Consider the following 72089-nt stretch of genomic DNA (forward strand, 5'->3'; position numbering starts at 1 on the left):
AGAAAGCATTTTAGTTGAGCTTGAAGGTATTGATTTTGGAGCAGGGGCTTCTTTCTTGGTTGACACCCTCTCAGTGGTAATGCCGGTCTTCCAGCAATTTCCACTTCATGGCAGGCTTGAGTCTTGCTGGTTCCTTGGCTATTCCTTAATATCCTAACCAATTTCCTCTCTCTGGGGATGAGAGTCTTAGGCAAACTATTGCCACCTCTAAATAACTTGAGCTTACAATTGTTTGAAATGATGCTCTTGGACTGAACAACTGTAGAAATGGCTCCAATAGAAGTCTCAACTTATGTATCTTATCTCATCGACATTTCGCCTTCGTAGATCTTCACTTAGCTCCTACGATTTGTTCTAAATATTGGTCAGTTCAATGAGTGCTGTCAAACCAGTACTTTTCATACTGTCAAAGAGAAACTACCAGTTGTAGTCAAAGCAGTAACAGTCTGAGCATATTATCTAGGTTATTAAACCTTGGCCTTTTCCAGAGAAAAGGCATTGTAGAACCACTTATTAACAGAATTAAGTGAATTCATGTATATATTTAACCTGCCTGTATGCTTTTGTACCAGTGTGGACCAGAGAAAATCCAAAACAAAAGTTGTGCACCCAATTCTTCTTTTTTGAAGTCATTACAGATGTACCGTGAAAAAAACAGTTCAAAGAAATCATTACAAGCCAATTTACGATTACATTCGTGTCCATTGTGAAGTGTATATAAACTTTTGACCACAACTGTAAATCCCGCATGTGAAAAGGGTATCAAGGCTCCAACCAGAGTGAAGCGCAACAGTGGAAGATGAGTTAACTGATGGCACTCAGTATGCAATGTGTTAGCGATTAACCACATAACCACAAGGTTAAGTGCATTATGTAGGTGATCAGTAAGGGGGGGATTCCAGGAAGAGATTTTGTTCTTCCAAATGACAGGACTAGCAATTTAAAGTTCCTATTTTGCTTAACAGTCTTGCAGTTGTAGGGAGAAGAGTAATGTATGCTTCTTTTGGCTTCAGAACAAGGTAAGAAAAAAAAGAAGAAAGAAGTGTTTTCAGTATACCAATGCTCATTTTTTTAAACCTTATGTACTCTTATCCTGGCATTATTTAATCCCCAGTCTGACAGTGCTGCATGAGAGGTAGTAACGTCTGCGTTCTCATTCATCTCAGACTTTGGAGACTGCCACTCATTTTATTGGCAGCTCGGCTCCATCACCTAAGTGCAGGAGTGTGTTTCTCCACTGCGGGAGCTCTACTGGGAGCCTGGAGGGGAGAAAGTAGCAATCTGAGTGGTGGTCTGCTGAGCAGAAAGAGGGAGAGAGAGAGAGAGAGAGCTCTGTACCTGTTTAAGAGAGTAGCTGAGGCCACTGTGGACAAATCCCAGTTACATATGAAACCTGAGGTGTGCTGTGGATTATGCTCAAGCATGACTGCTTTTCCAAATGAAAATGTAGGTTTTGGCCCGGACGTTCGAGTGATTTTATTATTACGATTTTTTAAATCCCCTTTGCTCCCCTCCTCTGCCTAAGTCCCCAATGTATGTGGTGCTCGAATGCTATAAAAAGACTTTGTGTATTCAATAATTGCTTAATAGTTATATAAAATGTCATTAACTGCTCTTGCTGGTTAGGTTACATCCACTCTGGCTACCAGAGGGACTGAGGCCGTTCACCCTACATCCTTCACGTCTTTACTGTTCTGCCTCTATTTCCTTTTTTTCTTTTTCCGACAACAATCTCCTCATCTTTCCACCCCTTCCACTCAACCATCCCGTCGTCGATCCATCAACATCCGCCACGTTAGCGATACGCCTTTTGACAGGTAAGACATCTGTGGCTCCCTTGCCTGTCAATCAGTGTTGTACGTGGGTCAGTCAGAGGGCTCATGTGGCTCCGACACATCCAGATCCAACACTGATCCGACACCGTAAGGGAGGAAGAAGGCCACAGCTATGAGGTCATCACTGCACCGCTGCGTCTTTGCACTGTTCTTATTTCAGCTCCATTAAAAATAATTGGTATCTTGCTCCAGTAAAAATGTTGAGAGGGAAACCACGACTGGTCATTCCGGCTCAGTTCAACAAAGAGGACGGAGAGTATCATCAAAATGGTGTAAAAGTTCAGAATGTATTTATTCTTTCCCCGCTATCACTTATCCAAATTGGCGGTCAATATTTACTCTGGTGATGATCGCTTCCACTGGCTAATTTTCTGAAAAGGATATCTCTTTACTTTGGTGTTGGATGCTGCCAGCTCATAGCAGAGACCACGTTGAAAGCATTATTCTTACCACAGTATAGTTTCCTCCCTTAATCCACCGCACTAATGATGTTAATGAAAAATAATTCTAATCTAATGAGCTCTTCTCTCCAATCAGTCTCATTTCCCTCTTAGGTTTGCCTAATCTGTGGTATTGGCAAAGAGCTGTGTGATTCTCTCCAACAACAATGCTGCCCATTTTTGCAGGAACATTGTCAGGATAACAACTAAGGCTTAAAAAAAAGAATAGGGTTTATTGGATATGGGTTATTATATAAAGATCTGGTCTATTTTCCACTGCTATTATATGTATAATGTACCACAAAAGTCAATGAACAGTACAGCCTGCTTGTCCCAGAATGTTCTACTTGTCAATTTACTTGATGCAACAAAACAGCTTTTGAGTCACATTGTACGTCTGCGGAAAGCCATGAAATTGATTTAGTGATGGTATTTATGTAAGGCAGCGTGACCAACCACACCTTTTCAATGCTAGGAGACTCAGTGCAGCAGTACTGGCTTCTAAACAAGGAGTCAGAGGATGGCTAACATATACTGTTAACCCTACTGATGACTAAGTAATCATAGGCGCTAACCCTTTATTTTGGAGAACAGTAAAACCAAGTTTTTTTGTGAAAAAAGATGAAATCCTTAATTTCTTTGTTACCGCAACTTGGGAAGACTATTTAATAGAAACAAAATTACATATTCTGATTGGCTAAGTTTAGAATTAAGGTTAGAATTGGCGTCGTAACCAATGACAACTTTGACCTCCAAAACTGGGCAGACATCTGTATGATGTCAGAATCACAAATCTCACAGCACAGCTGTTCTTCTCATGTTGTATTTTGTTAATTTGTTAGAAATTACAGTGATCATAAAATAATGACTTTATCTGCAGGCTACAGCTCGGTAATGTGTGTTGGACATTGAATCGGGATCAAATTTCACCCTACCCATGACGTGTGACCTATCCCAAAACTTACCTCAATGCTTTGAGCTTACATTTAAACCCTTCTTATGTGAGTGAGTGCGGAGAACAATGGTAATCATCAACAATTACAGTAATCCAAATGTTGCATGATAATTGAAAGTTATATTTGGTCACCGGCCAAAGGCAGTCTTTATCAAGGATGTGTTGCCATAGGTACAAAGGAAACATACAGATCAAGTTAGCAGCTGAGAGCAAATAAGGACAGGATGAAGGACTGATTTTCAAGATTTTAGGGTTTATGCAGCTTTACCATGAAGAGTACTGGGGTCATTTTTGTCAGTTAGCTTTTAATTCAGTTGTTGCATTTTAAAATATGTCCCTATAGTATGGAACATGACACATGCAGCAGGCCAAACACGATTTGGAACACTTTAAACAGTGAAACAAATGATTAACATTAACACAAAAACTGAAAAATAAATGCTTATCTGGCATTATTTGCACTTGCAAATGATGATACAAAACGGTGGTCATATTAACATTATGCGATATAAATATTGCTGCTGATTTGTAAAGGATTTGTCTCTGATATTTAAAATATAAGCTGAGAAATAAAGGTGTGTTTAAGTGTGTATGGGCCGTATATGCCACATGCTGTTCTGCACTGGGTGTCCCATCTACACAGCAGGATGAGCTGCTGGCTCTAATACCCTTTCATTAATCATTGGACTAATTTGTTTTCACAGTGCTGCGCTGACAGCCCCAGGTTCTTATTATGGCACAGAGAGGCTAAAGGAGACTGTGTGTGCATGTGCGTCTGTGTGTGTGTTTGCACGTGTGCTTCCAAGAGTGTGACAGAGAAAAAAAAAGGCTGAGCTGGTCTTACAGTCTTCTGCTTTCAAATGGACATGAAGAACATATTTTGTTTTAGTATCGAAAAAAAAGTCTTCAGCTACTCAAAAGTTGTCAAATGTTGCATACATTATCTACTGGATGTGTGACTTGGGTATACACGTTTGCAGTACTTTTGGTTGTTGTTGCATTGTGTGTGAGAGCTGTACACCCAGCCCGTATGCTGGGACCTCAGGGAGGGGACGGAGCTGAGAAAGGTGATTTTTCTAATTCAGTGGAGGTTTAAATAAACAGTAAATATCAGAAAGATACACAAAAGTTCTGAAAGGTTGATCTGTGGAGTTTACATTTACATGCTTACGTTCCTCACAGTCTTAAAACTTCCTCACAAATCCTAAAAGTACAAAAAAGGAACCATATTCAGCAAAAACTGAACAAAATCATTAGACTTGGTCATTTATTTACAGGAGGATATAACAAATACCACATATGTGAACTTTTGAATTCAGCATCTGGTGTGACTCCCTTTTGTAGGATTGAATGCATTTAAACATTCCTGGTTACTGTCCATGAGACTTGTGAATTGTCGGAATTTAAGCCCATTCCTCTTTACAGACTCATTCAACTCTGGGACGTGTGTGGGTTTTCTCACATTAACTGCTGGCTTCAGGTCTTTCGTTTCTAATCGACTGAGGTCAGGGTTTTGACTCGGCCGTTCCAAAACATATTCATCTTCAACCACTCTTTGGTGGAAACATCTGTATTCTGTGTGCGCGATGCTTGCCATGATACTTCTCATTTAGATATCCGGCGTCTCAAAGTTGAACAAAGCTCAGACGTCCACTTGGCTCATCCTGTGTCATTTTTATGGTGGGTAGTAACATCCTTCTTGCAGGTGTGCTATGCAGGTACCCTGCCTTTTCTGATCTCTTGGACAATTATACAGTTCGTTTTTATTTCCTTTAGTTGTACTATAAAATTCCAAAATCTTCAGAAAATTGTTTTGTTAACCTTTTCAAGCCTCATCAAGGCTCCTTATTTTCCATGACTGGCATTCCTTTGATTGTAAAGAGATGAAAATGGTACTAATCTTTAGGGTTTGTATACTGTATGCCCTGACAGATATGTCATAATCATAGTATGAATGATGTATGTAGTTTCATCCAACACTGGAAATGCTTTAAACCAGCATTGTTTTTCCAAGTCAGCAAGGGGCGACTCGTGTAGCCGAAAAAAGAAACCCAGTTGTGTAAAACGCTACGGGAAAAATAATCTATCAACTTTCTCTGTGTTCTCATTAAACACTTTCCTGATGGCTTTATGGATTCAAGCATTAGTTTCTGTCCATATGGAATTAAACATGTCCATTTTATAACCTTCACTAACCAGTGGGTGATGTCATAGGGGCCACGTCCATCTTCTTATCTTTTTTTGATCACTTTTATCAGTATCAGTATCTTGCTAATTTACTGCTATTTGTTCAATACCAGTAAACTAGAATGTGTCATGTAACTTCACATGTATACTCTTTTATCCTATGCCCACAGAGGTTTGAGCCGTCTCAACAAAGGGGAGGCGGGAAGGAAAGTTTTCCCAGAAAACCTCATCCGTCACTGATTTCCTAGAGGAGTTACAAACAACTATGCCAATACATTCGTGTGCCCAGTTATTAAAGTATGTGACTGATACAAAATGAGTGGTCTTTTTTGTAACGCTCTATAAAGTCTGTACAAAAGAAATTTATTGTTCCCAAGCTAACTGTATCATAGTTCATTGTCACTATATATATATATATATATATATTTCTTAATTGTAAGGGATTTGATCGTTTTACCTATTCAGAGCTCTACTGGACTGCTTTACACTCAAATATCCCAGTTTAAGGAGATTATAAACACAACAGAATTGGAGCACAGCAACTATCAACAAGAGCAGTTTCTACTGACTTCCACTTGGTGCTGCCAAAGTGCAAAATTGCCTGATGTGGCTTTACTCTGTGAGCTTCAACCCATTTTTCTCTCTAACGTGTGGGTATGTTTGCACTGTGCAATAAGTGCACAGCGCGAGCCACTATAGGTATGTTTTCCTGTGAATTTGTTTGATTATGCCTTTGTCTGTCATCAGGGGGCTTTTAAGTGCAAAAGCAGAACCCCGAACCCACGGTGACATAATGCTAAGACCCAAACTCCACAGGTAATGTATGAGCCTGTGTGGCTTTTAAATAAGCAAGACTTAGATGGGAACGGAACCAAAAAAAGCACATGTATCTTTGAGCCAGGACTATAAATTTGTTAATGTGGTGGTGGAGAAAGAGAAAATGGGACTGTGTAAGCGGCATTAATTCATATATCACTGACAAAAAAAAAAGAAAAAGAAAGATGGACATTTAAGAGACCTTTGGCAAGACAAGGAACTGTAAATGGGCAAGAAAACAGTCAGCTTCAAGTAAAGGGAAAATATCAGAGAGACAAAAAGGAATTTCAGTCTTATTTGACAGAATACACATCCAAAAGGCACATATACTATGCACACCTTAATTCAAAAGAAAAAAATAGAAAGCAAAATGATATAATAAAGTCTTTACTAACCTGTTTGCTTATTCTGCCTGTGACGCAATTACCAATTAATTCCAATCAATAAGAGCCCTTAGGCCTTTCCTCATTTGTTTTGTTGATTTTCATTCCTCTTTCTAGGGGAGTGCAGGGCTTATCCAAAATACACAAACAGGACTCAGCGCACGCAGACATGGAACCTGAACCTGCGTCCTACTGGCACTTTTAATATCCTGCAATGAAAGCTGGCTAACTCAGATCACTCAGAGCAGACATGCAAAGCGTAGACTTATTACTTCGCTTATATCTTTCATGTTTGTGTTTGTCACAAACCAAATGCTCACAGTTTCTATCTGAAAATAAGGAACTCTTTATCCCCCGTTTGCAGCATGCTGTTAAAAGCTTCTGTCATTATTGCTAACACCTAACATCAGCACCATCAGAATTTCAAAGAATTAAATGAACGTTCGTCAGGAAGTCATTCTGCACTTAATCATCACCTTAATATTTCATCATCCAGTGGCAGAAATAATATTTAATGTTTCTCACAAGTACAATGTAGGCGAGCTGTTAGCAAGCATGCTAGTCGTGGGATAACTGTGTGACAGATTTAGTGACAAATTTACTGTAATCGAAGCGCACTTTCCTTTTATGTTGTTTTTTTGGCTTTATATTCTGTCTCTGTTCATTAAAATGAAATGACAAAAAATTTGTAAGTTTTTGATCACTTACTGAGGATAGCACAGTGTATGAACTATGATATGCTCAGCTACAGGAATAAGATTAGCTACTGAAGACCATGAGGATAAAGATAACTGATAAGATGCTGATCAGCAGTGTTGGGCAAGTTACTTTGAAAAAGTAACTGAGTTAGTAACTGAGTTACAAGATTCTAAAAGTAATTAATTTCTTAAAAAAAGTCTAACCCTCTGGGGTGCAGGGTATAATTGGCCGTTTTTAACTACTTTTGATTTTCTCTCTACATTTCACCTTTAAAAACTATTTATTTGCCTTGTTTGGTATCATTCTTTTCAGCACAACCTCACGTGTCTGAATTTACAGTTATGTTTTCATTTTGACATACTGTATTAACACAATTTATCTAAAATCAGACAAAAAACATAAAATCAGAGTAGAAAAAGTTATATTTTTTTACTGTAACAACCACAAACATGTTTATTGAATCATATTTCATAACTTGAAATGCAAATATAAATTGTCAATTTTAAAATCATACGCGCAGGTTGTGCAAACAACAAAGTTATTTGCAGCCATTTATCTTTTACCCCTTTTATTTATAACCATTTCAAACTATTTAACGAGCAATCAGCTGTTCTGCATTCAATAAGATGCCACACAAATTATTTGTGCCACTCCAAAAAAATAATTTCTGTCCACTATAAAGGAGAACATCACAGCCTGATACCTGCAGGTCTGACAGCAGCAGGTGTATCACTCCTGTTTCTACCCGGAGACAGCAGTCGCCTCATTGTTCTGACACACAACACAAAACTATCCACAACACTACACACTAACTACACAAGACAACACATTAACTACACACTGCAAACACGCTAAACGTCACAAATCTTTCACATCTCAAAACTCACTCTCTCTCTTTTTCTGCTGTTTTTCTTTCACCATCACTCCTAAAACTTCCCCCTCTTTCTAAACAACCAAATGTCATGTTGCCATATCACTTTTTGATTGGTTGGCATGATGCATTTTTCCACGAACACGAAAGGGCTGGTTTTTTTTGTTTTTTTTGGTCATACGCCGAGAGTTCTTGGTTGTATATATTGTTTATCATGACTCTGGTTTTACGTGGCCTATCAACACAATTTAAAAACTGGTATCACTTTGTTGCTTTGTCATCTTAAAGTGGTCATGTGATTGGCTTACCACGCTTACTATATTCTTCCTCAGTCAAACAGCAGCACTCATGCGATTGTTTTGCCCCCTAGCTACAGGTGTTGTGCCAAAAAGTGATCATCTGCAAGAAAGTGATTTCCGTCCGCGGGAGCGCGCAGCTGCTTAAAGCTGTAGTGCCCAAATTACTTACAGCTACTTCTGTGCAACTGATATAAGATGCAGAAAGCTAAACACAGCTTCAACCGTCTGTTTGTTGAAAAATAGTAATGTGACCGCACTGCATTTTCTTGTTAGTAACGGTAACGGCGTTGTAACGATAGAAATAGTAATTAGTTAAGATTACTCATTACTGAAAAAAGTAACGCCGTTAGTAACGCTAACAGTGTTTACGCTCCTGAAGATTTCCGTCTATCTTTGCTTTCAGTCCCTCTCAGCACTCACCTACAAACGGCTGCACAATGGGCACCAAAGAGGTCAGTCAGCAGCATTTTTGCTAGTAGATGTTGGGACCAGAACAGCAGGGACAACACAGAGAACAAAGTTACAAATGAGGCCAGTGCTGAGCATACTGGTGATTAAATGATCAACCTTTCCATGTTGCGGTCCTAATAATGTAAGACTTACAGTAGAGCTGGACTATCTTTATTCATTCATTTCCATTAGATTAATAATGTTTATAATGAAAATATTTGTATTTTTACAAAAAAAAAATCAATAAAATAAAATTTACAGTCTACCCAAAACTCCTTCCCTACCCCCAGTTTCTTATTTTAGCCACACAGCACAGTGTGACATGTTTAGCCCACCTAAACCTCACATGACAAAAACCACACAGGAAAGCAAAAGTCCAGATAAACACAGGCACGGATGTGAATGTAACGCAGCATTCACTATTGCTGTACCTATTTACATTATTCTAAAGTTATACATTTTATATGGCCATGTATTTATTGCTCCTGCTCTTGAAGTGAGGGGCGACTGGAAAGCTAAACACAGGCGAATGAGCAGCGTGTTGACTTTCCAGTGCGAGTTCGAGTGGCAGATAAGGAGCAAGCAGTCGCCATGGAAATAAAAAACAGTGGTACAGTTTAATTTCATGCAAACCACAAATACAAAGGACAACACAGAAGGGGAAGAAAGCCAGCTCTCTTGACTTTTTTCTTCTTCTTTTTTTTTTTACATTTGATTAAAAATGATATAATTAGTCAGTTTTTTACAGCTGTGTGTGCAGACAGAAAGGTTTGGTTTAGGTTTACAATACTGACACACAAGCATGGGGAACATTTTCAGATATCCTTCATAGAAAAGTTCATGACAAAATATTAATAAACAACAAGAAATGTAAAAATTTATACGTTATATCAAAAGAGGTATTTAAACCTTCAGCATTTAAGATAAGATAAGATAACCTTTATTAGTCCCACACGTGGGAAATTTGTTTTGTCACAGCAGGAAGTGGACAGTGCAAAAGTTATGAGGCAAAAATTAGAATACAATAAGAATAAATACAGTACACAACTGTACAGAATAGAATAAAATAAAATACTATATACAGTAGAATAAAATAAAATAAATATACAATAAGATAAAAATAGAATACAAATACAAATACTATATACAACTGAGTAAAAATACAACGATGACAGAAAGGATTATTGCACTTAGTATTATTGCATATGTATGGATGTGTGTGCTTGATCAGTTAAAGTCTTTATTATGGAGTCTGACAGCAGTGGGGAGGAAAGACCTGCGAAATCTCTCCGTCCCACACCGTGGGTGCCGCAGTCTCCCACTGAAGGAGCTGCTCAGTGCTGTCACAGTCTGCTGCATGGGGTGGGAGATGTTGTCCATCAGGGATGACAGCTTAGCCGCCGTTCTCCTGTCACTCACCACCTCCACTGGGTCCAGAGGGCATCCTAGAACAGAGCTGGCCCTTCGGATCACCCTGTTCAGTCTCTTCCTGTCCCCAGCAGAGATGCTGCCGCCCCAGCAGACCACACCATAAAAGATAGCAGAAGCCACCACAGAGTCATAGAAGGTCTTCAGGAGTGGGCCCTCCACTCCAAACGACCTGAGTCTCCGCAGCAGGTACAGCCTGCTCTGCCCTTTCCTGTAGAGGGCGTCTGAGTTATGAGTCCAGTCCAGTCTATTGTTCAGATGAACACCAAGGTACCTGTAGCTGTCCACAGCCTCAATGTCCATACCTTGGATGTTCAGTGGTTGCAGTGGAGAATGCTTGTGCCTAAACTAGAATGTGTCTAATTTAGATGTTTTTTTTTTCAGTACTATTGAATTTTAACTGTAACAATTCATCTTGTATTATAATCTGATTTTGTTTGTCAAATCTGCAATGCACCCAGTAAGTATAACTGTTAAATAAAGATGTGGCATTAAAATGTACAATATTTTATATATAACGTTTTCCCTTTCAGATGCAGAGATATAAAATTATACAAAAATATCACAGACATATGTCAACAAAGCAGCTCGTTAATCGACAGTTAGAACCCAAGAATGTGATCGGTGACTATGCAGTAATATGTAAGATATGATCCCCAAACCTAAATAAAAGTGAATATGAAGATCTAAGTGTCAGATGTAATTATCCCACATCACCGTATCTATATTCAAAATATATCAGAGAACCACAGGTTTGTGCAAACATGGCGTTCTCCCATCTGCAGGTGTGCACTCACTGACTTTTTCCTGAACCGTGTCCAGCATCTTATTTAAACCACAGGTCGACTTATTGGCTACTGGTGAGCTTCTGTAATTGAGAGATGTACGTCTTCTAGTCGAGAGATGACAACCTGTTCTCTTTGAGTGCATGACTCAGGTGTTTTTCATCAATGCTGATGACTTTATTTGCACTTTTAAAAGCATGAACTGTATATTTACAGTATTTGTTATGCACAGTACAGTAACAGGTTATAAATACATAAATACAATACATGTTCAGTGTTTCTGAATCTGTTTTTGGTTTTCTTGGAGAACCAAATAAACTGGTCACATTTTTTAACTTTATTACTAAACACCTAAACAAATTTACTCTAAACAGTGAGATTCTAGACATTTACTCTTCCACTTAAATAATAAATGATTATATTCACAATTATGTCAAGGATATTAAATACTCCAATATCAGCGGTCTTTTTTCTGGTTTTGTTTTGTTTTTCAAATCAAAATGTTTTAAAGGTAGCTTACTCTCTGGTTACTTTTTACTTTTAAAAGAATAGTATTGTGGTTTATGTATATCAATTTTCTTTGCTTTGGTCTTTTTGAGCAAACTTTAAGTTTATAATGCAGTAAACAGAAGTGCAAGATGTTTTTTTTTAACTGTACTGTTGAAACCCACTTTAAATCAGGTACCAAGATTTAAGACTCAAAATAGTAATTTTCAACATCCAGAACAGAACAGTGAGTCCTGGACAGAACCTATATATCCCCGGACCTGTGAAAAATGACTTTATGTCAAATACATGATTAAAGCATCGCATCCTTGCTGTCTACGTCAATCATCCAAGTTCATGCAGTTCATCATGGAAACAGTTTAAAATTTTATATTTGTCAGCAGTTACCGACTTTATTTAGACAAACCTAGATGTGTGCGCCACTCCATTCGATGACTAATTCTGCTGCCTTTACATTTGAGGACAGCAGGTCTGATGGATATTTCAAAAGAGAACCTAAAACAAATAGAAATATACTGCTGGTGACTGGGAGACACAGAATTTACATATGTGGCCAGTGGTAGCGAGGAATGTACATGAAACGGTCTTAATCCTATATTGGCTGTCAAATCACCTCCATAAAAAGGGGTGGGGGGTGAGAAGAAAACTCCTGGCCGTTAGATTTATAGACAGAAAACAGGCCCTGTGTGACAAGAACCTAAAGCTAAGAGCAAGCAAATTCTCAATCCTTAATCACCAAATTGGGAGTTATAAATTCACTCGGTTTTTAATAGGCTGTCAGCACAGCACAGTTTACCAGTGTAAGTACATGTATATAACACCATCTCGTGTGGAGCCCCACATTTTGTATATGGTAGCGTGCGTTTATGTCTGTGTCTCCATATTTGTCTTTTTTATGCACGTGCGCTCACCCTTATATCTCCGCCCTGCACTCTACTTCGTGTCTCCACACGCGTCCGTATATCTCCGGGTCTGCCTTTTTTCCCGTGTCTATGTGAGCGGGTGCAATCGTTCATCCGTGTGTGGCCCTGCAGTCAATGGCCCATTGCGTTTTCCCCCGACAGCCGTGAAGGGGGGAAATGGCCGACCTTCTCCCTCAGTCCATATTAATGTTAATCTATCAGACTTGGAGTCTCTCTTGCCATACAACACTGCCAATGTTCCCAGGGCCTTGGGGTGCAATCAGTGGTGTCGAAGCAATGTAATGGTGGGAATTACTAAAAAAAAATGCATATACAGTTAAATCTCTTGCTGATTGTTTGAGCTAAATGGTTAAATACGCTGAAACAAAAGCTGTAGAAGAAGACCTACATGCTAACCTTTGCAGGAAAGGTCAAGGGCTGGAGATTACTCGCTGACTTGTGACTGGGAAACATTAACACAGACATGATAAAAGATAGTTTGATTTAAGCAGACCAAAACACTTAATTTATTTCATTAGGAAAATTAAATGTTACACTTTTGATAGCTGTTTGCTAAGCTCACACGCTAACAGGCCAAAGTTTAGAGGTTTCATCTGTTCCCCCATGATGTTACAGGTAGATTTACTAAATTTAATAGAGAACAATTCTGGGCTTACAAACGCATTTACACAAATGTAAAAACAGGCTGTTCATTTTTGCAAGCCATTGTTGATGGTTTCTCAATTTAGCTAACTAATTAAACTAACGTGGGTTTTTTGTCATATTTTTTTTTCAGTTTTTGATTTTCAGTTTAAGACAAAACTAATATATAAGTATGAAGTCATGAATTTATGTCAAAAGACGGAACTATCCACTATGATGCTACCTCTTGTGGTTTATTATCAGGTCAAGTTGCTAACACATTAGTTTCTCTTAAGACAAGAAAGCTACATTCTTATTTTTAGACACAGCCAATGCTAAACTCTATAACATAACACCGTCCACACAGCGGGGCACACAAGATGCTGGTACTACTGCCTTGGTAAAGTAAGGTTAATATGATGTAGTTTTAAGAAGCAAACTGTTGTTCTGTCGCAAAGCTAATAATGCTACAGTCACTCTAAGACAATCAATGGTTGGAGACTGCTGCACAACTGTTTGTAATGAACACATGATCTTGTTACTTCAAAGACACGGACTAGATCTGTGACGACTCGCAGTCACATGATTCAAGTCAGTCATTTCTCCTCTCGGTTTACAGTTAAATGTTTGTGATTAACTATCCTAAATCTACAAAAATTGCAAATTTCTTATTCAGTTCAGTTTTATTTCACAGTTTTATTTATTTACTTGCTTTAAGGTGTGTTATTATGGAAGTAAAAAACCTAGAACATTGAAGAGGGAACTCCCAGGATCAGAATATAAGCAACTATTTGGCAGTGGTGGGAAGGGAAAACTCATTTTAAACAGAAAGAAACCTCTAACAGGACTAGGGTTGTTGGTGCGATGAAAAATATGAGAAATGAAGAGCACAGAGAAACAACATGTAAAAATGACAAGGAAAAACTTTCCGAGAGCCTTTGTCGCAGTGAGTTAGCCACTACTTAGTCAGACTATTTTAATTTGATCTAAAATCACCCAATCATTCATGGATAAACTGTAGACTATTTAGCAAAAGTGTTTGTAGTTTTTTCTTCTTCTTTTTTTAATTCCTGATTTAGGAGGGAAAAAACATTACCTTCCAAACCCAACTTCAAAATGCATTATACTATCATTTCACTAATTAAAAGCTTGAAAAGCCTACATTGAAATGTTCCAGCTGCAAAGCTATGATTTTTCAACTGCTGATGCAGCAAAAGGTTGTCAGTTTTCCAAGTAAAGCCGCAGCAGTGCACTGAGGTTATACTAATCACTTTCCACAGAAAATGTGTTTACCTCTGTGAATATTTATCCCAGCATTGGTTGGTTAAGAAAAAGTTCATTAAATTATGCAGGAATCTCCAAAAGTTCCAGCCAAGGTAAATATGTAAATAAATATGAATTCTTCATTGACGAAGAAAAAAGTACAGCTCGTTCCATTTCAAAGCTCTGAGGTTTGTGGTCTCTGGTGACTGTTTAATTTAATTTGAATAATCAGTTTAGAAATGTCTATAATCTAGCTTCTACATCTCTGACTGACCTGGTAGACTGGTAATTCTTGTCCCAACTGGGCTATAATGCAGATCATCTTAAAACTTTGATACAGCTTAAATATTTAAAAATTGTTCTGAGGTTTATTAGTGTATCTATTAGAGACGTGTTGTATTTACTATGCTTGCTGAAGAAAAAATATCCCCGCCTTTGTATTATGCTCTAGGTAAGCATGTCATTTGTAAAATATAAGACACATATGATACATTTAAGAAAGTTAGGCGTAAGCTATTGACGGAAAATGACCAGGAATAACTTTTGTAACTGAGCAAAACAAACTCTCTGGTCATTTGAATTGAGATGGATGATCGAGAAAAATTAAAGAAAGAAAAGGAAAAATATCTTGTGGGAGGTCATTAGATGCCGTTCAGTCAGTGCGGTCCAGAAGTGGATTAACGCTCGATGGGGGCAGAGGTGGTCGAAGAGAGGGAGAGAAAGGCTACGGTCATTTGGGTAATCTTTGAACCGATCTGGCCACTCACTTGGAAAGTCTATGCTAAGTGCAAGCTGGGAGCAGTTTTGAGGGAGGTTCTTGGAAACTAACTGCTAATGTGTTTTTTATTTGTGGCAGGATGATGTTATCTCAGTGCATGGCATAAACTGTTTGGACTGTTTAGAAATCTTGCTACATTTCACCCCCTACCTCCAGCCTTTCCCTTTCTTGCTTTCAGAGTCATGGCTTTTGTAGCTGTCATATAAAATTTAAACCCTTCTATGGCCATCAATTTCATTTTCTTGTTTCTTTTCAGGCCACTGCTCAGCCTGTAGCTTAGATTATTCATGGTGATGGAAAACTCAAGATAATTGTACAATAAGTATTTGTGGCATTCTATAATCACAGTGAAAAGACATGGTGAGCTTAGCAATTAGCTGGATGAAATCCAAGGGAATCTAAAAATCATTTTACTTTGTTTTAGCTTGACGAGTAAATAAATGAGATGCAAAGTGTCAGCAGTTAGATAGGGTTGAAATCTTTAAGCAGGTCCAGGATGTGAATATGTAGAATCTATAGACATAGGAAAGATTTTTGATACAAAGCTCGGTGGTTTTTGTTTATAGCTTGTGTTCCAAGTGTTAATGACCACTCACATTTCAACAAGCATTGGCTGCATGCAGGAAAAACTCTCTGCAGAGAGCAAAAGAGGCTAGCTATTGTCTGACAATAACAAATTCTCAATGCATTGAGAATTTGGCCCACAGAGGCCATTAACCAGGACTCAAGGACTTACCAACAGACATCCATATGAGGGAACAAATGTCCAGTGTTAACTTGCCAGCTACTAAGTCTAAGCGATAACGCATTGGACTGTTGTTCAAGTAAGTGGGCTTCCAGTAGCCAGGTAGTCTTTCCAGCATGTCTGAGGCAGACTGTATCCTGTTGTAGACTCCATTTACGAAAAGACAACCACAAAAAATACCCTAACCTAATTTTCCAATAGTTAGCCCAAATGACAAAATCACTACATTAACTGGTTTTCCATGGTCCTACTCTTTATTTCTACCTGACTCCAGCTCTACACAACAAGAAAAGTTGAGGTTGTAGTCTAGATGTTTGAACAAAGGTGATTAAGAATAGTCTGAATGGCATTCTACTAAAAACATCTATATCCTATATTAACTTAAGGAAATCTCCCGTGTGTTATGTTTATTCAACAGTTTTAGACTTCCTCAAGTTTGGACCATCTAAAACAGACAATACTGTTAATCACAAATCAGGGGACCCTAAATCTCTGTATGCTGTTTCTTATTAACTACTTCTGAACATGTAAGGGTGAAACCCCTGATTCAGCTATATATTTGAGTTGACTCAACCTTAACACATCCTGACTCATACCATCACCGCACACACCTCTCCTGGCAGCCTATCATAACACTGTTTCCTAAATTTTATTATTTTGTTCCTTATTTCGTTCAGTGTTTGCCCTCCATGTTGTGTTTCAGACCAAAATAGAAAGTGCACCTCCCCCCGTCCAGCTTTTACTGTTGTGATTCCATCTTGTACACGTCAAACCGTCCGAGCAGGTGGTTCAGCACATCAGTTCCCATCTGCCATCACTCAGCACCTCAACACGCCTAATGTTGCCGTCTGGTTGTCATGGAAACAACAGAACGTCAGGTCCCGTTTGGCCCCCGCCCGCCGTAGTGGGGCCCCTGTGCAATGCGTCTATGCATGCGACGGCCAGGAGCCGGTGGTTTGTTATGGCGTGTCGCCACCCTCGGCGAACCACATGGCCTCCTGTTTATTTGAACAAGGCCCCCAATGCCCGGCTGTTCTCTCACCGTAGCGGAGGAAAATGAAATGTAAAAAGCTGTCAAAGCTCAGCTGTCACTGAGAGAAAATGTTAGGAGAGAGAGAGGAATAAGAAAGAGGGTGAACGCCGATGAAGAGAAAGCATAAGACGGAAAGACCATTAAAGTAAAGTGACAATAAAAGCGCAGAGATAAGATTTGACTAAGATAAATTGAAGGGTAGACAGACGGATGTAAAAAGTAGTTGTAGTGCTGAAAGGATTGGGAATGTATGTCAGGAGGACAAGTGAGGTCTGTCACTATGCAGCAGGGTGGGCCACTCCTGTTTCCATGACTAATTGAAATCTTCCACTGGACTGCTGAGGCCACGCTTCTTTCCGACAACACCCATCTCTTATGTTCTGCTTCTCTGTTATTTTCTCCCGCCCTTCTCAATCACCACTCTTTTTCTTAAACATGTATTATAAAGCATACGTTCAGGTTTGTTTATAAATAAAGTTTCTACGTATACATTTATAATAACTTACAAATTATACACATGACAATGTAATGCTGAGATATTCTAAGTTATATGGCCTCACTTTACTGTAACGTTACCTGCTGATTTACCTTGAAGCCATGCTGTGAACTTTTTGATGAACACTATGTTGTTGGAGTCAGAAATGGCCATTTTTTTGATCAGAGGGCAGAGGGCTATATTAGCAGCTAACACAACCTAGTTAGCAAGTTGCATCCATAAACTGTCCAGAGGGAAAGCAAAAACATAGGAACTTGTCATTTACAAACACTGGCTGTACCACCCAGAATATATTTGGATAATTTAACTGCAAATTCTCCAAAAGGCATCAGCACCACAAACATGGACAATAGATACAGATCAGTGAGAAAAAAAAAAGCCAGCAGAGGGGAAGCTTACCACACAGCTATAGGCTACAGCAGCCTCACAACTGCCAGCCTAGTACTAATGTGCTCATTTTAATTCTTAAGTTTATTCAAATGAATGAGTTATTAATAAAATTCCCCTTTGTACCCGTAGAGCCCAAAATCATAAATGGTCACGAGTTGTAAACAAATTATTTTCACAGCTAAATTTAGTAATTTCATGATTAGAGTCTCTTTAGAGGCATTTTTAAGACAGTAACTACACATAGAGGACAAACGGCTCTTTATGTTGTAAACTTGCTTTCTAATGCTGTAAAGTAAAAGATGATAACATGGGAGGCTATGGAGATTGGCTTGCTTCTGGAACAAGCTTCAACTGGCTACTAGAAGAAATGCAGGTTCTGGCATTTAAGATTAGCTTCAGTCCCAAATGGTGCTGCTGGATATTGTGCATTAGCATTTTTATTGGGTCACAAAAGGTTGTGTAATATAAGACCATACATAGTAATGATTTGAAAAAAGACTTGCTTACAAAAGAAATCCAAAAGGTAAGATAGATGTCTAAGGATTGTGTGCAGCTTTCCAATATATTCTGCCAATTTTTAACAATACGTCAGTGATAGATCGGCATGTCAGATAGGCCCTTTTCACTGAGACATTTGTCATGTCACTGTAGAAAAAGTGAAATCTAAATAATTAAATTAATGATGGCTGAATTCCATTTATGTCAACTAGTCATGGCTGACTGGTATATATAAATAGAACATCATTTGTGCATCATTAAATTGATTAACACATGTGCTTGCCTTCTCTTAATAATATGAAAAGCTGTTGAAAGGGTCTACGTGGTTGACTGGAAATACATATCACAAACATTCCTACTGTAACTTTGGAAGAAAGAAAAGATGATGAATGAATTTCTTCCCCAACCTGGACCCAGGTCGTCAAACAGCATTAGTCATACTGTCAGAGAACATTGCTCAAAAATTACCTCCAGTTTGTAATGCTCCTGAAGGACCGGGCAGTATGACAATGCTGTGTAAAATCTAAAACAACTGCCCTACCATGTGGTACAGCAGAGGGAAGATATACTTTTATTAATTTTCTGTCAGATGTATAGTGTTAATGTGTGGATGCTGATATTACAAATGTTTCAAACGATGAGATAAGTTTATGTACATGTTGCCCCAATGAGCCAAAAGCTGAGGCTTCAGACTCTACATAAGGGGTTGGCAACATTTTTTTTTTCCAGAGGGCCAAAACGACTTGGATACAGCCAAAGACCACACACCAGACAAGAACTCTCTGATCTGTTGTGAGGCTGCTTTTTACTGTAGCTAGGTTGATGTAGTTGTTGTTCTCTGAAGGTCTTTCAAAGATTTTGTTGTTTGACATCAGCTGCTTTTCAACCCAGTCGGATGAATGCTTTTTTGTTGTTGCTGTTAAGCCACTTAACACTGTCTTATGAATCATTCAAAAACTAAAAAAAGTATCCAACTTAAACGATGAACCCATGTTGTGTCTAAACATAACAGGCATCTTGGAAAAGAAACAATTTTAAACTGTACCTTTAGACAGTTTGTTGCTTTAGCTGAATCTATGAAATATGCCAGTTTGACAGGCATAAAATGGTGCTTTGCCCCAACCAGGGGATTGGTATGCCTCAGTGCAGTGTTCAGTGTCTTCTTAGAAAATATAAGAAAATTGGTAAGGTGGAAAACAAAGAGATGAAAAATAGATGAACTGTATATTAAAATCATGTCCTTAAGGAATAAGGAACGAAAATGCAGCTAAGACCTGACACAGGATCTGAGAGATGATTCTGGCCATTCTGATGATAAATCTACTGTTTTCAAAGACGTCATTCTTATAGATTTAGAACCTTTCTATTTGTTTTCATATAGCAATGCCACATCTCCCAAAATGTCTAAATCAATCTTTATGATGAACAAACATATATTCCGGAGACCAAGTGGAGGAAACCTTATGTGTTCGACTGGCAGAGAGGTGGTGCTCCCAATCGACAGCCTACCAAATAAAATCCATGCTAATATTTCTTTACATCTAAAATTAACCTTAAAGTTTAACATGTTGATCTATGTGAGTTAGGGAAAACACATACATGTGCTAGTGAGTGGAAGGGAGTGTGTTAATGTCAACCATGGCATCCAAGCAGCCGAAAAGGGGTCCAAGTAATGGGTCAGTACCCTATACAGACACCAAGGGGTCTATGTAACACACACCCTGCAGAACATAAGTCGGCTGGGGCACAGCTTGATCCTCAGACTGCCTGCTTCACTGACTGAGACGCATATTTATCGCCTACCCCAGCATGACCGCGGCCGTCGTACCAAACATGTCAACCTGTGGGTGATTCATATTAACTGTATGCGTTTTGTCCAGAAATCAGCAATTAATCACTTTTAATCAGACTATTACAAGCCCTGTCAAATCTATGAGAAAGGCCTCGCTTACTAAATTGAATATATGTGCATGTTAGACACCACTACTGGACCGGGTCGAGTTTCTTTAAGCAAGAAACCACTCTCCATTTTTTGTCGGGTTCAGCGGAGGGCTCGGAGGTTGAAAACCCAAACACAGATGAAATGGGAGAAGAAACAAGAGCATGAAACACGATTAGATTTCAACATGCTATGAGGAAAAGCTACTATTGCATTACTGTGCCTGATCAAATTTATAAATTCAATTATGTCTTTTATCAATCCAGACATCTATTGATTTTATTTCAGAGAGCACACTGGGATTTTATGGGAGTTATGTATGTGGGTGTGAAATGATGGAAAAATAAAGAATATATAATATAACAGGGGACTTTGTCATTTTTATGTAGTATAATGATTCCATATAAATGTTACAGTTGTTTTATCTATAAAGGTTTTGCAGCTCTCTTCCAGCTAAGTTCTAGATTTAGCTGCAACTACTCAAAGCCACACTGATTGGAGCGTTGCATGTAGATGACATCACGCTATCAGCATAGGTTTAACGGATTAATTTAAAGCAGTCGCCACTTGAGTACCTGCTGCAGTTTTTCTTGTCGAGATAAGCTCGGATTATGATTTACAAGATTCAGTTGACGTTTGAAGGTCGTTCGAAGGTTTTAGATTCCTGCCTAAGAATTAAAGTAACTTTTAGAGTAGATTAAAGCCTTGATGGAAATCGTAGAAACAGGTTTGAATGTAAGTGTGGCGGATACCTTTTTCCAGCTTTAACTGAAAACCAGTCAACATGGTGAACAAAGCAAATCAGGACACTATATCAAGGTGATGATGAATTAATGTTTAAATTCCATCAGAATCAGGATAAAAGCTCATTGTTCTCTAGCTAAATCTTTTTGCAGAGCCTCCCAGATACTGAAAATATATGCCAGACAATTCTGACAAGTTTTTTAAAAACAATATTCCTCTTCATTATCAACGAGTGGCGCTAAAGCTAAACTAGCAACCCGGGGCCACATGTTCAGTTTTTTGGTAGCCATAAAAAAAGTCATGAAAATAAATTTCAAAAGAAGCTATTGTGTACTGTCAAGGATGTATGTATCGAAATCCAAATCCAATTTATTTATATAGCACATTTAACAGAAAGTTTGCCCAAAGTGCTGTACACTTTGGACTAAAACACAAGGTAAAACCACTGACACTCACATAAACACATAATAATACACAGATAAACATATCAACTCACACCAGTCTAAATGCTATTGAAAAAAGTTGCATTTTCAAAAGCGACTTAAAAACAGGAATTGAAGATGCCTGTCTAATATTTAAAGGCAGTGTATTCCAAAGTTTGGGAGCCATAACTGAAAAGGCTCGTTCTCCTCTACGTTTCAGCCTAATTTCCAGGACAAGAACATACTATGTATGTAAATATTTAAGATTTAGAGAAATTTAACAAAGATTTAAAACTGATATATTCACAAAAATTTGTTACCATGCAGCATGTTGTAAAGTTTTGTGCCTCCTTCTAAAGTGTTCATGTCCAAACAGTCCAAATGACAAGCCATCACCTTATCACTTTGCAGTTGTCATGTCTTAGGTTTGCCTTTAGGCCGTAGAAGACTCAAAATAATTTGAGATTGAAATGATAATGATGGAAGAAGGTGGTCTGATGTGATAGACCTTGTTTTCTAACCTTAATGCCCCCCCCCCCCAATGTAGGCTTAGTATTGGGTTAGGATTGGGAAAAATCCCATGACCCTTCCCAGTCTGGTCCATCAACCAATGTTAGTCAGATGGTCATAATGTTAAGCCTATCTATCTATCTATCTATCTATCTATCTATCTATCTATCTATCTATCTATCTATCTATCTATCTATCTATCTATCTATCTATCTAGATAGATATAAAGATTAAAGATACCTGGTTACCTACAAATGATGTGGTTCTATTATTTCAGTCTAAAATAATTTGTAAGTCTTTTAAGACTTTTCTATACAACTATATAAACTTTGAGTGATACTGAGTTTTTTTTTTTTAATGATTCGTTTTAATAGTGACAGGAAATTAGTTTACAACTTGTAATTTTTCCCACTAATGTGCAGCTGCAGAGAAGACACAGTCCACTGGCAAATTCGATGTCACCCTCATTTTACTAGGCCGGGCGAGTCTGTACAGACGCAGAAACACACATGGCAAACATAAGGCACCAACACAAACACACACACACACACACAGTTCAGGCCTCTACATTACACGGGGAGCCACCTTGGCACCCCGGCCCCTTTGCATTCTGATTGGTTGGAAACAATGTGTGTGTGTCAGAGCGAGCTGCTTGAGCCCGTGTGGAAGTGCGTGAGTTGTCATGACGTGGTTTGCACGGCTCACTGCTCACATACTAAACTATACCTGCCACATTATAAATCTTTGGGGAGAGAGCCAGGGAAGGTAAATAAGAAAGGTAAAATATGGCAGAGCACAGACGAAGTGAAGGTGAATGTGCGTTATTATGTGCCGCACTGGTTTTATGCTGAGGTGTATCATATTCTTGAATTATCTTGCAACAAGCAGGTGGAAGCTGTTTGGGTGAAGCAGTTTTCGGACTTTGCCGAACCAGACGTCAGACTAAGGAATTCCAGAAAGACCGACTGTCACACATTGTTATTTTTCTCTGTTTTATTTTCCTAAGTTGCATGCTGGAAAGAATTCCTGTGTCTACCTGCCTCGCCTGCGGTGTAATGAGGTGAAATTATTCCCTGACTGACGACGACATCGTTTAGTCAGTCAGTGTTGGGGGATCTGGCGCGATGCCTGGGAGACGCTCAACCTTTGCTAGCCTCGAGACTCAGTCTGTGTTTTCACTCAAAATATAAAGAAAAAAAAAGGAGGAGGGATTGGCCTCCCCAATTAATTGCCATTTACATATTCCTCACCTTGCTTTTTTTAGATGGGGTACAGAGTTGGAGTTAGGGTGTTGGCGAGGAAATGAGACGCCATTTCAGTCGCCTCGCTGATTATTTGTTTAGGTCATTAATAATTCCCGAGGTGCTGTGCTTCAGTAAAATTAGCCAAATGAGTGGAACTAGAGCAAGCAGGAGAGGGAGAGAGGGGTGGAGGCCTGTGACACACACCAACAATTTCTGCTGCGATGACATTTACTGGTAAACAGTCCCAGATTAGTTGCAGTTTGTTTTCAGGTGACTAATGCGACTAATGCCATCAATAGGACCATGACGCCTGGAACGCCTTGCTGTGCTACCTGTTCTGTGGAAGGAGAGGGGAAATGAGAGAAGCAAGAGAGAGGGGATATGGAAGAAAGAGATGATGCTGATTTTAATCATCTTTCTCTTGCAATGAAGTTGTAGTGCTTGCTATATTAGGAAAAAAAATCAAAGAGCTTCAGTTTCTGCAAAACATTTGGGCAGGCACATACTCGTTGCTTTGGGGATCATGATGTGCTTCCTCTGTACTGACTTCCTGCTCAGTTACAGAAGGTCACAGCTGGCAGTCTCTTATACCTGCAATTTATTTATTTATGGCAACAGGATTAGATTCGATCCCTGAGGTATTAACGGTGCATGTAAGTAATCCAAATAAGACTTTAAATGGAGAGAAGGACTATTCCACGCACGTAAGCTTGAGCGCTCGAAAGAGCAATGTTCTCATAGACCACGCAGTCAATGAGAACCAGAATGATGATGCAGAGGAGGAGGGGGAGGTGGGCATGAACATGAAGTCATGGCCCTCACTGTAAGATCCCAGTTCTCCGTTCCAGGTTTGATTCCTGTGGGAGCAGAAGACAGCGACTCTCCGGCTCCACGGCTGACTACCGTATGGTGACTGTGATGTTCCACATGTGGCGGCAGACCTCGTCCACCAGCCACTGCCGCCGCTGTTGGTCACACTCACAAGGTAGACATGAAGGGACACCGCTCGCAGCCAAGAGAAGCAACTGTGAAGGTGCTGACAACCAAAATGATAGTTTCCATTTGGGTTTTTTTGCTATTGTGAGGTGAGATTGCATTTTATTGGCAGGGTTAGGAGTTTAGGAATAAGTATAGAGTAAGTATTTCCAAATACTTCCAAGCCTGCTGCCCCACAGAGCAGCTTTGACTTGACAGGAGCTTGTCCAAAGCGGCCCCATCTGAGAGGATCATGTTATACATAAGTTCTTTTGAGCTGGTAGGATGGCGGTATGCTAAAAGCTTGGGTCAATATTACCATCTTTTCTCTTTGACTCAGAAGAACTTATCAGAGAAAATCAAATGAATCCCATTCATCTCTTGGGTCTAGAATTCCAATCTTCATAGTTTTGAGAGAAATGAGACTGCACACACCTGCTAAGGCTGTAAATCCGACGGGGATATCTGGATCCAAATTACATTCTAACATTTCCAAGAGAACATGTTGTGGATACAAGAGACTAAATGTCCAATTTGGCAATCCTTACAAATTGTTCTGAACTTTGATCCAGACAGACTGCAACAAAACTGCATTGCCATGGATACAAAAGTGATTGAAATAGTGTTTCTGACTGTGAGATGGGCAACCAAAGGGTTGAATAGCTCTGGTGGTGGAAGACATGGGTGCTTCAACCTGATCTGGAAGAAGATAATTACACCATCAGCCAGCCAAAAGCTCCAAATCGGACCAGTTGAGAGGCCCTTGGTAATGTAGAAGCAAAGAATGGTGCAGGTGATTGTTCAGCTAAAGAAACCTTGTTAAGTCCTCTCAGTAGATCTTGTTGACCAAAGACATCTAAGCAGATCTGCACCACTGTAAGACAAAGTAAAACAAAAACACCAGTGGAAATGGTGAATGCAAAATAATCCTTTCAGTGTGAATTACACTTTCACAAAATGAGCATTGGAATTAAGACATGATCAGTCAGACCCTACTCTGCAGAGTCATATTATTACTGGTGCTGCTGTATATCAGTATGGAAATCTGCAGACTAGTCCTCTGATTGCAATGCAGATGTAAAATGAGCTAGTGATGGTGAAGCATGAAGGAAACACCTTATGCCAGTCAGCAAATTGCTGTAATTATATTATTTCAACACTATAATTCTTTCATAGAAAAGAACAGTTACATTTCTACACAGTGAAAAGTTCTCATTCAGTCCACTCAGGGCTATTGTCTTTGCATTGTGCTGCTGTGAACTATAGGCGTCAAATGACACAACACCTCACTGTATGCTGCACTTGTTTGGGTAGTAGTGGTGGCTAATTTTGACAAACTTTAGCAGCATGTTGTTATGTAATTGGCACTAGCTATTTGCTTTAAATAAAGTGACAGGTATAAATTATGAAGGAAAATGGCTGTGGTGTAGAAAATTGTGCTCATATACTTAGAAAATTGGTGACTCTATTTGAGGGAAGAAAGAGAACCAAAAAAGAGTAGGAGTCTAGTGTGCTTGTTGCTCACATAAGTGACATCACAAAATGTTATATATGTGGCTTTATTTTGTTGGGTCCTATTCCACAGCTTTTGCAGAATCATGATCTGAGCTCTCTGCTGTGCCAAACATACTTCCTTTGCCAAGAGGAAGTCTGTAAACTCGCTGTAGGTTCTTCTTGCTAATCAATTTCTGTTAATTTTATTTATTTGTATTTTTTTTCGTTACTCAAATTAATGTATGTATTATGTAACAATGCCAGAACTGACAGGTGAGGAGAGCAAAAAAAAGTGGGAAAAATAGGAGTAAAGATAAAAATAAAGGAAAAAAGTCCAAGATTCACTCGCTACCTCTGAATGAGCAAAACATGTTAAACAACTGAGAAGCCTAGTAAGTAATGTCGCCCTCTCGGGAGCCAGAGGCAGACAGTAAAAGGTCCAGGTGACTCAGGCCATCTGCAACCCACCAAGAGTATTGAAGACTGCGCCGTAAAAAAACAAATCCTAAAAAACCAGTAATATTCCAGCAGCTGAAGCGCCAAAATAATACCATAAAATAACAGAAAATAACTTTCCCATGAAAATACGGTTATTTTCAGTAATGACAATACAGTTTGTTGCCCTAATTTTACATGGTATTCTGCCTTTTCCAAGTGCTTTTAAACATTAAATTAGGAACAAATTAACGTGATTAAACAATGAAATTACCTATAAACAAGGTTAATGAATGCGGCAATATGAATAAAAATACTTAAATGTACAGAAATATACAGTTAACAGTTGGTTTAAATAATAATGGATTGCATTCATATAGCGCTTTACAATTCCACTTTATAATTCCCCTCTGGCCATCACAAGGACACAATGACCGAGAGTGTCCGAGCCGGGGCTCGAACCGGCAACCTTCTGATTACACTGCGAACTGCCATCTCTTGAGCCACGATCGCCCTAAATAACAGCAATAATAATAATTATTTGATGTAAAAAAAAGTTTATACGAATGATTTTAGCATTACATTTCAATTTAACAGTTCAATCTTTCAAATAGCAGACAAATATTTGTGAAATTATGATGCATTTGTGAATGTATTTTAACAATCTAAATATGCATATGTACAGACAGATACATTTAAAAAACAAGAAAATTATGTTTTATTACATTTACAGTGATTTTACGTTAATTCACATTTGAAATGTAAAAACACAGTTTATTTATGTGAATTTAATGATATTCTAGAAGAACAGTACAAAACTGTAAAATACACAGTAAACTACTTTTATATTACAATTTTGTTTTTCCAGTGTGGGGACTCATGTCCCAATTACACCTCCGTACCCGCCTCAGCAGAAGGAAGAAGCAATTTCCCAAAGAACAAGAAATCCAGAGAAGCAGAGGCAACAAGCAGCTAACCCCGCTGGAGGCCGGCCATACCGGTACAAGCTGATGATCAGAGCCCAGCGCCTCATCCGCTTGAGAACCACGTGGCACCTGGGAAAGACATCCTATGACGAAGATGGCACCCTGGACCATCACATATAAGGGAGGTCAGTGGTCACACCAAGTCACCCAGCCATGCACCAAGTACCCACATAAAGCAGCAACGAACAGTAGGGAGCATGACCATGTCCACAGTTATACACACATACAGACACACATCCTGGCCACACACTCATGCATCCACAAACACACACACACACACACACACACATGTGGAAACGATCTGATGTGGGAACACCCATGCACATCAAATCTTTCTTAAGTTTTATTTCTATTGATTGTGTTGGTCAGTTAATTACTTGTGCACGTACAGTTCAGTGTTGCCTTTAAAAAGCTGCAAATCCATCCCCCACTGGGAGTCACAGTAGCAGTGGCCATCATAACTTTCCACTTCAAAAAAATCACTCAGAAATTAAGTGCCTACTCAAGCGCAGCACTAACTGAATTGAGGTTCAAGTATGTTTAGTGTAAAATGGATGTAGTCAGTGCACAGAAACATGTGCGCAGACTGAGTCATCTGCTTCCCCTGAGGGGCTGCGCCTCTGCTCTTGGCCGACCACCAGGGAAGCTGGCTGGGTTAAAGCTACGAGACCCTGACAACTCTCCCGTGAACCTTAAAAACACACGGCCCTGCACTCCGTTTTCCTCTGCTCAGAAACGAGAGCGTGAGATTAGTGGACCCCTCTGTCGCCCCATTTAGGTGACTGATAGCTGGGCAGATTTTCTTAAAACAGCTAGCAATTATCAGATGCAATTAAGGCCCCCCCTGCACAATTACAACACCTCTCTGCGAGTGTGGATGTGTGGCTGAGCGTGTTCCACTGTTCCCCAGCCAGTTCACAGAGGGATGATGACGAGTGATTTTTATACATAATACTGACTATATTCACATTGAAATAGTGCCTGCTAGGGCGGGCACTATTTCAGGATTAAGGTTTGAACCAGTTCAGCAACTTTGTGTTTAATAGTAAGAACAAAAAATGTGTTTTTTGGCCTGAGAGAGTCTTAGAAAGACCTAAAAACAAAACAAAACAGATGCTACATTGCAGAAGGAGAAAGGTTTACTTTGCCCTTACCAAGCATGCTGTTTAAAGCAATGGAGGGTTCATTCCATGCAAATTTCATCAGTTTTCTTAACAGCTGCCTTGTTGTTGACTAAATTAACCTAAAAAACAATGCTAACGTTAACCTTAATGTTTTCCCAAGTCTTGGCAATCAGGGAATTCTACCTGAAAATGCAGGCTTAGTGTTAAAAACCCATGACCCTTCCCAGTCTGGTCCAGCGACCAATGTCTGTTTGGAGTAGAGGGCCAAAGGTAGAGCTGGATGTCTCCAGACCGGTCTTTGTCCTGCCTGTACGTGTAGCTACACATTGTTTTGATGCAGCCTGCAATGATTGTGATTGGCTTATTCACTACTGTTGATTCCTCATCTGGTTTTCCAGCTAATTTTTTAGTTTATCAGTGAGAGAATAATTACCATCAGTATGACGACTCACAATTGTCAGTAAATTCCAGGAAAGCGATTGCAGAAACTATTGGAATGCATGTGAGGGAATGTACAAAGAAGTGGAAAAAGAAAAAAAGTGACCACATCAAAGGGTGGGGGTGCACTTTACGTTTCTTTCCGCCTGCACTGCGACTCGATCACACGATAATTAACATGTAATGCACCAACACAAGCATAAATGCCGGCAACAACGTCTGCTACTTATAAAGGTTACATGATAGGCTCTTAAAGAGCCCTTGCAGAAGTCTAAATCAGAGTACAGCGTTAATGTAACATTGCTTAAAATAATTTTTGTATGATTATTAATTCAAAATTAATGACCAGTGACGATCAGGGTGAAACTGATGGAACTTTTATTGCGTTGGTCCTGTGCTGACACAAACTGCAAGAACCCTTCCAGCAAAACTTTAATCTTTACTTTAATCTACACCAAACATCAGTTTAACATTTAATATTTTACCTTCTTCCTGCCAAACATTACAAAACCGGAACGCAAGAGAGCAATCAGCTGTACAACTCTCCTATTATATCGATCTGCTCTTCATAAACCAGGAAATGAAAACTTCAAGAATCCTGAATTTAAAGCCATCTACTGATTGCATATTTTAACTTCCTTCTATATTAGAAAGTAGCAAGAGAAACAGTGTTTTCATAGTTGTAGTTTTTTCTGCGAAGCCCAATTGTAAACCTTGAGACATCTATGTGCGTAAAACTTTGCTACAACCTTTCCAGGGAATCCTGGTTAAAGCTCATCATACACTTTTTGTTTCCATTGCAACTTTTTCCAAGAAGTAAGAAAGCAAGGAGCTGAATTTGGTGGTGCAATGTTACATCAGATTTTGTCTTTCCTCCCTGTATCAGCCCTCTTTAAAGTAATATTTGGACTTTCACTTAGTTAGCCCTACATTTTCCAACTGCCAGCCTGTTACTTTTTGCTCTGGCAGTGCAGGGCTTTACACTGGAAGGCCAGTTTAAGCGTGAAGCACAGGTAAAAACAGAGATGAGGCAAACACATGCGTCATGTTTTGTTAGTTGGAACTTCAGTAAAGGTATTTATTTTTGTTCTCCTCGCTGAAGATGGAAACGCAAACAGGATGAGTGATCTCTGGTGAGGAGAAATGGAAATGATGGTAAAGAATCAGTCTGAGTCACTCGATCTGGTAGGATGTATTACTGTGTTATACATGACTCAGTACTGGAATCCTGGCTAGGACACTCATAGATTCACTTTGTACCCATGTATGAATGTACCTTCGATCAAAACTAGATTAAATTTTCCTTCTTTATAACAACTTCAACTTCTTTTTTTCTGTGATACAGTTTAACTCAGCTCCACAAGAGGGGGCAAAACCCCTTTGGGGAGTCACAGAAGTGGGCCAGCAGCTATAATGACACAGGCTCCCTAAATTAAATAAGCTGCATTTACATTCCTATTGTTTGAATCACAGATATAATTCAGCTCAGGATCACATGCATGATGCCATTGTGCTCTGTACTTGGATGTATTTATATTCCATATTCTGTTTTTTTTTTTTTTACCTTTCATCCCCAAACCCTTCCTTATACCTCTACACACACACACACACACACACACACACACACACACACACACACACACACACACACACACACACACACACACACGTGTCCCTGCTACACCCCACCTCCCAGTCTCCTCGCCTGCACTGGCTGGTGTGCGTTTCGTCTAATTCTCTTAAATGAGGCTCATTTCACTGTCAGGACTCTAATGATGCTAATTAATTTACCCGCCCACCCGCGCTAAAGAAAAGTCTGTCATCCAGATCCTGCCTTAAAGATAATGTATACAGTATCTGTTAGGGCTGAACAAATAAATGATATTGTTTAAAAGGAGCATATTTATATAGAGCCGTCTCTGATTTGCATGTAGCTATAGGCTTTGTGTTTCACATTTACTTTTGGAGCGTTTAACTGAACCACATACGTATATACATGTGGATTAAACTCTCTTTAATGTACACAGTCTAAAGTAAAGCACAGTTAAGAGCTTTGAAAGCAGCCAATTTATTCTTGTCCAGCTGGTGACCCGTGAACTGCGGTGGAGTGAGTAACACTTTGTTGTAACTCAGAATAGTTTCAAAGTTGCTAAAGTCTCTGAGATTCAGACAACGTGTCTTTGGGTGTTTTGGGTGCCACGGCCTCATCAACAGCCAGATTGGTGTCACTCCCTACATATCATATCTGCATGCTTGCAGTCTCTGGGGCTGAAAAGTCCATGCATAAGTGCCTAAAGCTGCACTGGAGTTAAGAGGGGTGTTAAGCTAGACGTGTGGCTTTGAATGATCACTATAACAGCAGCTTTCTGCTTTGCTAATGTGAGTTGCTAATTATCAGACAAATAATATGGCCTTCTGTATGTTACAGAATAACAAAAAAGTTTATGCTACAGGTATACTCAGTATAATCTAAATGTTTAATGACCACACCTTTACAGTTTACTGATGCAACTTGCTAACCAAGCTTAGCCAATAAATTAGCAGATAATTTTAATAACTAATAAATAAAATAACTTTAGATAATTTGATTACATGTAATTTTGTTACATAAGTGGATTGTAAAACATTAAACTGATTAAACCTATGCGGACAAAGAATAATTTTTTATTTCACTTCTGACTCCAAAAAAATCCAGCATGAATTAATGTGAATTAATTTCACAATGTGCAAAAAATGCCCTTTCAAACATCAAATATATGCTATTAGTGGGGGTCATCAACTATCTATGACAGGGGTGTCGAACTCTAGACCTCGAGGGCTGGTGTCCTGCAGGTTTTAGAGGTGTCCTTGATCCAGCACAGCTGATTTAAATGGCAAATGACCTCCTCAACAAGTCTTGAAGTTCTCCAGAAGCCTGGTAATGAACTAATCATTTGATTCAGGTGTGTTGACCCGGGGTGATATCTAAAACCTGCAGGACACCGGCCCTCAAGGCCTGGAGTTCGACACCCCGATGTATGAGCAGGAAAAAAGATGCCGCATTGTCTTTTTTCTTTGCATTTTTGCATCTTTTGTGAAGGGAACCCCTTTTCAAGTGATAAAACTTAGGTACAATCCTTAAGATCTTGTGTCTAAAGTTGCAGACATGAATTAAAATTTGCCTCCACAGTACACAAACATCTACAGCGGGCTCTTCTACGTATGCCAGGCTGTAGCCAGATACGTAAAACGTGATTAGCTGGATGGCGGGTTGCAGGAACTGGTGCCCACTCATATGGATTTTTTAAGTTTTAGAGTAATATATTAGTTTTTCTATTAAATAAACTCCAAAAAATGACTGATTGTACCTTTCAGTAGCAAATTACAGCTGTGTGCTTTTTAAAAAAAATCTGACACTTTCAAAGTCTGCAAAGATGAGCAATAATCAAACATACAGCATTATGTATAAGCTTTATCTCTGAACATCTTACCTCAATATCAATCATTAACCTCAATCAATAACCCATCTGTGACGAACTGCTGGATAATAGTGTGAAAGAGTTTCTGACTAATTGTCAGCACGTATCTATGGTGCCGTTGCTGAGTAATCCAGGGGAAAATCCCCGACATTCTCCCTTACATCCACAAACCTCGGAACATCAAACAACAGTCAATATGATGCAATGATGAATGAGTCAGACTTTTACTTCCCCACTGTTTATTTTTGGTAATCAGGCTAGACCAGCAATTTCTCTGCAGGTCTAAATGTGACACATCTAAATAAAGCTTGATTAAATGCTTTGCTCCGTGACTGGTCGCAAGATTTATACATGATTTGGAAATGTCAAAAAAAATTTAAAAAAGAAGAAAAAAGGGACATGATACATAATATTCCATAGTTAGCGTTAATACAAACCTTGTACATGATGTTGGCTGGCTTAGTTTTTTTGGAATAAATAAAGGTAACTCAAGAAGTCGAGGGTTGGACTATATGTGTGTGTCAGAATGAGAGAGGGAGCGAGAGGGAGGCAGAGCGGCTGAACAAATCCTACCACACATTGTTCTTGTTTGCACAGACCTTAGCAATTTGTTTGACTTTACTGCTATTGAGGCGAGACATGCTCGCAATCTCTGCATCTGCGTGAGTACATGCCTGAGTGTGTGTGTGTGTGTGTGCGTGTGTCTGTGAGTGTGTGTTTGGGTGGAGTGCACCGATGTCAAACATGTCCTACTGTAAGTCCTGGGACAATTTTATATAGTTTGATTTGTGCGGGCCGGAGAAAAGCCGAGTGCCCGGCAGACCAGGGTTATTCCTCTGCACTGATTTCCTCTGCCTTCAGACTTTATTTAGACTCATTTTGTGTTTTTTTTATATGTGCAGCTCGAAAATATCCAAACTTTTTGTCAAATCTTTGATTTATTGACAAGAGCAGCAATACTAAAAAACAAAATAAATTATTTTTACTCCCTTGAGCTCGTTTGCCAAATGTTAACCTGTCAGTTGCATGTGAGTGCAAGCAATTTTTTTCCTTTTCTATATTTCTTCTCTCAGTTTTTTTTCCTGCCAAGCAGTGACAGCTGTAGAAAAAGGCCAGGGTGGCACGGACTCAGTGGTTTCGGTGGCACACAAGTTGCATTTGATTGGCGCCGGGCTCATGGACCGCGGCCCCGGCGTGAGTCAGGGACACCAAGAACAAGCACACACGCGCATCCTCCCTCTGTACCATGTCCATGGCAATAGAGGTAAAAGTGAATGGAGGGGGTTTTGCAACTAGTTTTCCAACTTTCTTTGCTCAAAAAGGGTTCAAAGTTTCGAAAATACACATACTAACTTTTTGTTTTCTGAAGTGATGGAAGAAAAACAGGGAAAAAAAGGAAAAAAGGCACTAATGTGGCTTCAATTATCCCTAAAATGTCATTCTGGTCACCTGTACTTAAATGTCATTTTGGAAAATGTAAGGCTTGGTTTTTATGCAGCATTAGAGCATACGGCATGTATTAGGAATGGGCTTTTGTAAACAAATGACGCCATCTTGGCAGATAGTCTCCAGCACTCTCCAAGCAAATGTAAGAGGTGCTGCTTACATCATGGATCCGTCAATCACTCACGGAGTTACTACACTTGCAGAGGCTGACAGTGAGAAAGGTAAGAGCTGTGATGGTGACATCACTCCAACTGGCCCTTCATGGAAAAACTGCTCAGTTCCTCTGGCTTTCCAGTGAGAGTCGGTCGTACGTGTTGGGCGCCTGAAGAAGACACCGAGGGGGGAGAAAAAAGCCCAGCAGAGGCACGTAGACCTGTTTTTCCTGTGCGTCAGTCGCCGTGCCGTGTCAGCAAAAACACAAACATGACGGAATGCAGGTTGTTGCGTAAAGAGCAAAATGGCGCCATGAGGAGTTTCATCCCAACATAAATATAGACAAGTCTCAGACTAATGGGGTGCACACTCTACCACGCATACACACACTTGCGAGCAAATAAGTAAATAAACCGTTGGCATCGCTGCAACTGAGTCTGTGTTTCCAGAATCCTGCTGATTCATTATGTCAAAATCTGACAGTACAACTCTGTTCATAAAGAAGCCATTGACAAGTTTCAAACTATAGCGTCGACCATTCAGTCGTCCTGTAGCAACACTTGCAGCGATCTAGGCTGCGATCTGCCATGAAAACGAAAGTACCCAACGAGCATCCACAGAATCTGAGAAACATTAAATCATTTTTAAACTGTTATTTGCTTTTGCTTTATGGTGTTGATATGGCGTCAATGCTCTGTGATAGTTGGCACAAACAGATCGCTGCCGTAAAGCATCCCATCTGTCATTTAGTTTTAGGCACTGAAGCTACATTGTAAGGTGGAAGAAAACATGAGGCTAGCATAGACAGGCCCAATTATTAAAATGGACGTGTTTTTAATCCCTGCAGTTTGTGTTGCAGGAGTAAGTCTAAAACAAGCCCTTTGTAGATGCTTAAGTGCAAACAAAAGTGGAAATAACTGCATGCTTTTACTCAAGTAGTAAACTTAGGAAGAGCTCAGCAAAAATGAAAGTGCAGGACGCAACAAGTGAAAAAAAGCAAGTGAACGGAGAGCTAACAGGTAAGTGAAAAACTTTAGCACCTTGAGTGGCCGAGTGTAAAAATACCACAATTTAGCTGTGCTGAAACAACCAGGTACTAAAAATGGTGTTCCTGGATAGCAGAATAACATTTATGACAACTGTAGAGATATTGCAGTTTGCATGTAGTCCCTATGTCTGTGAGTAGAGGTCAGTCAATCAGAAAGCGCAAGACCAAGAGTCCTCATTCTCCACTGTCCTCTGTCTGCCATGCTGGATTCACAACCACAGAGCACAGGAAGCCACGGTAGGTTTCCTTCCAAGCTTCGTTTAGTACAGTAGAGCTGTGATTAACCGCCGGTTATGGGTTAGGGTTTAAAGCAGAGGTGGGCAACTCCAGGCCTCAAGGGCCGGTGTCCTGCAGGTTTTAGATGTCACCCTGGGTCAGCACACCTGAATCAAATGATTAGTTCATTACCATGTCTCTGGAGAACTTCAAGACATGTTGAGGAGGTAATTTAGCCATTTAAATCAGCTGTGTTGGATCAAGGACACATCTAAAACCTGCAGGACACCAGCCCTTGAGGCCTGGAGTTGGACACCCCTGGTTTAAAGGGCAAATTAGGTTAGGGTTTAAAGGGTTAATGAGGAAACCAACACAGACACAAAAAATCCTTTGTTCCTTATTAGGAGCAAAAACGAGTGCGAACTACCATTTTTGCGAGTTAGCTAGCACAGTAGCAGTGCTAGCTAACTAGCTGTCTAGCGTAAATACACTGATGAATGTGCTGCAGTGACATTAGCTTTCTCACTAGGCTTTTCTCCTCACTGTTGGCAGTGACAGAGGACTCTAGTTCACCTCTGAGCCCTCTGACCCACAGCACTGTCACTCAGGGACAACAGTACATCACACTTTAAATCACTCTAGAGTTCTCCTTAATACTTGAATGTTAATTTACCCGTTCATCTGCAGCCATTTATATATGGCAGCATAGTTCTAGTCTATGACCTCTACATACATATTTGGTATATAGTAGAGGGCACTATGATGTGATGTGCAAAAGGGTATGTGATGTGTCAGATCCTGGCATTGTGGGATAGCACTGAAGTCAGCTAATGTGAGCTGATGCCCTGGGATTGCACAGCTTGACTATATGACCTACTTGAACTGCTCAAACTTCATTATGCTCTATGAAGTTTGACAGGTTTGATTTTACTTTGATAACATGTTCTTTTTCTTTTTTTCATGGAGGGAATTGGAGGTTGTTAATAATAAGGAATCCACGCAACTTAAAGCGCAATTATTTAGGTTTAACAGTAAATTCTTAAAAAGAAAGAAAAAAGAAAAAACTACAGTTTTCCTATGTCCAAAGTGCAATAACTGCCCTTTGCAACAGCGACTCAGTGTTATGGGAGAATCAATTTTAATTTACTGAGTCTCCGCTGATTCTAAGCCCCCAGCTCTGGATCAGAGTCAACAGCTTCCTGTAAGTGCTGATATTTCACCACATCGGTAATCACCACCATCAGATGGAGCTCACTGAATAGCTATCATTAAACATCTCTGTGATAGTTTCTTCCATTTCGCTGTCCGTCTCACTTTTTTCCTTCATTCAAAGAAGCCACAGTTTCATAGCGGCACTAAATCATTCACATATTTAGGCATCGGTATTGTTTGGAGAGGCTCATAAATCTGCAGCTGATGATAGAAAGTGTGTACGGGGGTTTAATTGGAGTGTAGTGGGCTCCACTGTCCAGAAAAAAGTTGGACAGTTGACATTCACATTTTCTGGACAGAATTTATTTGGAAGCATTTTGTCTATCGACCCATTAATGCATCTTTTGTTTTGTTGCAGTTTGGATCTATTTTGATACAGTGATCGTTTGAATAACGTGCTACTACAATACAATGGGGGAAACAATCTAGATTATTTCGAAGAATGTGAAAGCGCTGTGGTGCATGTGTGAGGCTGTTTACCCACATGTGTGAGGGTGCCTACCCCTCTGCACTCTGATCTGCAAATGGAAGCATTTACATTTTATCGACTGCTTACTTTGACGGCTCGGTAATTTCAGTGGACTAAGAAAATAACTGACCAATTGCCGATAATTGTTGAGAGATGGCAGCCATGTTGGGTGAGGGGTTAAAGGTTGCTTGTGACGGGCTGCAAGCCAGCTGTGGATGGGTCAAGAGGGATTAAGTTTGAGGGACGTTTTCAACAGAAATATGTTGGAAGGGTTTCAGTTGACATGTGTCTTATTGTGGGTATTTTAATTCTGACCATTTCTTGTTTCTGGTTTGCTGAAGGAGTGTTTGCGGAGTGTTGGACTACTTGACCTTTTTATAATCACAAGACAGTTTTGGTCTAAAATTAAGTAGTAGTAGAATAGATGTTAAAAACAACAACTTCAGTATTGTAAAATTAAAGTGGGATCAGTTTTCCTTTTCTTCTTCTTTTTTTTGAGTACCTAGAAACCAGGAGCTTATTTTGCCTTGGGAATTCCAGGCACATAGATATTTCAGTATGTCTTTACTGAGTCCTAATCTATGGGCTAAATTAGTATATCGTAAAGAAAAATGGAAACACGGCTCAGCTAAAGTGAATGATCGCAGAATTCTTTCCTTGATTAACAGTAGCTAGTCTCAGAGACCTGAAAAACATGTCCTTGGCATCTCTGCTCTGACACACTGCTCAAAGCAATACTTTACTCACAGTTTGGGACACTTGCATAGGGATACTTGCATAGGGACACTTGTCAGGACTCTTGGTGCCACAGTTAAATATAGTAGGTTTGCTTGGGCATTTTTAGCTTCGGGGTAAGCCTTGTTTCTTTTTCTGAACTAAGCGGTTTCTGCCATATTTCATCCCTAGTTCCAGAGCAAAATGCCTGGGTGTGAAGGTGACACTTAGAAAAACACAAACTATTCTAATGGTTGTCAAACCACACATTTATTAATTGATACTGATGTGCCAAAACTTATTATTAAGGATACTGGGTAGACCATCTGTATAGGGGAATGGGTTAAACCAATAATTCTAACAGACTCTGGTAGCAAAAAGAAGTTCAGTTTTATGGAAGTCTCCAATGAGCAGTAAATTAGTAAATAATTTCCTGATGAGTGTATATATTATTCAGCAGTCTCAAGTGTTAGTGATCAATACAACATGTTGTTTATTTTCCAAATTACTCCTTGAGAAAGTATGATAAAGCAAAGTCTTCAGTTTGACAAAATGTTCAGCATCACTGCTACCCTTCCTGCTTTCCTATGTGGACCATTATCTTTCAGTATCGCAAAGGGAGGCAGTAGAGGCATTTATATCTGGCAAAACAGCTGTATTTGATGCATATGACTGAGAGGGTAATAAAGGGCAAAATATACCCAGTTTGGAAAAGGTTTCTCTATCATCTAGATGATTACTGTAGAGCTTTTGTAATTTACTGGAAATAAATGCCATGCACATTCATTACATCAATAACATTTAATTCTGCAAGGTCTGGGTTGTCACTGGTGATCTCTCCAACCATATCTAAATCTACATTTATATTCTGGTGAAAAAAATTGGAGATAGTATTTGATGTGTGCAAGTTATAATGATTTACGTTACGTCCCCTGACCAGTACGTTTTTTGATAGATGGAGTTTTGGTTAGGGTCAGTGCTCATGATCAAGACAACATCAGCCCCACTCTGTCTCAGCTACTTAAACTTGTTGAAGAGATGAACAACTGAAGAGCACCAATTGAAGAAAAACTAAAAGTAAATGTGACAACTAAACCACCCTGGAAAAGAAAACCGCTCCCTCCATTCCTCCCTCTCTGTCTCTATTACTGTTTGAACATCAGCCACTTCTGACCAACCTGTGGTTGTGAGACTAATCCCACACTGAGCAACGCTGTAATCAGTGTTTCCACCAACGCAGACGGAGACATGAGTGTTAAGATGGTTTTAGTATCTCTTAAAGTCTGGCATGGTGAACAGTAGATCTGGAACAAGCATATAAACAATGCAATGGGAGGCTGCTGCACTGTAGCATCGACATTTGAAGGCTTTCCCACAGTGAAACCGAATCCCTGATTAACAGTTTGTGAGGCCTGTTTTACATAAAATAGAAGAAACTGTAAATTCTCTCCATTGCCATTTCAGTGTCAGTCAATGCTGACCACCAAGTCTGTGAGGCCAAGCCCACAATGAGCTGCAGAGTGTAATCAGTGCTTTGATTTTCCTCTGGCAGCATAGCTTAATCACAGACTGTGGCACCGCAGCGTAGCTGCTTCTTCATCTCATGCTGACGATGTGACAGCTAAATACTCAGGTCCGTGTATTCCCATTAGTCTCTTTCTGATTGGCTGATTCGCTGCGGTTAAGCTACTTAATTCCAGATCATGTTTGGGTGGTTGGGCTCGCTCTCAGGGCTCTCTGTCATGTGGTTGGCAGTCAGGCATTAGAAACAACAAACAAACACAACAAGACAAGGTTACAGTGCAAGTTACTGCTCTGAATGAAAAGTGGCCAATTTCCTGTAATGTGCCAGACTTCATAGGAAAAAAAATCCTATTGCACTTACAAGACATAGTTAATCTGCAATATGTAAGACTTTTTAATCATCATTTCCTCTTCTCTTAGCTGTTCTTCCCTCATTTTTTTTATATTTTTCCAGGAAAATAGGAAATATACAACAATAAAATGTACTGTAATTTTAGACAAGCTTGTAATTTCTTGATGTATTCTTCACCAGTAGTCCTCCAGGCTTCTTTAAGGACTTCACAACCTCTTCTTTGGATGTTGATGATATTTGTATGAATCCTGTTTCTCTTTATTCTTTCTTCTACCTTATTATTCTAGTTGCTCAGACCTTTGCTGGTTAACTACTCCCTCAGTTTTCATCTGATTTTCACCATTCAAATTTTTAACTGTTCCGCTCCTTCTGCTGATGTATGCTATATATTTTGGTGCTCATAACTTTTATACTTTTTGAGATATTAAGCTTTCTATGCCATGTTTGGCCCATTTTGCTGAATGGGACCACATTATCAGTGTGATCACCAGTTTTGCTTGCCGGGCTGAGCCATGTTTTAGCTCAGTGAGATGAGCAGCCGTTCTCAGAGCACGAAGGCCGGGTTCGAATCCCACTTGTCACAAAAAACTTTTCAGTAAACTGTTCAACTTTTTAAACTCTTTTCAACACAAATTTCAGCTTCTTCACCTCTTTTCAGCAGAATTTTCAATTTTTCACTACGGTTCAGCACAAATTCTAGCTTCTTCAGATTTTTTAACCACAAACTTCAGCTTCTTTACCTCTTTTTAGCAGAAATTCTGCTAATTCACATCTTTTCAGTAGAATTTTTGGCTTCCTGGCCTGTTTTCAGTGGAATTTTCAGTTTCTTCTTCTCTTTTTAGCAGGAAGTTTAACAAGTTCACCCCTTTTCAGCAGAAAGTTCAGCTTTTACGCCTGTTTTTAGCACAAATCTCAGCCTTTTCTGCTCTTTTCAGCAGAATTTTCAGTTTCTTTATCTCTTTTCAGCAAAAAGTTAAAAAAGTTCACCTCTTCACCTCTTTTGAGGACAATTTTCAGTTTCATCTCTTTTTAGACACCAGGAAACAATTTGGCTCAGTGAGATAAGCAGCCGCCTTGAGACCAGGAGGCGCAGGTTCCAATCCTATCCGTGCCTCTTGCCGCACATCTTCTCTCCTTGCACTCTCCCTGATTTCTTGACATTCTTCAGTGTAGACTTTCAGAATTCAGAATTCAACTTCTACACAGTGTTTTCAGCAGGTAGTTCTCCGTCTTCTGCTTTTTTCAGATTCCACTACACGGCTTTCAAATTGCATTTTTCCAGGAAATGCAACTTTTTCTAGTTTGTTTTGCCCTCTGTATGATCCAACACTGCCCATGAGGAGACCAATCCATGACAGAAAGTGTTCTACTGATTGTTTTTCTGGCAGCGGCAGTGTGTTTGGGATCGACTTCTTGTTGAAAAATTATTCGCCATTGCTAATCGAAAGCTTTCCTGATGGTATTGCATTGTGGATCAGAATCTGACATTACTTTTTCAACATTTTTGACAAGATCTCCAACACAACTTGCTGAAATGCAGCCCCAATTTGACTTTTTTATGTTGTATTCTTATTCTTTATGCTTGACATTGTTATGATGTCTTTATTTATACCTTTATTTCTTCATTTTTTATAAACCACTTTGTGATTTTAATCTCTAAAAAGGGCAGTATAACTGCATTTTACTTACTTTCCTTGCATTTCTCATGAGGCTTTGGTGAACCATAGATAGATCAACTGAAGGGACAGATGGATCTCTCAGGTACTACTTTCAGATACTGTTCCATCTGCTGTGCATATTTTTTAGGCCTGGGACGTCTTGTTTTGACCTATACCTGTCCCGTTTCTTAATTTTTTCTTTTCTAAGGACACGCTGCAGACCATGCCAAGACACGCCATGCCTTCGGGTAATAGTTCTCTGTAAATTTAAGATGGGCAAGAGAGATTGATAAATAGCTTTTGAAATGGTTGTTGATTAGCTGTGTGTTGATATCATTTATGCCAATAAGATACATGGAGCTTTTAATGCCTGGTTAAACCGTGCTAGATGGGTGAAAGCTGGCATCAGCACCAGCTTTGATTTGTCTTCAAGTATCTAGAAAAGGATCCTTTCATGCAAGGATGAAAGCTGTCAAGACAAAATCACTGTATTAATAGAGAGGATAAAATGCAGTTGAAACTTAAAAAGAATTTCACTTGACATATAACAGTGCTGACATTAAACATCTCGGAGGTTGCACTGTTCTTCCTACTGTTAAGTATCATCTTTCAGTAGTAGACCCTGCAGACACCATAAAGCACAAAGTGAAGTTGTGTCCTTATGAAGAAGAAAACCATCAGAAACATACTGCTCAGTAACGATTAACAAAATGCCACTGAAAACTTTTTCCACTATTCTGCATGAGTTTTTGTTGTTTTTTTCTTCCTGCCAAATTTGATGGCAGAAGATCAATATCCACCATGTTTTGATAATTTTGGTAGAAATTACTGAGCACATCACATCTTTCTTCACATGGCAAATTTAGGAGGACAGTTTACATGAAATTACAGGATAGGCTCCTGCTAAATGTCCGTGTTTAGCCCCTCCATGCTCCATCTCTAACTTTGTGAGTCCAAGCTCCGTGGAGACACCCGGCCCAGGCGAGGCAGCATCTTGGCACTCATTTCCCAGTCTGGGTGCCTTGAGGACTAGGTAGCTCCCAGGCATTTGGCCCTTGTGGCTTCAAGGCTTCCAGGTTTGTGTCAAGATCCAGCAGCGGGAACAAAACCACCCCACCCTCCTTCTCTCTGACAGCAAAAAGCAGCCTGTATTTCTGGGAGGGCAGAGAATTGAAGAAATAGATAGAATTACTCCTGTACTACACATCATGCCCGCTGGCCCCTGTGCCACAGATGTAGACGCCCAATAGTGGTTTAGTCTCGCTGGTTAGTCACGGCCTGACTCACCTTACTGACAGGGAAATCATGAAGCAGCTTGACCACTCCTGTTGTCAGGTTGACTAGCAGCACTGCTGCCCAGGAAGGTTGCAGAGTCACGGCTTCTGACATGTAATGCTAACTCTAAATTGGTCTCAGTGCTCAACTGTGAGTCTACAAGTCTGGGAAAACATTAATTCAATGTATCTCTTGCATTGTGCCATGACAAGCCAGTTTGATGACATGTTACTGTTACCAGTGCCAGCAAGACTTCATGGAAGTGCATGGCAAAAGCCTAGGAGGAAAGATTCTCATGTTGTACTGATCCACTTTCCCCACAGCGGTGCACCCTTATTACTCACCACTCTTCAGAGCCTGTTGCTCCCATGAAGGAAAATTGGAAGTGTCAATTCCTAACTTCCCAGAAGATTCACTCTCCGTGGTGCACTGCTTCTCTGTTCTCCACCCACAGGAACAACATGATCCCTTTGTCCTCCTGTTGCATCAGCCATACTAAAGTTGCACTGTCATCTTCTCTGTATTCTTGTCTGGTTCTATGGTTCTATCTACAGCCCCATTTACACCTGTGATGTCAAGGGTCATATATCCAGGTCAACAGATGGTGTGACTTAATCCACTTAGGGACATAAACGACATTTGTTGGCTGGATTACGGCCCTGGTTCCATTCACCTTCATCAAACACTTTGGGGTTGCGTGTCAGACAGTGGTGTTAGATTTTGATCTATCATGTAAAACAATTTGTAAAACATCTGATTGGGAACAGTTATGTTTTTCAATCATCGCAAGCCTATTGCCAGTGCAGTGAAACTCATGGACTGGCCTCCCCAGAGCAGGATCTCAACTTTACTGATGTGGTGGGAGATCATCTTGACAGAGAATGGAAAAACAGGCAGCCAACATCCAAAGAAAACCATTGGAACATTCTTCAACAAGCTTGGACAACTATTACTAAAGAATATTTAAAGGTGGCGTAAGGAATTTTTTGAGGTTATCGATTAGTGTGTAATTATGTCTTACAACAAATTAATCATATATTGTTGTTTTCATTCTTAGGATTAATACACTAAAAATATGTAGGTGCCTGTGTGTGGAAGCCGCCATGTTGCCCAACCAGTTTGAATACAGCAGGCGATATAGACATCGCCATTCTGCTTAATCACATTTTACGTATGTGACTAGAGACCGGCGACTGACGAGCTCCATTTTTAAATGACCATTTAACATTTGCACATGTACATTTACATCATCACTCTTTTTCCTCCACTGCTGTCTCTCCTCCCTCATTTCCACCTCATCCCCATCCACCTCGCCTAAAGCCTCACCTCCTGAACTGAAGCCAGGGCTCTAATACCTACAGAATAGTTCAGGATATTCTTAGTAACTCGCCTCAGTATCATTGTCATCAGACAGAAGTGTGCTTCATCGACTCATATCGGACTCTTTTCACAACGTTTTACAGCCTCCACCTGATTAAATAGATGTGGACAGCTGAAGTGAACAGTAAATTCACTGCAGATGAACAGTTGCCAGTTGTTTGTCCAACATCGGCCGCCGTAGCTAGGATTCTGCACTTTTCAGTTGGCTCCAATCTGTAATCTAGTGAAATTTAGTGGTGAGTTTTATCACTATATACCTCAAGAAAGCTTTCCTAAGGGAGTTCAGGCTGTGTTTAAGAATGGAGGTGGTCATGCCAAATAGGGTTTAAAATGTGGGACTCTCCAACAGTTGCTCTTATAACTGAAGAAGCTTCTCGGATGAAACGTCTACAAGGAAACTTAAAGAAGTCCAGTTGCTTTTCTTTCCAAGCTCCTTAGACTACGATGACCTGGATGACTGGAAACCTTCACAGACATCATGCCAAATATTGATTTTTATGGTCATTATAATTGTGAAAACTCTATTTTTTCCTTATATACTGTATTTTCAAACATGTGTGCACCAACATCCCATTTTCCTAGAATGAAAACTTTTTCACAGGACTGTACTTTAACACCTGACTTAGCTAGTTAGTACACAAGTACAAGATGTGTTCAGAAAGTCTTGTCCACCACAGGAAGTTAAGAAAAACACCAAATTAACATTTGCTGATCTCTCCTTCAGGGTCGCCTCCTTGTGCATCTCTGGACAGCATCAACTGTGTCACACTGGCCCAGCTTTTATGTCCGAGATTATCATCACTGGATATGAGAGCTAGGTTTCAAGCTATGCCACAGAAACTCAACAAGAGTTCATATGAATATTAGCAGAAGGTCAAGAGTGTGACCAGCAGTAGACTTGTTTTTGTTTGTTTTTTTCAACATTTGTCCTCCAGGGTTAGACTATTACTGTAGAGTTCAACTTTTTTACTCAGAGATACCAAAAGAAGAAAACACTCAGCTGTGGTGTGCACCATTGTACCAGGGCAGTTTTTCTTTTTGGCTGCACGATACAATATTCGTTCAGCACTTGTGCTGCTTGCCAGATTTGGCTCCAGGCAAGTTTGTCTTCTTCCTCAAAATGAAAATCACTTTGAAGGTTCAATGTTGTGACACAGTGGAGAACATCCAGTGTGCATTGCAGGAGAAAACCACCTTGGGAGGGATCAGTCCACAGATTCTAATTGGCAAGACTAATAGTGCTTGATTGAATTAGCGGTGAGCGTAGCCTTTTTTGCTAGCAGATGCATGCAAAATGCATGACCTAGCAATTTATAAGTGGACTTTAATGTACTGGATATTAGCAGTGTGTACTGTTGGAGACACAACATACATATTTTTACTGTGCTGTAAAACAAGAGGAAACTCACTGCTTTCAAGTACACCAGTCAAAATGGTTTGGTGTTTTTGATGCTTAATCGCCACTTGATCAACATTCTCCTTTACATACTTAATTTTGTTAGATACCATTGTTGATTAGCCCAAGTGCGTTCTGGTCCACTTACACAGTATTCCTTTCCGAATGCTTTTCCAGCCCTGCTGAGTCACAGAGACACAGTACATTCTTCTATGTGTTGTCAAGGTACTGTGGCTCAGACCCTTGTACTTTTTATGCTCTTGCTTCTAATATTTCTGTTGAAGGAATTTTGGCTGTATTCTCCTGCACTCTGTCACTGTGATGAGGGTGGTTAGATGTAAGATAAGCTAAAAACTGTTTATGTATGTATATGTTGAGATTTTCATATTTAATACTTTCCCTCAAAAGCCTACTCCTTAAATGGCATTTTCACTTCAGCTGTCACACTGTTGCCCATATAGTAAATTCCAGCTGTGCTGTCCTGTGCTGGTACATGCTCCAGTGTGAACTATTTTATATTCACTGTGAATCAGTCAGAGCTACAGACAAAGTGGCCTCTGGCAGTTACTGTAGAAATGCTACTGTTGACCATTTGATGATGCCTTTAAGAATTACTTTTTATATTTTTCCATTTTTTCTTTTCTTTTTTTTCTCTTGAGGTAAGACTTACTGGTAGTGATGTTTTTCCAGCTTTGTTTGCTTAAGTTAGTATTTCCCGTATTATCCCAAGCGCTTTCATATTCATTGTTCTTTTTAAACAGGACCTCTTTGACCCTTCACACATTCTTGCCTTTTTGTATTCTGGGAAAAGATCTGTTAAAGTATGCTTTTACAATTGCTCTTTCTTATTTCTTTCTTATTTTAGTGCACCTGTATTGCTTTGGCTGTTAATTGCATTTCTAGTCCACTTTTTTATGCATTGAATTCAGCCAGGGTTCGAGACAACTTTCTGATTAGAAGATGAACCAATAAAGCATGGCTGTAGTTCTGGAGGTAGAGTGTTCAACTTCAACTTTATTTGTATAGCACATTTAAAACAACTGTAGATGAATGAAGTTCTTTACAGATTGAGCAATAGAAAAAATAAGAGACAATAGATAAATTAAGTTCATTAAGATAAGAATACAATGCAGTAGGAATGCATTGAGAAGTCTGTACTCATCTTGAGCTAAAAGCCAGGAAAAACAGGTGAGTTTGAATAAGGACTTGAAGGTTTCTACATTGCAAGCAGATCTAATGTTCTGCGGTAAGCTGTTCTACAGGACAGGGCCTACAACCAGAAAGGCCCATTCACCTCTCGTTTTTAGCCTTGTCCTGGGAACATCCAGAATCATCTGATTAGAAGCTCCTATTGCCCTAATTGGAGTGTGGATACGTTAAAGCTCAGATAAATAAGGGGTCAGGGCCATACAATAACTTAAAAAATGTGTGTGAGACTATGAAAACATCTTAGACTCTGCATGTTAGCCTCTGTTAATATTAATGATATTAATATGTCACAAAATATTGAAGATCATGACATGAGTTAGAAAAAGACTGAACAAGTATGCTTGGAAGGGGTTCCAGCAAAAAGCTTCTTCTTTTAAGAACATGTCAGCACGGCTTAGGTTTGCCAAGTTGCATCTTAACAAACTTCAAGACTTGAGAGAACAAACCAGGCACACTAGCAAATCTGTAACAGACAAAAATGTATGACAGGACTCCACAAAGTCCTGTGAAATCGTTCTTTTTCACATATCACATATGCTGTGTAGTAACACAGCTTTAAAAGAGACGTAACTCACCCGACTAGCTGAAAGATGTATAAACCTGACAAACTGCCTAGCAATATTGTGACTCTCATCTCAGTTGTGCAAACAGACCAACAATTCCTCACAAGTCACAATGAGAATATCATTCTCTTCTCTCATAACGTGGCAGCTGCTCCTCTGTTAACACTTGCCTTTAATGAGCCTCTCAGTCACCATTATCGGCAGCAGTGGATGACAAAGTGAGTTCCTGAGACAGATGTAGAGAAATTAGGAGAGAGGTAAAGAAAAAAATTACTTTTAAAAGTGACCCCAGTGGGCCAATGTCTTCCTGATCTAGCAGCACATTGCTTTGATATGTTTTACCCACAGTGGGAAGAAGGAGAAGGAGCAAGAGAGAGCGAGAGGGAGAAAGACCTCACAATTTGAGAGAAAATGTGTTTCCCAGAACTGAGATGTGCTGCGGTCTGGTGCAACATTTGCTGGAAGCATCAGGAGTTGTCAATGCTCGTGTGAGGCTGTCCCACAGGTACCTTTAAATGCACCCGCTTGTGTGCCAACCCACTTTACATCCAATCCAAAAGGTCTGCTGTTCTCACTTAGCGTTGCCTCTCTCACCTATCAGTCTTCCTTCTCGTCTTTTGCCACTTTCCTTCGATGGTTCCTCTCCAGAATCCATCCAGACATTTTCCCTTGCTTTATCCGCTTACCTTTTACTCCCATCCATCCACTTTCTCTCTCTTTTCCTTCCAGTCCTCCTCCTGTTTATTCTCGCCATCTCCTTCACTCACCACAGGGGTGACAAGGAGGACGAGAAGGAGGAGGCCTGCCGGGGAAGCTTAATGCATCTACCATGGCGGGAGCTGGACCAGGATGTCTGGCTGTTAGCAATGACTTTTCATGACTGGTGTTTAGTGCAGTCTGGGGACAACAGGACACATTTAGCTAAAAGTTGTATTTTTCACATTGACAAATGATGCTGGGGAGACGGATGGTGAGACAGGAAAAGTGTGAGAGGGTGAGATAGATGGAGAACTGCTAGTGATACTCTGCAGTAAAGACAGCATGAGATCATGGGATTGCTTATAAATAGCATCCTACTTCATGTCTGTATATTGGAAACTTTTCACCTGTTATTTTATGACATTAAATGATACTGACTCCAAAATAGGCTCATGGTTAGGATGGCTGGACTTCTGTTATTAGTTACTTCTACTATAGATGTACAGTTGCATCAAAGTTTTTTAACAGTCTGTGCAGTCAGGTGAAAAACTAAGTGACAAAATGATTAATTAGCTTGTAGAACCAACTTTAGCAGCAATAACATGAAGTAATTATTTTTTTAAACTATTATATCTCTCTCTGACAATCATTGTTATTTTGGGGGAATTTTGGCGGAGCCTTCTTTACAACTTTGCTTGAGTTCATTGATTTTTTTGTGGACACTTGTTTTTCCAGAGCTCTCTGAATGTCCTACCACAGAGCAGAGGCGATTCTAGGATCAGAGCTTTGGGGGTGCTGAGCACCCATAGCTGCCCAGCCAGGCAAGATAAACTTTACTTGACACGATGAGACTTCTTCCCTGTCTCTGTCAGTCCCTGCATCCTTAAATGTCTCCAATTGTCCCGAGTTCTCTCTGACTGTCTCCTTGGTGCATTTAAATCCCTGTTCCTCCCTGTCCTCGTCGTCTGTTGTCTTCGTCTCTGTTATCAGTCATCATAATTTTACCATCTCTGTGCAGGTCTGCAAATTTCTTTATTAAATCATAAGATTCTTAAATTCATCAAGTCTCTCTGTGCCTGGCTCCTGTTTTGTACATTTTAACACAATTTAATCCCCACATTTGTGAAAGAAAAGCAAAACACTTTTTTGAAAAGTCTGTAACAAAACCATCAAATTTGATAAAGATTATTTAAATGCTGCAAAAGAAGAATGGATTGGAATAAAAAAAAAAAATACATATCCTAACCTTAATTATTGGGGGAGAATAATGAATGATGCTCATTGTGAGTAAAAAGTAAACTGAGTTCATATTTTGGACAGAGATGAACTTTTAATGTGTATGTATAATATAATACAGATATATAAAAATACACTCCAAAAATAGAAGAGTCCTTGAAATGTACAAATGTACAAAATATTAATAAAAAAATTATAAAAATGGAGGCAACTCTGCCTATGGTACAATGTGTACAATGTATGAAAAGATCTTTACTGCAGATGCTACTATGGCTGTGCAGATTTTATTATTTTAACCTATGTCGCCTCACCTTGAAGTTGGCAAATCTGTCTATCACTTTTTGGTGGTCAACTCTCTCTTTGCATCTCAGTGTCAACAACAGCAGGCTACAGACAATTTTAAGTTTTAGATTTTAAATAGGCTATATAAATTTCAATGGGAGCAAAAGGACGGTCAAATGTTAGCTAAAAAGGTCTGATTCTCTGGTCTGACTCCTACCTAACTATATAAAGAGTAACTGAAGGTTAAATGCAGCTAACATGTCCTGTATTAACCCAGGCACTCACACCTCCGCTCCGCTGTGTCTCAGCCACCATCGCTCTGGCAGAAAGGGCGCTAGAGCCAGAGTAGGGGCGAGGCAAGCTGGAATAAACCATTTGTTTTGGGGGGGGGGAATACAGTACTCAACCAAGTACTGTATAGTTTTTAGATTTTTAGTAGTGTGTCACACAAACAACAAATGTTGTCAAAAAAAGCAAGAAATCTTTGGGGGTGCTTTAATTTACTTTGGGGTGCTTTAGCAAAAGTGGGCTAAAAACGCCCCTGCCACAGAGTTTCAATCGGGTCGAATCCTGATTCTTTTGTTTTTAAGCCATTATGTTATTGATTTGCTGTCATGCTTGGGATCATTGTCCAGTTACATGATCCAGTTTGGGCCAACCTGTCAGATGTTTGGCGTCACATTTGACTCTAGAATACTTTGTATACAGAGGAGTTCATGGTCAACTTACTGATTGCAAGGTGTCCCAATTATCATCCCTCCTTCACAGATCTTGACATTTGATGGTTTTGTTTTCTGTGTTTATGCTGATAAATGCTGTGTTTGTTTTCTTTTTTTCAAACACAGTCTAGTGCACTATGACCTAAGAACATTGTCTTAGAAGTCTTGTTTTTTTCAGATAAAACCTGAGAACACAAGCAGTGAATTTGACTTTCAGTATCAGTCAGTGTTATGCTTGCAACCAGTCCCTAAGTACCTATGTCTCCAACAACTGTGTTGTTTTTACCCAATGATTTACGTAGTGTAACGCATTTCTCAGAATGTTGAATTATTCATATATATATTTATATTTATATTTCCGATACAACACTTTCTCCTTTAACATCCCATTTTTAGACCATTGCTAAAGGCAGTTGTGCAACTACTAAATGACCATTAAGATATTAACCCGACATTATAACAACCAAAGTTTATGGCCCAAAGCACACTCCTCTCCCCCAGAAGTCCTTAAAAAGTTATACATGTTAGTTATTACTACTTGCCAACCAACAAGTCAAGTGAATTCACAGTGTATTGTGTGATGTGAAGACATTTCAGCAAAATTCAACAAAAGTGCTCTCTTGGGACTCTGACAAATTGCTCAGCTGAACTCCTGGACCTTTGAGTTCATTTCCGCAACATCAGAGATCTTAAAACGTTTGCTTCGATTAAAGCAGCAGTGCATCCAGGTCTCTTCAAGAACAATATTTAGATTTTCCCCTTGATGTAAAAGGGATATTTAAAGTATGCCTTCATGGCCCATTGATGAGGCCTTTCTGTCCGTGTCTGTCTGTCTGTTGGCAAAGATTTGTGGATTCTCTTTCCTGGAGATGAAATTTACCCCACTGAGGCAGGTCTGGGTCAAAGAAAGAGAAACATTTACTACCCCTTGGCTAGCTTTATTTCTCTGCCTAGACTTTTTTCCGTACATTTTCTTCCTTGTTGCCAGTTATATCGTTCACATTTTTTTCTGCCTTTGATAAATGACCGAGACACAACAGTGGCAATAACATAAGTTCTCCTTACACTTTTATGATGAATTTGCAGATCATAGCTGTAGAGGTATGAAGCAACATGTGTTTGCTCACTTCTGGGATTGTGTTGCATTCCAGTGATGGTTGGAGAAACAGATACAATGGAAAGCAAGCCTTGACATTCCAAGAAGGAAGCGATGATGGTTGATCTGTTGGAGCCGACATTTCTGATGAAATTGTGGGAATTTGGCCAAACTGCGGTCTCAAAACAATCAGTCCTAAAAAGCTAAAATAACAGTCTGTGAAACTGATAAAACGGCACAAGCTGCCACTTTAATACTATAAACTAATCATTGAAACGTAACTTTCTCAAATGTTAATATGTCTTCAAGATGACTGCATTAAATTAGATTCTGAAAATCCAATTAATGTCTTCTTTTATTTGACATTTTATATCGTAGCAAACATTGATGTAATCTCTTAATATATCAGAGATATATGAGGCTCTCTTTTTTCAGGCACATTTATGAAGGAGGTTGGATTTTATACATCACGAAGCAAAGCTCGGACACAAGCCACATCAGTTCCCGAGACATTTTGGGTATCAAATTACATCACACCTCATAAACCTGCCAGTCAGTTGCCACCATAAAACCTCTTATCCACTACCTTCACCCAATAATATGCAGCATGTTTGCCAGAAGCCTCTCTGGAATTGTGTATTTCAGATATCAAATGATCAAACTGTGCTATTGTCCAGAACGCTTGAGGATATTGCATCGCGCTATTTGTCAAAATACATTTCTTTTATAGAATTCTTGAAATTGTTTCAGCTTCCTTTAGTAGTATGACCCAAAGCTCAGGCCGGGAACTTGATATGAACTGTATACACTCTGTGTTAAAGCCATCACTCTGTTGGCCAGACCTATGAAGATGTCATGGCAGGTACAGCTGACATACAAAACTGTCATGTGGCTTTGGGCATACCATGTGTCTGGTTTTAAAAGTGTGACATCAGGTTCTTGGTCAAGTGGAGTCTTGGAGAAGGATAATATGGTGAGCTGAAAAGTGTTAGTTAAAGCACTGAAATGAAAGTATACAGAGAGGATTTAGACCATCAGTAGAAGTGTGAGGAGCAAATTGACAGTGATTTTAACTGTCAACGTAAATGAAAAAAATCAAATAAATGCAGAGAGTGGCATTGGTACATATGTGTACACTGTTTAAAAAAAAAAGAAGAAAAATGTCCTGGTAATTTTCTGCCAGTACATTATCCATTTTTTTAAATTGGAGGTTTCCATGAAGGGAAAATGGTAAAATTTATTGTGTAGTTGAAAAATATGGGAAAAACCCTTAAAGATAATATTGAAAATTCCTTAATTTTAACTTTATTTATTTTTTTTACTTTTAGTTCTGTTTTCTGCTATGAAACTGAATATATAGGAAGTTGAATCAAAGGCTGAACTCTCTTTAAAGGTAATTCTGTCTTAGGACCCAGTCACACAGGCCTGTCAGCCATCACTGGTCTCTGAGCAGTTGTGAGTGTTTGATGGAGGTTACTCGCAGTGACTGTGACATCAATTGCTAAAGTCACACAGATCTAGAAACCAATTAGCAACCTCCTAAAAAACGTCTGCATTCAAAGAAAAAGTAATAACTTTGTATATGTGTTGGATGCAGCTGTAAGGCTCTGGTTCTGGTGTGTGTTTGCAGACAAAGCAGTATCCTCCATGAGATCTACACATGAGTGCAGCAATCTGCCAGCAATCTCCACTATCTTTGAAAGGTAAAGGTTTTAGGGGCATAGTAGGCAGTGGGCCAAACCAGTATAAGGCATATATCACCATCTTCAACCATGACTCAGCTGCCCTGGAAAGCCAATAATGACTGCAAGACATACATAGAAAATACAATACTCATGCTCAAAAGAAATCAAACAGAAGTGAGTAATTTTGTGCAATTGATGGGACATCATGCTGGATGATATTGCACTATGCAAATGTTTAGTCTTGTAGTTTTTTTGGAAATTGGGGCCAAAAACATTAAAACTTTGAAGATGCATGACTGGGAAATGTGTGCACGCACAAAGACAGAAATATGTATAAGGACTTGTTCCAGCAGCCCACTAGACCTCTATTCAAGTAAAGTTGTGGCTAAGTGGTACTATGTTGCTGAAAAACAAAACCTTAATCAGATTATATATTGAAGAATTGACAAATCCTTTGTGATTTTTTTTTTTACAGCTACGAAGAAAGTCTTAGAAACAATGAACAAAGTACAAAGTAGAAATGAGGAGGGCTCACTGAATGGTGTAGTTGAATGGCTCATGGGAATAATTCTTCTCTTTCTATATACAGGGAGTGCAGAATTATTAGGCAAATGAGTATTTTGTCCACATCATCCTCTTCATGCATGTTGTCCTACTCCAAGCTGTATAGGCTCGAAAGCCTACTACCAATTAAGCATATTAGGTGATGTGCATCTCTGTAATGAGAAGGGGTGTGGTCTAATGACATCAACACCCTATATCAGGTGTGCATAATTATTAGGCAACTTCCTTTCCTTTGGCAAAATGGATGGATGGGCCCGTGGCTGGATTGGTAAAGGGCAGAGAGCTCCAGGCCGACTCAGACGCCAGCAAGGTGGAGGTGGAGTACTGGTTTGGGCTGGTATCATCAAAGATGAGCTTGTGGGGCCTTTTCGGGTTGAGGATGGAGTCAAGCTCAACTCCCAGTCCTACTGCAAGTTTCTGGAAGACACCTTCTTCAAGCAGTGGTACAGGAAGAAGTCTGCATCCTTCAAGAAAAACATGATTTTCATGCAGGACAATGCTCCATCACACGCGTCCAAGTACTCCACAGCGTGGCTGGCAAGAAAGGGTATAAAAGAAGAAAAACTAATGACATGGCCACCTTGTTCACCTGATCTGAACCCCATTGAGAACCTGTGGTCCATCATCAAATGTGAGATTTACAAGGAGGGAAAACAGTACACCTCTCTGAACAGTGTCTGGGAGGCTGTGGTTGCTGCTGCACGCAATGTTGATGGTGAACAGATCAAAACACTGACAGAATCCATGGATGGCAGGCTTTTGAGTGTCCTTGCAAAGAAAGGTGGCTATATTGGTCGCTGATTTGTTTTTGTTTTGTTTTTGAATGTCAGAAATGTATATTTGTGAATGTGGAGATGTTATATTGGTTTCACTGGTAAAAATAAATAATTGAAATGGGTATATATTTGTTTTTTGTTAAGTTGCCTAATAATTATGCACAGTAATAGGCACCTGCACACACAGATAACCCCCTAAAATAGCTAAAACTAAAAACAAACTAAAAACTACTTCCAAAGACATTCAGCTTTGATATTAATGAGTTTTTTGGGTTCATTGAGAACATGGTTGTTGTTCAATAATAAAATTATTCCTCAAAAATACAACTTGCCTAATAATTCTGCACTCCCTGTAGGTGAGCATGAGTTGGTATAACTTCTTGACGGGTCTTTGGTGATGGGCACCAAAAAAGAAAAAGATGTGGGCAGCACTAGTCTGTAAGTGCCAAATCAGCATACATGAGACGACACGAATATAACATTTTTACTGGCATACAAGCAACCGAAATGTAATAGTGTGACTGACTCAGTAAGTCTGTCGGTGTGCTTGAGGAACTGTGCAAATACACTGACGTGCCAAGACCCCAGTATAGCAGTGAAGGCATGTGTAGTCTTTGGACAATCCTAGATAACAATCTGAAATGTATCCCTGCTTCCATGTGCACAACATCGTACCCGCAGCAGCCTCCACTTACTGGTGCATTTTATTAGCGGGGGCGAGCTTTTATTTCAAGTTGCGTGAAATCAAATCTACGGGAATACGAGCACATCTGTCTCTGAATTATTGAGCAAATATTTTGAAATAAAACAGCTTTCGCGCTGTCAAACATAGTATGTCAAAAGAGACACACCGACCTGGGATGGGTGTCAGAGTGTGAAACTGAATCAAAGCTTCGGCACAGTGCTGAGTAGGCGGCCATCGTTCAGTCTGTTCGAATTTAGCTGAATGTGGTCTTTTCAAACCGGCTGCTGTCTTCAGACCGACCTGTGCAGTGCTACATTTTGCAAACGACAAGCCTTGGAGTTTATAGTTTGAGATGAGCATCGTAAAAGCAGTATGTGGGATGTAACATATATCAGTCCTTTCCATAGGGGTGAAAAGTAGATCATTGTAAATAGATGGTGACCCCATAAACTTGTTTCAGCGCTGTCCAGGAAGAAAAGGACGAGTGAAGTGACACAGATTCTTCCACTCAGTTTGCATAACGATATAGTCATTCTGATCTGATCTGAGTTCAGTGAGGAAACTGTTCAAATTTGTAAAGTGACTGTCCAATTTTGATTGTAAACACTAATAACTAGTCAATAATGTGTCTGGCAATCCAGCTGTGAAATAAAAATCTGATTTATCCTGTCTCAGAGTGACGCTGAAAAACTAGTTCATGCATTTATTACTTCCAGGCTGGACTACTGTAATTCATTATTATCAGGATGTCCAAAAAACTCGCTGAAAAGCCTTCAGCTAATCCAAAATGCTGCAGCAAGAGTCCTGACAGGAACTAGAAAGAGAGAGCATATTTCTCCTGTTCTGGCTTCCCTTCATTGGCTTCCTGTTAAATCCAGAATTGAATTCAAAATCCTGCTCCTCACATACAAGGTCTTAAATAATCAGGCCCCATCTTATCTTAATGACCTTGTAGTACCAGATCACCCTGTTAGAGCACTTCGCTCTCGCTCTGCAGGCCTACTTGTTGTTCCTAGAGTATTTAAAAGTAGAATGGGAGGGAGAGCCTTCAGTTTTCAGGCCCCTCTTCTGTGGAACCAGCTTCCAGTTTGGATTCGGGCGACAGACACTATCTCTACTTTTAAGATTAGGCTTCAAACTTTCCTTTTTGCTAAAGCATATAGTTAGGGCTGGACCAGGTGACCCTGAATCCTCCCTTAGTTATGCTGCAATAGAGGTAGGCTGCCGGGGGATTCCCATGATGCACTGAGTTTGTCCTTTCCAGTCACCTTTCTCACTCACTATGTATTAATAGACCTCTGCATTGAATCATATCTGTTATTAACCTCTGTCTCTCTTCCACAGCATATCTTTTATCCTGTCTTCCTTCTCTCACCCCAACCGGTCGCAGCAGATGGCCCCGCCCCTCCCTGAGCCTGGTTCTGCCGGAGGTTTCTTCCTGTTAAAAGGGAGTTTTTCCTTCCCACTGTCGCCAAAGTGCTTGCTCATAGGGGGTCATATGATTGTTGGGTTTTTCTCTGTATCTATGAAGCGCCTTGAGGCGACTTTTGTTGTGATTTGGCGCTATATAAATAAAATTGAATTGAATTGAATTTACTGGATACATTTTGTTCTACTTTTCCCTTTTATACCAAGGTTTTGTGATATCAAAATGTGATGCTGCCTTATCTCAGACACAGGTAGCTCTGCCAGTTACAATTGCCATTACTTAATTTACATTAAGACAGTTGTTTGGTGTCTCATTAAACAGTCTGTTTATTTAAACATACAATTAATGAAATGTTTTTGTTTAAATGCATATATAATGCTTAATAGATAAGTGGTATACTTTTCCATAATGTTATGTTATTTTAGTTATATATTTTGATGATGATGATGAAGATGAGAGGGAGATAACATTACTCTTACTTTTTCTTCTTCTTCTCATTATTATGTGATTATCGAGATATAGACAGTTTGCAACAAGATGGCAATTCAGTGAAAAACAATGGTTAAAATGTACATTGTGTTAAACTTGGAGAACCAACATAGTTACTGTAGCCACTTGAATGCTGTTTTGCTGAACCTTCCATCCACACTCTCCCTTTGAACTTTGTGTCTCTAAAGTAAAAACACTCCAATTCTTCTTCAACGAATAGAAGAACAAGAGTTAGTTGTGATCTTTGTCTCTTATTAAAGGTAATAGGAAGCAAGTCTTCAAAGTTAAGGACTAAACTTGGAGTACTTACATTAGCCACTTCCTTAAGTTTTGCAGTGAGATATATCTGGGACAGTTTTACATGTAATTGATAGCACAGACCAGACAGGGCTATGTTTGGATCAGCGATCAGGGTTAGACAAAGGGCAGGACTAAGTGATGATTTTCATTATGAGGGCTCCTCAAAGATAATGTAAGGGGTAACTGTGAGACTGCTCTTCCATAAGTCTCTTAACATACATGAAAACAGACACAAGTGATTTTTTTGCATCACCTACTCTCTGAATTTTAATGTCCATATCCATCTCCAGATACAGCACAGTAGCATTATTAGACTCCCTTGTGAGAGGCTGCTTTCCTCCTGCAGACGTCCTGCTAGGAAAGATAATACTTGGGTTTCACATTAACATTTAAGGCCTTTAGCAGACGAGTACAGAAAACAAAAAAATACACAGAGGTGGAAATCTGCTCGGGGCCAAAAGTTCCTTTTGTGAAGCTTCAGTCTTCTGAATTGCGCAAATCATAAATGTGACAGAACACTGAAGCTCTCTTCTGAAATACATGGCTGATGTCCAATATGCAGGTTACTTAGTGACCTTTAGCCTTTTCATACAACAAACAAAAGACACTTTCAGTCAGGAGGGAGGAGGTCCGCTTTCATTCCAGCCTCCTCCTCCAGGAGCATTTTAACTCTGTGCTTGTAATAGATACGCTACAAACACACACGCTCACCACAAGTTCTCAAGAAGGTCAAATTGACCATGCAATCAGCACATTTAAGTTGTTCCGTGGACGCCTGAGCGCATGTCTGCTGGAGTTTCAAGTAAACACCTTTCACCACAAATGTTTACATAGCACCAAGATTCACTGAAGGATACCTACACAGGAACGCTGTTCTCTCTAATGATTAAACACAGGAGATATGTTTGCTTGGACATGCCAAATATTTGTTCATTGGGCTTTACCTACCACTAAGCTCTCAAAATATGCAGTAATTGATACTATAGCACCCAGGTTCTAAGCTTTTTTTAACATCAGGTAAGCTCAAGTAGATGTGACTTAAATCCTAATTGCGAGCCATTAGGTCTGCAACATATTTAATCATCATCACCGAGTAGAGTAGGGTCAGTCAGGCAGAGAGCTTCCATCTTTCATACTAAATAAGGGAAGGTTAAGAAGTTCATTCAAGCTGTGCTGTAGCTTGTGATCCGAAGGGAAGCAGCTCTGCATTGGGGGGAAAAGTTCAGAATTATTCTCGGCATCTTGGACTGGCCTTTTTGGATGCAGTGATAAGAGGACACGCAGACAACAATAGCTAAAACTGTAACTTTTGCTGAACAACACCCACTGTGGCTAAAAGTACAGAAACCCCTGAGCCTGAAAGACACAAGTCATTGCACAAAGTTAATATGTTGGGGCGTGGGATGTAACATTAGCATCCCTTAGGTCTAGATAGTCTAAATTAATAAGTCTAAATTGAGGTTGTGGAGTCAGAAAATGGACCATACACCATGCAAATGACTGTTGGAGGCTTACAGTTTCAGCTGCTGCTCCCAGTGAACTGTCAGGTTAATTTTTGTATGGGCACGTAACAGTTTGTCTTTGCTTCTAGTTTTAAGAAAAACAAAATAAAACCCTCTCAACTTACTTTGGTCAATTTTTGTTAAACTTGTATGAATAAATAAATAAATAAAGGTATTAGCTGAGGTGAATACTTTTTTGAGTTATTATGACACCACTGACTAATTTGTCTATTGCACGTCTGCATGTGGTGTGTCATCACAAGCATAATTTTAAAATTAATTACTTACTTCAGTGCAGCAGTTCAACAGACTTACAAGACGTTCCAATATCCAGTTTCTTGGTAAGCAAATGTTGTTGTTGTTTTTAAATTTCTGATTGTTTTCCACTTTCTGTACAACTTTAGCACGCTGTAGATTTCACCATGCTAACATTAGCATTATTGCTAGCTAACATATTGTAGCGGGTCAGGGCTGTTTGGGGGTTTGTTTTGACAGCTATGTTCTGTTATGTTGCCATGGTTACAGGTGGTGCTCTCTCTCTCTGCGACTATGTGTTTCTGGGTGGAGAGAGCGCCATTTTGTGTTGTTGTTGTTGTTGTTGTTGTTACGCTAGAGCTGCGCCAAGCGGTGGTGTTAGCGTTGTGTGTTCGTCTGTGGAATGCTAATAAACAGCTGTGCTCCCTGGCTAGCTCACGGGAAGACCAAACGATACCTCTGTCTCCTCCTTGTCTGAGCTTGCCACAATGCTACGAGCCTCATCCAGGTTTCAAGTGTCACTTTTAATGGTAAACCTCTTAGGCTAAAAAATTAAACCAATAAGTGGCTAAAACTAAAATTATAAAATGAATTGGTGCTTTTGCTGAATATTAAATCGACTCTATAAGAGCCAGAGTGTGAAAATTCATCTTTCAAAATTATTATGTAGTCTAATTTTAAAATACATGAAGATGTAACAGTGTTCTGGTGCAACAAGTTCCTCAGTTAAGCAATGCTGCATCAACCCTCTGAGCCCTAACCCATCTCTAACTCACATTTATGGGGAAAAATGTGAATGGTTCCTGACGTGTATCAGTCAGTATTACTATTGTCTTTGTTCCCAAATTACTAAGACTTAAAAATACACTTTCATAAAACAAAAATTGCATGTTCTGATTTCCTAGAGTTGGAACAACTTTTAAGTTTTTCCCTAATGACAAATTAGACCTCAGATCTGTTCTGTGTTATCATACAAACATTTTAGGTTCTTAGAGAAATGACTAGACGCAGTTCTAACTGGAGCATTTTTATTCATTATATCTTTTACATGTAAGAGTTTACTTAGGCGTTTCAATTGAAAGCTTTGTTGCTCCATCACGGCGGAGACTCTGCTTCAGAGGATTTCTACCTTGATCAGAACATAGTTTTACAAAAGAAACTGAAACCTTGTAACACTGTTATTCTTATAATTTCCTGGCAGGAACATGAACACACAGAGATTAGTGTCATTCTCCACATTAATCTAGAACCCTACAAGTCACCCAACTTTGCGAGCTTTTGCTTTTGTAATTTGATATATTTCATAATTAACTATGAGCTTTTGCTCAATAGTCCAACCCCCAAAGGGTCGAATTTATCTAAATGCATCACTGCAATTAATAACCCTTTAAATCCCCCTAGTGTTTCTTCTGTGTTTTACAAGGTTTCCTAATCAAGCAGATCGAGCATTCAGTTCTAATCAAGGGGCTGAAAATGTTTAATGTTTGGCTGTTGTGCAAAGAAAAGAGCTCAGCGGAGTATCAGAAAGTGGGATCGTGAATATTAAGGCTCCCATTACGGCTGAAAGGAAATATTTCGGCTCTTCATGACGCGTGCTGCACTGTGGTCTGGGAACCATGACGCAAACGTGCACAGTCTGCAATGTAAACCTCGAGGACTCTCTGCACCATTGCACAATGTTTCCCTCCGCTTCATCTCTGAAAATGAGATGGAATCGTTTGGAACACACTGCGAGTCCTCATGAGTTTACATACAAAAAAAGCGTGTTTACCTCTACATAATTTCCCTCGTTGTCTAAATCCTTGTGTTGTTGGCAAAGCACTCGAACAAACTAGCTTTGACGGATGTAGGAACAAGGCCTTCCTGCATTTCCTTGTTCCTTCCAAAGACAGGATTTGTGTGTGTGTGTGTGTGTGTGTGCGTGTGTGTGTGTGTGTTTAAGAGAGATGGAGAGAGAAAAATAGGGGAAACACTCAGCGGGCACTAAGACTGCTGGGTACGAACCGAGGTTGTCCATCATGGCTGGACTGCATATAGAAGTGGTCACTCCTGACAGCTCTACAATCTTAGATTTTCCAGTCTATTTGAGATGAAGAGGGATCACAGGGGGTGGAAGCCTGCCTGGGAGCTAATGGTGGCAAAAACCAGGGTTATCTGCACTGAAAGACTCATCCATCTTCTGGCAACTACAGTGACGAAAAGCAAACACGCAAAACAAGACACCCATACAGCATCCAGTTCGCACTCTCTTGGCCAAACACATCTAACAGAGATAACAAGATGCTTAAGAGGCCGGGGAGGGCTGGGAGCGAGTCACTGAGCTGAAATGTAAATAAATCCTGCTTGTTGAATATAAATAACTACGAGACGAGATCCACGGGCCATATTTGGTGACTTATTAGAATTGCTTTTTTTATGCTGCAAATATATGAAAAAATGATTTTTAAAGCAAGCTTTTTTGCAAATAAACCACTGCACTATAAACTTCTCACTTCTTCTTAAGTGGTTAAAATAATACATAGATCAGGGGCTCAGATACTTGCTTTCCCTGCTCTATGTATGTTTTAAAAAGCTACAGTACAATGATGTTTCTTTTTCCGTTGGTCATAATTTGGGATCAAACAAAAACTGTAAAATGTAGGCTTGTTTTTTTGTTTTTTGCAAAAGTCAAATCTGTCAGAAAATGAAATTGAAGTGATGCAATTTAGTTTTACAAGCATTTGCCTTTATTTCCTGTCCCTATTTTCTAGATTTATTGGTTTATTGGTTTTTGATTAACACGGGTCAGATTAGGTATTCTGGGCTATTGGAAAGTTGTGATTTGTCATTATTTTTGACGTTTCACACTGGCCTAAAAGCTTTTCCTTGTCATGATCTCATTTTTCATATGACCACAGTGCTGTTTCATTTGGCAGATTTCCAGATTTTAATCAAGGATTAACGCATAAAAAGTGAAAATACTGATTTTCTTTCTGTGATATGTTGGTTGTTTGCAGCCATACATGTGTTTAAACCCACTGTGTCAGTCAGTAGTTGTGTTTTAAATTCATAATAATAAATAAAAACTCAAAATCAAAAAGAATAATCTGTATATAGTGGCGTAATGTAACTTTTTTAGTTTTGATACTTGATATTTAAATTCTATGCATACATGGATATAAAAAATAATGACAGCAGGAATTAAACTTTGGGTTTTTTTTTGTTCACTTCTTCACTGTTTTATGTTTTAGTGCCTTTTTGGTGTAACTTTGTTTTTTGCGTTTTTGGTAAAAAAAAAATTATATTTTGATCTCACGACATAACAGCCAAAGATGGATAAATGGTACAGGGTGGAGGAAAAACATGAACATTTGATTTTGGGTTTTTCTTTCTTTCTTTTGTTTCATTTATTAATCACACGTATATCTTATCCCATAAATCATTTCCCGCCCCCTGGGTGAATTTTGACTTGCAGGTAATAAAGAAGGTCAAATAAAGCTACAATTCAGTGCCTGAGGTTGAACAGTCCCTCCGTGCTTTCCAGCCACAGACAGATCCTCTTATCGAGGAGCGTGCCATTTTCTGACCAGCAGCTGCCCTGCATCAGGACCCACAGCAATGACTTAATTACCATCTTTCAGCTGAACAGACCACTTGGGACAAACACATGCACTTAGATCTGTATGCATGTCAGCATGTTCGTTACTACGTTTAAGAGCAATAATCATGTATATTCCACTAGGAATTGTTTTAATGGTTCTTCTGTGTGTGGGAGGGATTGAGGGTCAGCACACTGTATTTCGCTGACCCACACTTCCTTCTTTTGGCACTGAGCCCGACAAAGATGGATACTTTTGAAAATTGATTAAAGAAACGCAACAAGATTTTTCTCAGTCATGCAGAGTAAAACTGCTGTAAGTGCCTTCACAGTTTCAAAGACATAAATTTCAGTCTGCTGATAAAAACAAGTTTCACTTTTCACTTCACCCTTCTGAACAACATCTCTCTATACCAACACGTACAGATCCAAACTGATACCTGCTACAAATGAAGCAATTAAACGAACGCACTGCTCAGCAAACAATCCTCCTTAGTATGCGGCCACCGCCATCAATGGCACACTACATTTCTCTGAGCTTTATTCATAAGCTGTAAGCTGATATCATCTGAGGTCAGGTTTTTTTCTAAACAGGCACTTCCCCGTGCCATTGTTGTTGTTGCTATATTTAGCAGCACAGCGAGAGAGGACATACGTGCCACTCATGAAAGAGAATAGAGGGCCTCTGTCTGACCGGCCATGGTCACAACAGCCCAGTGTGCAGCTGCTGCACAGAGGACTCTCTGTCCCACTGACACCATTACCATGCAGCAGGTCACCAACAACTACGCTGAGCCACTGGGGAACTCTTGCCTGTGACTGGTGTCAATACACAGATTGTTTAGCAAATAGTATGACGGTGCAGTATGCTAGAGCTGGGTGATATGTTTGCATTTCCAAAACTCTACTGTCGGCACAATGATCTGTCAGCACAGATTCGAAGAGGTGGGTGTGTCGACATGGGGTCACCTTGTAGAAACCCATCGAATCATTTTGAAAAAGAACACAGAAATCACAGAAATCTTGAATTCTTTTTGCTTGAAACTTGGTGAAATTGGCAAGTAAGCAATCAGATGAAGGATGCCTCAAAGGTGGGGATAATGTGGCCAGAGAGCACAACCAGTGGCGGTCCTAGCCTGTTTGGCGCCCTGGGCGAACACTCCCTCCCCAGCCGGTCCCCCTCCCCTTTCGACGGGTTATGTGTGTGAGACTTTAAATCATCAAACTGTAAATTATAAATTTTAAATTGTTATTGATCTCTTTATCCCTAGTCCTAAAGTGTATATTTATTTTCTTACTCTTCTTATATATATTGTTTGTTTACTTGCACTGCTGTAACTGGAGCCTCGTCGTCTCGTCTCTCTATATACTGGACTGTATGTAGCGGAGATGACAATAACGTTTAGTTTGACTTCAGAAGCAAGCAGGCGTACCTCGCAAACTGAGGGCGCCCTTACCCCCAGCAAATGGGCGATAGAAAACCGATTGGTGCCTATGCCATTCCCAATGTGCACTGGATGATGTCGGGGCAGTACGAGCAATTTTTATTTATTTTTTGCCGATGCCCGTGATGCCGCCCCCCACCATGATGCCGCCCCGGGCAACCGCCGTGTCGCCCGTATCAAAAACTGCTACTGAGCACAACTAATAATATTTTTTTGTGGCTAGCTCATCACACCGACTTTGGGAAAGTTGAGAAATTTGTCAGTCACAGGAATAAATTCAATTTTCAATTTCAATTCAGTTTTATTTATACAGCACCAAATCACAACAACAGTCGCCTCAAGGTGCTTTATATTGTAAGGTAGATCCTACAATAATACATACAGAGAAAAACCCAACAATCATATGACCCCCTATGATCAGGCGACAGTAGGAAGGAAAAACTCCCTTTTAACAGGAAGAAACCTCCAGCAGAACCAGGCTCAGGGAGGGGCGGGGCCATCTGCCATGGCCGGTTGGGTCTTCTATAGTACTTAAGTATTTTTGTTCTCCAGTAATTGAAATTTTTATAACAACTGAAGGTCTCGACAGCACTAGATGTACTCTCAACTCTAGCAGAACACAGCAGAAAAGGAAGGACGGTGGTGCTATTCAGCACTACAGGGAAACTGCACAAAGCAGACCTAACTCTATGAAGTCTAAGAAGTCATCAGTATGTTTTAATTGTTCTCCCAAGCCTTGACAATCAGAGAACAAAGAAAATTATAAACCTGCCTGTATGAAAAACTATTTAGATCTAGTCTAAAACTTACAGTTAGGGTTACCACCTATGATGGCTTCAACCAAAATCAACCCAAATCCAAACAGCTACTTCTTAACAAGCATTACTAGTCAGCTGTTTATTCAGTTCACATCTCAAAGAGGCAGACCTCCAAATTAGAAAACATACACACTAAATTTGTTCCAGATATAACCTGTTGACCAACCTTACAAAACTCAAACTTTGATACTCTGATTAAACTACAGGCATGGTGATTAGCTCTGTGTTGGTGCTTGTTTTTATGCCGTATTACTTACAGTGTGATCCTCTGTAAATCTCTTGTTTAGCTTTAATCTAATTTTATTGGTGCTTATTCTCACCTGTATTTCTTCAGAATATCACAAAACTATTTTAAACCACCAAACCACAAGTATGATAATATTCCAACCTAAGTAGCGCATTGGGTTCTGGACAAAACCGATTGAAAAAGACCAAGTGGTGAGCTCATTTGTGCCTTTAGTTCCTCTAGTGGGGCAATCAGTCCTCATAAAAGATTACATGAGACATATCGTAGATACGATTTCCTCAGACAGTTGAATCAGTACCAGAAACTCCACGCATGCTGGGTATTGGTGGCTGATTTCCTTGATTGGAGAGGTACGTGTAAGTCCACTTAAACTGAAAGTAAACAACCAAGCCATATAATAAAACCACAAATATGGTAAATGTTACAGATGAGGTTTTCACAGCTATAAAGGTTCTTGTATGCTGACTGTGAAATTGCTACATTTTGTAAGCATAGTGCAAATTTTAAAGAAACTGCATATGGCAACTGTCAGAATGACTTCCATGTCAAGTAAAGATGATGATGATGATGATGATGATGATGATGATGATGATGATGGGTTGAATGCATTACTTTGTGCTAACTAGAGACAAACAGTACTAAATTCTGCCATTTCCCAAAACACACTGGAATTTGAATGTGATTATCAGCAGGTTCTTGACAACCTGAATGAGTAAAGTCTGGTAAGAGGAAGTTGAAACCTTTGCAGACTCTAGCGTGGCAGTGACTGGGACAACAGACAACTCTGCAGACGAGAGTGCAAAGACTCATGGGACTGTTAAAGCTGTTATATACACTCAAAGCACATTATACAATTTCACCTATCTAACCTTCATACACCAATAAATCTTGCCCGAGGATATTTGGCATATAGAATGGAGCAGGCAGGGGTCAAAGGTGACTTGCTGTGTGACCACAGCCACCTCTGGTAGCAGTGTTGTTATAGCAGTCATGTTGTGTTTGATTGTGATGCGAGTGCTTTGTGTTTAGCTAACTAAATGCCACCAAGACTAAGGCAGCAGTGGCATCTAGCGCTCTCTGATTAGTGTTCATGCTCACAATGTGTCAACAATAAATACCACAGCATAGGTCAGGCATGATACACCATAGGATACAGGATAAAGTACATTGAAATAATGAACAAAATGACATCTGGTGCCCTTAACTACAGAAATCATAGAGACTGAGGCAGTTAGCAAGCAGCATTTTGAGTTCATGGACCAAAGTTCAAATTCAAGACCTCACGACTTCAGCTTCACGTGCACACAAACAATGGCACTAATTTCTACTTGATTAATATCCTATATTTGCTGTATGGGGAGGTGTTTCTGCAAAACGCAGAGAGGTCTTAAAATGTTACAACCCAGTTTTTAGGAGCTTACAACAATTTTCCAGCCATGTCTGCAGTCTAAAAATGGGTCTTCAACTCTCGTGCGCACCTCTGAAATGGTGGTTGTGCCATAAAAATGTCCCCTTATCTTTCCTGTGAGCATAAATCCATGCTTCTCTAATCCAAGCCGTATAACCCAAATAGAGCATGGCTGTGGTGAGACAGGAAGGATTAGTGTTAGGGAGAAAGCAAGGGAAAAAAAACAACAGTAGTACCGAATCTCATTACAGGGAAAGAATCGAGTGAAGTAAAAACATAAACATGACTATGTAGAATTAGTCTGAAACTAATTTACAGGAAAGGGATATTTTCTGGGTTGCATAATAAATTTAGGATTCTATTTAAATTAAAGATTATTTCTTTAGCACATTGAAGACAACGTTGGTTGACCAAAGTGTCTTACAGGCTACACAAAATATATATTATGTTAAATAGTAAAAATAGATGACAGGCATATGGACTTGGACAAATGAGTTTAATGGCACAAGAAATGAAAACTTCAGCTTTTACTCATCACCTCAGATCCCCTTTCTCTGACCACCAACTCCACTGTGGAAACTGTCCCCCACAGAACAAAACATGACTGCAATACAATACCTATAGTTCCTATCAAAGCTGTCATCAACTCAAACATCCGAATTCTCACTGAGCAACACTGTATCTGGTTATTTTAGTTTAAAAACCTGCCAGTTGGAATTATTTGGAGCGGCCCACATTATAGACCCACACTATCCAAACTTTTTATCAATGTTGCTTTCGAGCATCGTGTAAAAACTGAATGAAGGTGGGTTCCTAAGACTGAACTGAGGTCACATACACAAACTGTCTGAGCCTTAATGCGGTGCCGTAATGGGGACATGAAGCAGAGACCATTGTGTGCATGACAAGGGGGACTGCAGTGATGACATGCTACTACTTGTGACCTTCAGGGTGAAAAGGCAGACACCCCAATTTTTTTCCACTGGGGCCGTACTCCAAGTAGTACTGGTAATAAATTATAAGTAAACGTCTAACGAGCGAAGGCCAAGCCTGAAAGAGGGGGAGCAGGACCTGTTGTAATGTTAATTTAGTTGTCCCAGGTCTCTGACCTCAACAATATCTTGTATAAAACACACTCCAGGTGCTACATCCACCAGTTAGCGGTGAACTGGGAATAGCATCTAACTATCAAAATAAAGTTAGAAAGTATCTATTTTACTTTTTGGTAATTGATGTTTTATGTAGAGTGGCAGACATCCTTATAGCTGATGATAAGTGGATAGATCATACACATACAGTAAAGTAAAGACACAATAAACTTCAAGCCTTTTATATCTTGCTTGTTTTGTCTTTCCTAAAGCAAACTTTGGCTATTTTCTTGCAATGCCTAAATACTCTTGTTGCATATTTTCTAAAACTAAGTGAAGGGCAGGGAAATCCTTGGCAGGGAATATTCCAAATGCGAATAATAATAGCATTCAGCAAGAGTTTCTCAAGAGCGATATGCTCAGTGCTCCACTGTTTGCACTCATGTCTTCTGAATTGCTTCACTCATCACTGTGCGTGATCTATGCTGGTGGTTGTCTTGGAGACTCCATTGTACATATAAATCTCCTGGAAAACAGCCTTAAATAGCGGACAGTTTTTAAAGATACTTGACGAGCAAATTTGGCAACCCTTCGACGATAGTTTGGCAAACCTGTTTGCCAAACAGTTCTGCGGATTTATTGTGTTTCTTCCTGTAAAGTTAGGTTAGGTAGATCCAAGTGCTGACACGAGAAGAGCCTGGGTGGCAAGAAGTAAAAAGGAACTTTAGTAGACTTCAACAAAAGTGATCAAATCTGCTGTGACCAGCACAAGTTCACAAAGGCAATTCACAAATAAAACAGAGTAAGAGTGATTTAAAAGACAGGAGTTGAATAACAACAAACTATGGGAAGACAGACTAAATACACAAAACTGAGCTTTGAGGAAAAAGGGCATGTTAAACAATTGAAAACACTTAACACTTTAAACATGAGAAAAGGAAAACTAAGGACAATCCAGATTATGGTACGTAATCTGAAGGATGACTACATCAGACCAGAGGTCTTTGAAGGCCTCTGTTACAGTACTCCTTATTGTTCTTGTTGCTGAAGAAAGCTGTTTATGACTTGCTGCAATGATTTCTCTTATCATACTTGACATTAATTTTAGACCAAATAAGTTACAGGAGCACTTCTGTGTTACTTGTGTAAGTTTTCAGAGTTTGTATTTCAGTTTGACTGCAAAGCATCAACATCACAAACATTGTTGGAATCGTTACTGAAACAAAGTAATGCATTACACATTATGCATTATTTAATTACACTAATTTTAAGTTTTTATACTACTTGTTACATTACTCTCTCATTATGCCACAAAATGACTCATAAAACAGATAACTACTGGCTAATGTAAACCTACAGGCTACAGTCCCAAAAACCAACAAAATTCCCTATTCTAAAAAGAACCCATATTCAATCTTTCTTTTATTGTTCACGTATGAACACAAAGCCAACAACACAAAGCAAAGATAGATAGAAACCAGCCTAAAGGGACTTGAAAGCCATCGCCACAGTGATTCTACTTTAGAAACATGAACAAGTAGAAAATGGAGGCTGCAAATCTGACTCCTCGTCACTGATTTTGTTACCTGTCTCTGGCTGCTGGTCTGGGGTCAGCATACACTCAGTTTTAACATCAGTCTGGGTTCTTAGCATGCTGACGCAAAGCTTGTGTGAAGAGCTCTAGTTTGTTAGTAATGTAATTTATTTGCTCTGTCCTGCAGTTTGCACTTTACCATTGCACTAATATTTTTGTGCAATAAAAATAAACATGATGTCTGTATCTTCACTGCAGACTGATCCACCATTTTCCTCCTCAGGCATACAAAATTAAATTAGCTGAGTACAGTGCAAAAGCGAAGGAAGAAAAAAAGTGTATTTGTGCGATGTTTATTCTTTCAATTTTCCTAGTGTGAAGATAACAAAAGAACCTTTGTAATGCAAGTACTGATATTACTGTGTCTGTCTTACTAAAATGTAATCTGATTACAGTAATGCCTTACACCCTACACTGATCACAGGACTTCTTCAAATATATCTCATATTCAGTATCCAGTATACAAAGTCCAGTGTGTCTCAGTTTTGCACATTGCTTTCTTTTGGATCTGCACACTTTTGTGCTGAATAGGAAAACTAATTTTATAGCTGTCAAAGCATTAAAGTAAGTGCTGATGGCTGAAAAGGCAGCAATGGTATTTTTTTCCCAGTTAGTCTTTGGGACATAAAATAACATTAGCTGTATTTCATTTGCAGTGAAAAGTGAAATCGAGTGTTCTCCCTCACACACAGAGAAGCGTGCATGCCGGTTTTGCACAGTCAATTTAGCTCCTTTCTGAACTGAGTTAAAACGACAAAATGCTGAAGAGTGATAGCTGACAGCACTGGAAGCCTGCTGCAGACTATTGGCTGTATTCTTTATTTTTGAACATTTCACACCAGCTGCAGAGTTTTTGGTAGCCTGCATAGCAAATAAATGTAAAGCAACATCCAATAACAAGATAATAAGATCCAAACATATTCATTGTCCAAAAGCAACTTATGCACGCTGCTCTCGAGTTCGAGTGCTAACTAGGCAGGAGAAGCTGAGCTTCATTTTCATCAACTCCCTATTTTCTCTTTGAGTCATCAGGTTTGGACATTATTCTTGGAGAGTTGCTATGATGCAAGTATCCTGTTAGCTCCAGATAAAACAAAGACTTTGGCCTGTTCCCTGTCCTAACTCCCATCTCTCGGTGTCTGAAACTGGAGGCCCTCCATTGCTGATTCTATCGTGTTCAGCCAGTCCTCTCCTTCTCCTCCCTTTGGTTTCTTGGCATACCGTCTGCGACATGAGGTCCTGGCCTGGGAGGCCTCAGGTTGTAGTAATGAAACTGCTTTCACTACACTGCCTTCTCAAGACAGACGCAGGCCATATCAGGTTTCATGCTAAGGTCCATTAAGCCGGTGACTCATCAGAACTACCGTGACTGTTTAGTTTTTCTTCTGTTCATAGCCACAGAATATGGGGACATGGCTACAAGACAGGAATGCTGCACACCACTGCTTGGGTGTGTGCGTTGCTAAGCTGAGGTTATCAATAGCAAACAGAATTATAATCAGGCACCAGAAATTTTGGTTGTCAATGTATCGTACAGTTGTAGCACTTTTCTACTATTATTGAACACTCTAAGCTCTTTTTACTATAACCATCATTCACCCAACCACACACATATCTATACAAACGCCTTGTTAACATTAGCACACACACTCACTTTGATGGATAGATTGATGGGGTTCAGCATTTTGCCCAACGATAGTTTAACTAGAGGAGCCTGGACTTCTCTAGTCCTACAGACTTCCAGTTTGCTTGAAAGTCTTTGGACAACATTTTTTTAGATCATCTGCACTAAAAACTTCATGAAACAGATCAGGACCATGGTTTACAGCTATCTTTAAAACTTTGACCGTTCCTAAGAACACAGTGGTTTGTTTTTGTGAATACAGAAGAACTCTGAAACCACCGGGAGTCTTTATGAAGTTGGCTATCTGGTCAGGTTAACCAGCAAAGGCTTTCTAAAGGGGCGTCACCAAGAACCCATAGGTCATTAATTAGATCAGACCATTACCTGAAATGGTCCAGCCTGCTGAAACGGTGATCATCTCAGGAGTAATACATCAATAAGGCCTTTATGTCTGAGTGGGCAACTGGACACAACTGTTAACTAAATGGCATAGCTTAAGCTTAGATGGGTTCCATCCAATTCAAGGTTCAAGGTTCTTTATTTGTCACATGCATAGTTACACAAGTATAACACACAGTGAAATGTAGCCTGACACGCTCCTCGGCATGTGCAAAAATTGGGGGGGGGGGGGGGTGTAGAGGAAGAACATTTTATATATATATATATATATATATATATATATATACATATAGTATATACACTGGGTGAATGTGCAGTAGTAGCAGCAAGCAGGTGAATTCTGTACATTAATATGAATAGACATCTGACTATTTTACAGGATAGACAATATAAACATATTTAAAATTAAAGGAATTGAAATGTACATTGTGCCTTGGTTTAGAGTGTCTGGAAGAGAGTCCTGTCTCAGTCAATTATAGATGATGTGAGAGGGCGGGTGTGTGTGTTTAGGGCACGGATGGCTTGGGGATAGAAGCTCCTCTTGAGTCTCTCTGTCCTTGCCCGGAAGATGCGGAACCTTCTACCAGATTGCAGAAGTTGGAACAGTTTGTTGCCTGGATGGGACGGGTCCTTCAGTATCTGCGCTGCTCTAGTCCGGCATCTCCTGGTGTAGGTGTCCTGAAGCGGGGGGAGAGCAATCCTGCAGCAGCGTTCTGCTGTACGGATCACTCTCTGGAGAGCTTTTTGGTCCTTCACACAGCTGTTCCCGAACCACGATGTCATGTTCTGTGTGAGGATGCTCTCCACAGCGCCTGTATAGAAAATCCTGAGGATCTTTGGAGAGACCCTGAACTTCCTCAGTTGTCGTAGGTGATACAGGCGCTGCCTAGCCTTTTTGGTCTGGACCTGAATGTGGGCAGCCCATGTCAGGTCTGAGGAGATGTGGACACCAAGATACTTGAAGGACTGCAACCCTAACCCTAACCCGGTACCGGCGTTTGGCATCTCTCACCGCGCGCCGCGCGCCGTATGAGGCCGCTTTGTAGGCGCTCATATCGCCAGTGGCGAGACCCGCGTTGTAGGAGGCGGTCCTGGCGTTTACTGCAGTGCGGATCGATCTGTCCATCCACGGTTTCTGGTTTGGGAATGTGGTGACTCTCGCAGTGGGGATAATCTCCTCCGCTAGCATATTGACGAAGCATACTGCTACTTCCGTAAACTCGTTGATGTCGACTGCGCATGCTCTGAACATGTCCCAGTCTACGTCGTTGAGTGCGTCCTGTAGCGTAGCTTCTGATTGGGCAGTCCACCGTTTTACCTCCCTCTTGGTCACGTCTTCCCTCCGTATGCTTTGTTTATACTGGGGAATGAGGAAGATGGCGTTGT

The sequence above is a fragment of the Aulonocara sp. 'chitande type north' Nkhata Bay genome, linkage group LG8, assembly GCF_057382095.1.
Source record: "Aulonocara sp. 'chitande type north' Nkhata Bay isolate Kocher_YH1m ecotype deep benthic linkage group LG8, A_spYH_male_GT1.1, whole genome shotgun sequence".
Taxonomy (NCBI): domain Eukaryota; kingdom Metazoa; phylum Chordata; class Actinopteri; order Cichliformes; family Cichlidae; genus Aulonocara; species Aulonocara sp. 'chitande type north' Nkhata Bay.